The sequence below is a fragment of the Quercus suber genome, unplaced genomic scaffold (assembly GCF_002906115.3).
Source record: "Quercus suber isolate HL8 unplaced genomic scaffold, Cork oak 2.0 scaffold_599, whole genome shotgun sequence".
Classification (NCBI taxonomy): Eukaryota; Viridiplantae; Streptophyta; class Magnoliopsida; order Fagales; family Fagaceae; genus Quercus; species Quercus suber.
In genome coordinates, this window is record NW_027070043.1 from 335,647 (window position 1) to 407,735 (window position 72,089).

General features: G+C 33.3%; 1 protein-coding gene across 1 annotated transcript; it reads right to left on the reverse strand.

The window, feature by feature from the left end:
* Positions 1–13,359: 13,359 nt before the first annotated feature.
* LOC112017691 (protein TOPLESS-RELATED PROTEIN 2) lies at positions 13,360–33,863 on the reverse strand. The gene is made up of 26 exons (XM_024050142.2): positions 33,489–33,863; positions 32,836–33,161; positions 32,271–32,450; positions 32,034–32,147; positions 31,788–31,946; positions 31,322–31,499; positions 31,105–31,231; positions 30,895–31,004; positions 30,608–30,746; positions 30,421–30,530; positions 30,108–30,177; positions 29,933–30,006; positions 29,761–29,856; positions 29,591–29,686; positions 29,253–29,380; positions 28,748–28,982; positions 28,495–28,662; positions 27,758–27,865; positions 27,535–27,681; positions 22,865–22,975; positions 22,604–22,786; positions 22,181–22,309; positions 20,578–20,673; positions 16,548–16,733; positions 14,236–14,408; positions 13,360–14,068 (listed from the first exon to the last, which is right to left on the reverse strand). Exons 2-26 carry the CDS (start codon positions 32,913–32,915, stop codon positions 13,855–13,857), a joined length of 3,411 nt encoding a protein of 1,136 aa, XP_023905910.1. The 5' UTR covers positions 32,916–33,161; positions 33,489–33,863; the 3' UTR covers positions 13,360–13,854.
* Between the last annotated feature and the right edge of the window lie 38,226 nt (positions 33,864–72,089).

A 72,089-nucleotide genomic window follows, 5' to 3' on the forward strand; every position in this document is an offset into this window, starting at 1 on the left:
TCACAACCTTCTTCAAATTAATTAGCATATCTACTTTTCTATCTTCTTTGAAAATTGAATAAACACTAGCTAGTCTCTCTCTTTCCAAGGAACAATAATGTATTTCACAACTTTTGTTTGTAGGAAACTCAGCATGTTCAAGAAAAAAATACGTTTAAATCATTACAAGAACTTGTACAATCGAATTAACTGTACTAAAAGCTCCAATAAGACCCGTAAAGTTCCAAAAGGTTATATAGGTCTGTACGTGGCAGAAGAGAGGAAGAGATATGAAGTTCCAGTGAAGTAATCATTACCAGCATTTCAAGAATTGATTATGCAGTCACAAGCAGATGAGCTTGAACCAAAGATACAAGGCCCCACCATGATTGCATGTAGAACTGAAGAATTTGATCAGTTATTAATGTTAGGACATATGTGGAATATGTTATGAACATATGTCATTTAAAATTGGTTAATCCTTTGACAAAACACATTTTACTTGTAATTGGGTAGATCTATGATGTGTTTAATACTTCAAGGACCAAGAGTTCAAGTCCAAGTATTGAAGCCATGCAAATCTGTCCAAGAATCAAGTGAAGAAGTGTTATTCATTAAAGCTTGATAGATAGCTGGACAGATGTATCTATCGAGATTTAATATTCGAAACTAGATAGCTCGACAGCTATATCTATCGAGAATTACGAAATTCAGATTTCCAGATCCGTTTTTCATGCATATCCAAGTTATTTATGTAGGGTTTCTTTTCTCATAACTCTAGATATATATAAGGATTATTTTGAGGGCTGTCTCACTTGATGCTAAGGTTTTATTAATGCATATTGTGACCGGAGACAATCTGCCCTAGTTCATCTTTCTCTTGAAGAAGTTGCTGCATTTGTACGCCGTAGGGTTTTGTAACCAAGAAGCTTCTTGATCCTCATCATGTGGATGAACTAAAAAAATTTGTAGCCAACATCCATCTCAAGTTGGTATGTTAGTCACGTACTTGGATCCGTGCATTGATTGGTTAGTCACGTACTTAGAGCTGTACATTGAAATGAGAGATTATCACTACATTATAAGTCCAATTATGTATTGGGATAAGGGTTCAACTGTAAGTTAGTATAAAGTACTGGGATTCCTTTACTTGTAACCGCTTGTTTTGATAATAGTGGACTCTCAGGAGTGGTGACCTTAAATTCACCCGGTAAGGTCTTGCCTCGATAGTTTTCCCCATTCGTAAACAAATCACGTGTCAAATTTATTTTCCACGACTCCGGGAATCAGGATCAGAAATACGCCATCAGAGATCACCAATGTGATAAGGATCCCTCCCTACTTGGTAATTTGTTTATGCTACCACGTGTATTGCATGTTAAATTGACTTAATTAATTCACTTGGCTAATTCACTTACCAAAGAGGTCAATACATTCTTGGCTTATCAAGTGGTATCAAAGCGGGCACACTCTGATTAGGTTTTAATCTTTGTTGTGTGATCTATTGACCCCTGTTTATCATAGATAGAAGACAATCCTTAATTATCCCTTCTTTATTTAATGGCACTAACTATGCATATTAGAAAGTACGAATGAGAGCTTTCTTGCAGTCTTTAGGTGAAAAATGTGGCAAGCTGTGGAGATAGGATAGACCAAGCCAAATGAAGCGCTAGCTGATTAGGATGATGCTAAGATCAAAGCGACAAGCTTCAACAACAGAGCATTGAATGCTTTATTAAGTGTAGTCACCAATGAGGAGTTCAAGAAGATATCCTCCACCGAAACTGCGAAGGAAGCACGGACCATCCTCTAGATAACCTATGAAGGAACTAAGGCTGTCAAGGATCCAAAGCTTCAAAGGCTTACCACAAGCTTTGAAAAGATTAAGATTGAAGAGGATGATTCATTTGATGAGTTTTATGCCAAGCTGAAAGACATAGTGAACTCTGTATTTAATCTTGGGGAAACCATTCCAAAACCCAAGATTGTTAGAAAAGTGCCCAAATCTCTTCCAGAGAGATTCCATGCCAAAATCACCCCTATTAAGGAATCAGAGGACATTGACCAAATTCCTTTGACAAAGCTAGTTGGCAACTTGCAAACTTATGAATTGGGTTTGTCTAGGATAGAGAAATCAAGCAAGAGCAAGAGCATGGCTTTGAAGGTTAAAAACAGTGATACTGATGAATCTTCTGATGATGAAGGTTCTAAGATGAAATCCTATATCACAAGGCAGTTTAAAAATTTCATGAAGAATGACAATGTGAAAGCATTCGACAAAGATTGTAAGCAATCCAATTCTTCACAGTTTAAGAGCCAAGATAGAGGGAAGAAGGATGCTAGGGATGGCGGTCAGTACACTGTTCCCTCTGAACCAAAATGTTTCAAATGTTAAGGGTTTGAACACATGAAACAAGAATGTCTAACTTATCTCAAGACTATTGGGAAAAGCTCTTGCTGCTACCTTGAGTGACACCAAGCCTGAGAATGATTCAGATGACAATGATGACAAGGGAATCTTGAATGCTTTCACTACTACAGTTAATCCTACTGATGGGGGTTCAAAAATAGTAGATAATGAAGAGGACTTGGTGGACTCTAAGTTTAAGAAAATAAATTATCAAGATGACATCCATACAGCCTATGAAAAATTGTACAAAGTTTTTGAGAAACATGAGAAACTATATAGGCTGGCCACCAAGAAGCTAAGTGATGTGGAACTTGATTGAGAAGTGCTTTCCACAAAATTTGACAAAGCTAATTAGACCATTGAAGCACTGCGGTTTGAAAACAATTTCTTAACTGAAAAGACCAAGAAGCTTAAAGCAGAACTATTTCAAGTTAGAGCTCAATTGGAGAGGACTTCTAGTACGAAACTTGATGAGATGCTTAGTTTTTAGAAATCTGCTTCTGATAGAACCAGTTTGGGGTATGATTTCTCTACTCCTAACATTGCTTCTTCTAGTACTACTATGTTTGTCTCACCTGCTAATAATGTTAATTCTGGGAACAATGATGTTAATACTATTTTAACCAGTAAAAATATAGACAATGGAAAATCTATCTTAGGAGCACCCCCTAAGCTTAATAAGAACGAGACTAAAAACCCTAGGACTAAGAAGGGTAATAACCAAAAGTCTAAACAAAAGAAGCAACATCTCTATCATCACTGTGGAGTTTCAGGACATACTCAACCTAATTGCTACAAGTGGTTAGCCACTCAACAGAGCAACAATATAATCTCACCCGGAAACTAGAATCAGTTTCCATCCTCTTTTGCTCCTCTTGGAGAAATTCTTAAGGCCCTCATGTTCCTTTTGAACTTGAATGGTTTCAATTCTTCTCCCTCACTACCGAATCAAAAGTTCGTTCAATGAAAAAGTTCTTCCAAGATGTGGAAGGAAAAATGCTCTAAATGATTTAGTCACTTTTTCTCTCTCTCCCTCTCTTTTTGTTTATGCATTACTTGTATGTTTTGCTTTCTTATTTTTTATTCAATCTAGTTTTATACTATGTTTTGTTTAACATGTGTTTGTTTGTTTGTTTTCAATTTTGCTTTATTTTGTTTTCCATAAAAATAAAATAAAATAAAATTTGAAAAATCAGAAAAATACAAAAATAGTGTGTGTTTTGTGTACATTGGTACTTATGTACCTTTGATGGCCATTAAAATAAAATTTTCTAAACTTTGTATCTTTTGTAACTTGGATGAGCATTTTAATGCACAACTAAGCAAGTGAGCATTGTGGCTCATGTTTGTGATGAGCATGATTAAGTAATCTCTTATACTTAACACTTATATCACTCTTTTTTATGGGAATAACTAAAAAATCCTAAGAGAAAGACATAAATAATAATCTCACCACTAAAGCCCGCCAATCATGAATAACATCTATATGCTTTGTCATAGCAAAATTGATACTTAAGTTTAACATAATTGGGTATTTATTCTCTCTCTTATATGACCATGCATGATATACTCAAAAGAAAAAAAAAATATGCAAAGAAAAATCAAAAGCAAAAATAATCAAAATGCGTTTAAATATGGTTGCAAGCATCTTTCTAGGAGATGTGGGAGTTATAGGATATACCTCGAAGGCGATAGTCCCTATCAAGCAGTTATGATTATGTGTAAGCTAATTTGATTTTCTCATATCTCAAATCGTCATAACATGAGACACTTATGTAATCTTGCTATGTTTTCACACTCAACACGCAAAAATTCTTTGCTACTTTTGATATATGTGCAAGTACAATATGATTTGGCCATCACAAGGAATACATGTGTTAATGTATGCTCACTAAACTATCTTGACTTGTTTTTGAAATATAAAATTTGTTAGACTTGTTTAATGTGTATGTGTGTTTCGATCCTAAATGCTTTACATTTTTTTTGTTGGGAGATGTTTTTGAGTGCTTAATATGTTGATTAGATCTTTGGTTGAGTAGTTTGCTTGATTGCATTAATGTCTGTGTTTTTCTCTTCTTTGAAAATTTGTTTTTATCAAGCTCGATAGCTTCTCGACAAATCTCGATAGATAGCTATCTATCGAGACCCTTGGACTTCTTTTCTCGACAAGTCTTATCGGATCTTTGATCCATCGAAACTTTCTAGAATTTGTCTTGATAGCTTCTCGACAGATTCTCGATCCATTGAGATAGTTTCTACCTGTTCGTAGATTCTCGATAGCTTTTCAATCCATCGAGGTACTTTTGCCGTCGACAAATTCTCAACAGCACCTTGACAGATTTATCTGTTGAGAATTAGTGCTCGACAGATTCTCGATCCATCGAGCTGCTATTTTTTAAATAGCTTCAGCGTGAAATCAAATTTCATTTCTCTCATTCTCTCTCGACAAAAACTTGTCTCTTCACCCCCAAACACCTTCTACTCTCTCTCTAAACATCAAACCCACATGGATTTCGGCCTAAAGTGATCATTTCTCACTTGGTATGATCTCTCTTTCCTTCATTCTTCATGCATTTCACGCATTTAGACCTAGTTTTTGAGTTTTTGAACATTTTTTAGGGTTTTTTGAAAATTGATGAGTATTTGGTGAAATTTTTAGGTTGGATTTTGGTTAAAATATTATATGCTCATGCATTGCATTTCATCTGCATTTTTAACTATGTTTCATGCATTATAGATGTGTGTTTCTATGTTGGAACCTTATGTGCTGGTAGGTTTGGATTGGGCTAAGCCCATGATGATATTTTTGTTGCCCATCACATGATCATGCATTATTCATGCATACATACCTTTCATTTCCTTCCTTTTGGTATTACATGTTGATTGGTGCTTTTTTTATCTCTCTCTCTCTCTCTCTCTCTCTCTCTCTCGCGGATAGTCTACGTATGGCACCCAAGCGCAAACTATATGTTGATTGGTGCCTTTCTATTTACTCCAATATGCACGGTTTTTATTATTCTAAGTTTCATCACTTATGTTCCAGGTACTCATATAGTAGTCACTCCGAAGCTTATCTCCAATGTGCTACATGTTTTGAGGGAATCACATCTTGATTACCCCGGATGTCCTCGTCTGCGGACTATGTCCAAAAATGAACTCTTGTCTCTCTTTTATGAGACACCTTCATCATGGGGTGACCATCAAAACACCTCATGCTCAGGCTATAATTCTACATCCTTTGTCTCACTATAATTCTATTACTAAGCCTCGTGCTCGCTTTTTGTTGTCCCTTATCGAGGACTTCACTATTGACTTTCCCTTCATTTCATACTCTCCCTTATAAATGTCTATAAGGGTACGGCGGCCCGTGATAAGCTTATCTTTCCTTCTGCTATCACGAGGATCATCTCCTCTATCTTTTATCCCAAGTATGCTCACTTCACTGTTATGGGTGCCATCAGTGCAATGTCTGTTAGTCAGAGCGAGGCCCAGCTTCGATTAAAGCGGTCACAAACTGAGACAGCGACTCCTCCAGCCCATTTCGCTCCATCCACCTCCGCTCCTTCTTCTTCTTCTGCGGGTGGTGTGACACTTGAGGTGATCATGGTGTAGCTTCAGCGTATAGATGTTCACCTTGACACTCTCACTAATGAGATGAGTCAGGTGACCACTTGTGTGGGTCATATTGCATGACATTAGGCTCACCTTAGTGGCTTCGTTGCTTCTCCATCTCTAACTCCACAGGCTTCAGAGGACGAGGATGATGATGATGGCTCCGGTGATGATGATGAGGATAAGGATAAGGATGCTAGCTCCTCCGGTGATGAAGAGATGATTGCTTCTCAATGACTTGCCTTTTGTCTTTCGTGACAAAAAGGGGAAGTAGTTATGGGTATAAGAGTAGTCATGTACTTAGGGGTTAAGTTAGTATAGTTTTTTTTTTGTTAGGGGGAGTGTTTTTGTTTATGAGGGATGTAGTGAGGACTTATGTATCTTTTTTTTTTTTTCTTTCTCTTTAGATACATTATCTTTTTGTACATCGGTCTTGTGACCACTTAGTGATAGCAAACATTGTATTTATCTTCAATATATATATTTGATGATGTTGTTATCACATTTCACCTATCTTTCCATGTGTTATTTCTTTTCTCTCTTTATGCACATGTTTCTTATTTAATTGTATGTAATCTTTTATTTTTGTTTCACACTAAGATGCCTTGATGAGTTTTGTTTAAAGTGTTTCAGAAATATAAGTTGTCAAAATCTATCATGCCATGAACTCTCTTCTTGCAAAATTTTTCAAGAGTTTGTGTTAGGATTAGATTTTATTGTATTCAACAAGTGAGTATGAGTTGAGTGATTTATGACTCCTCTCATATTTTATTTGTTTGTTGTGCTTTTGTCACGAATTGCCAAAAGGAGAGATTGTTAGAACATATGTGGAACATGTTATGAACATATGTTATTTAGAATTGGCTAATCCTTTGACAAAACACATTTTACTTGTAATTTGGTAGATCTAAGATGTGTTTAATACTTTAAGGAACAAAAGTCCAAGTCCAAGTATTGAAGCCATGCAAATCTGTCCAAGAATCAAGTGAAGAAGTATTGTTCATTAAAACTTGACAAATAGCTCGACAGATGTATTTATTGAGATTTAATATTCGAAACTCGACAAATATCTCGTTAACTGTATCTATTAAGAATTATGAAATTTAGATTTTCAGATCTGTTTTTCATGCATATCCAAGCTATTTGTGTAAGGTTTCTTTTCTCACAACTCTAGACATATATAAGAATTATTTTGAGGGTCGTCTCACTTGATGCAAAGGTTTTATTGATGCATATTGTGATCGGAGACAATCTACCCTAGTTCATATTTTTCTTGAAGAAGCTGCTGCGTTTGTACGTCGTAGGGTTTTGTAACCAAGAAACTTCTTGATCTTCATCGTGTGGATGAATTGAAGAACTTTGCAGCCAACATCGTTCTCAAGTTGGTGTGTTAGTCACGTACTTTGAGCCGTGCATTGAAAGGAGAGATTGTCACTACTGATGAGAATGCAAACTGTCATATTTTTCTCCTTTAATGTTTAGTATTTTATACTTATTTGGTGCCTAAATGTACTCATTATTCTTATATTTTGATTTAGGCTGCAAATGGAGGCATAAAGGGCAAAACATAGCTAATTGAGTGATTCTGGACAGCTTTGATATTGCTTCGTAATCTGGGCATAATTCTCTCATCCAAGCCCCGATTGAGATGATTAAAGATGCTATGTAACGCCAAGACAAAGCTCTACAACTTTCATGTTTTGAGTTTTGAGAGATACGGGCCGCATCAAGGTCGAAATCGGGCTTGAAGTTGCTGCACCTGCACTGTTGACGTTCTGGAATGTTCCTTTGCCTACAATTCTAATACACGGATCTGATGCAGTTTATTTTCAGAAGTTTCCAGATCTGATGCACGAAATTTCTAGCTGAAAAATACCACTTTCCTAGTTATATTAGGACTTTGTTTTATTTTTAATATTTTTCCTTAATTAGTCAGATTTGGATATTATTATTGAGAATATTTTTAGGAGATTTTGTAGACTTGGAAAAGGGGAAATTAACGTGTAAAAGGGGGAGGAGAAATCAGATTGGACACACACGCCTCTCTCTCCCCTCTTCTCTAATTTTCTCCTTCAAGTTTTTTGTCATGGCCCTACGTGGCTAAAACTTTTATACTTGGTCAAAGGAAATTGAAGCCTCGGAATCAATAAAATTGTGAGATCTAATTTGTTTTTATTGTTCAATTTATGCTTTGAATATCGGATGTTCTTCTGTGCCTATTTTCATGATTGTCTTGTTTAATTACTAGGAGGTCTACTAGTTTATTATTCGTTTCAATCTACTGCTAGGTTAGATATCAAATCCGTAATTGTTTGATCTCTCTAATTTGTGAAGCAACCAAGATTTAATGACTTGCTGCATCAGAAATTATTAGATCTTAGGAAGAACGCTCGACTAAATTAAATACAACTCGTGTTGTTTAGTTTCATCAATCTCTCTAGTTCTTAAGGCTGCTACTAAATTAAACCTTTAGCACTTGTCTTGGGTTGTTTAGTAGCTGGGGTTAATTAGATCACTTGTTTTCGAATTAACTACGACTAAGGAGAGATAGGAAAATAGCTCCAACGGTGAATATTCAAAGTGTAAATTGATATATACTTACATCGATGATTAGTTGTAAAATTTCGATGATGGATATTGACTTGGACCAAGATTTGTTCTCTTGATTGATTTTGATACTTTAATTTGAATTGTTTCTTAGTTGTTTTTTTTCTTAAAATTTTTTTCATTATACTCAAACCACCCCCCCCCCTCCTTGTTCACATAGCATAAAACTAGGCTAGATATTCTCCGTGGGAACGATCTTTACTCACACTACTGCATATATTTTTAGGAGTATAGGTTTTATTTTTAGTTGCCTGCGACAGCACACCAACTACATTACAAGTCCAATTGTGTATTGGGATAAATGTTCAACTGTAGGTTAGTATAAGGTACTAAGATTCCTTTACTTGTAACCGCTTGTTTTGATAATAGTGGATTCTCGGGAGTGGTGATTTAAATTCACCCGGTGGGGTTTTGCCTCGGTGGCTTTCCCCATTCGTAAACAAATCACTGTGTCAAATTTATTTTCCGCTGCATTTAGTTATTTGGTAATTTGTTTATACTACCACACGTATTGCATGTTAAATTGACTTAATTAATTCACTTGGCTAATTAATTGATTAATTTACAAAATGGGACAATACATTCTTGGCCTATCAATTAATGCTAGCTAAAGTATCTTATGGTGTGCTCAAAATCCTAGAAGTTTGTTCTCATGCATGTATGCATGTAGATTATTGAGAATATATAATTTGTATTCATTTGCTGCTTTTATAATTTGTATTTTTTTTTTTTTTTTTTTGAGAAAGTTTATAATTTGTATTTTACTGTTAACAAACTACATTCTTTTCAATAATTGTTCGTTCTTTTTTTAGGTCATGCTGCTTAATCATGTTTTACAAATGCAATAGTTGTTGTTTGGATGCAAAATAAAGTTGTTTGGCTGATAATGAAAAACTTGCTATTTTGTTTCTTGACTTTTGTTTGCACTCTTTTTTTTTTTCTTCTCTCTCTCTCTCTCTCTCTCTCTCTCTCTCTCTCTCTCTCCTTTTCAATTCATTAATAAACCATCTCTCTCTCTCTCTCTCTCTCTCTCTCTCTCTCTCTCTCTCTCTCCTTTTCAATTCATTAATAAACCATCTAAGCATGGGATTTTCTACCCTATTATTTTCAGTGTGCATTTGGATGAATTTATTTTCATTAGCTTATTTAGCATATTTAGTTTATCATATAGAAGTATATTTCGTACTTTAAAAAATGTGATACTTAATTTAAAAAGTTGTACATTCTCTCTTCATCAAGTAATAAACAGTTCATCCACACAAAGTCTTAGTCTTGTTCATGTGAGAGTATGATTTTGCTAATAAACTATATTTCAATCATAGTTTCTTCCTCACAACAAAGAGGGAATGGAGGATTTCAAACCCGAATTCTTCAATGAATAAAATCAGACAATTATACTAAATTACAACATTCTTAGCATTTCAATTATATAATTGTTTTTATTTACTTTGCCTTGAGTCACATTAATTATATGACTGAATTTTTCTTTTTCATTTGTAGATTTCCTTTATGCATTTTATTGTTGGTATGCTTCTTTTATAACATGACTAGTGAACTACTATACTTGTTCACTTCAAACTTCACTGGGGAAAACAAATCTTAAGTATTTTAACAAATATTTTTAAGGTTCAAAATCAATAAAAACAACAAATATAAATAAAAAGAAAATACAAAATCAAGAGTATTAATTAAAAAGGACCATTATTGTTTCCTTTTAAAAGTGATAGAAATTAACAATATGATCCTAAATTCTCTACGTATAATTAATTCTTCTTGATAAATTTTTTTGTAAACCAATAAATTTTAGGGATAATTACATAACAAACTCCATCTTTTGATATTATTTTTTAGATAACATGTTGAAGTTTCAAGTACATAAATGTTTTTTTGAGAATGAAGTACATAAATGTTCATAACATAGTTTTAAAGGTATTACAGTATGAACATTAATTTTATGAACATATATTAACAAAAATAACATTTATTTATGTACGTTATTTTTAGGTTCTACCTAGCTACTAAAAATTCTTCCATGTGAATCATAAATGGAATTTGAATTTAAAAAACTAGGAAATGGCTAATTTAGTCAAAAAAACCCTAACATATAGGGAAATTATTGTGTACTCCTGAGTACCATAAATACGTACTCCCTCCTCTCACATGAATGGTGGATTTCACTAATTAAATTCATGATGGAACCCACCATTCATGTGAGAGTAGGAGAGTACGCATTTATGATATTTCAGGAGTACCTAATAATTTTCCTAACATATATACTTAATATAAATAAAAATATGTAGAATTTTTTTTTTCTTGCCTTAATATATCAATTAATATTCACATGATTGGCTTTTATTCTACAAATTTCCTCATACGTGTATAGGTGTATACACTTTTTTTTTTGAGAAGGGCTATAGGTGTATACACTAATTGCAAATGTAAACGAGGCACGTTTATTATAATGTATAATTTGGACTCTAAAATATTAAAGATAATATGTTAGAATAAACTAAGAAGTAGATTCAATTAGTTATGGAGGTACTCTAAGTTCTAACACTCAACAATTTTCTCTTCTGAGTCCCTTCCTCTCCTCCCAAGTTAAGCTATAATTTAAAAAAATGTGTGTGTGTGCGTGTGTGTGTGAGAGAGAGAGAGAGAGAGTTAACACCCAGCGTAACTCTATGCGAGTTACACCACTTTAAATTTTCTTTGAAATAGCATGTTCACAAATCAACCATTAAATTATGTTATCTCCCTATACTTTTTATGCTTGTAAAATATCAAAACAATCAAAACTCAATAACCATCTTATCATAAAATGTTTGAATATCAAGGTTTTTAAAACTTTAAAATTATACATAAAACATTACTTTATGAATCAAATAGTAAAAAACATCTTATTAACATGAAATTTGGTGTGTATATTAACAATGACAAAAATATGTAATCTAACAATAAAATTTTCAAAATATTAATTTAATAAGAAGTTTTAATGTAATATCTCATAGAGTTACTACATGTCTAACTCTCTCTCTCTCTCTCTCTCATTTTATTATTATTATTATTATTAAGAATAACAGCATGTAATTGATCCTAAATTTTTAACCCATATATATCAAATGCGCATGCATGTATCTTATATATAAACTTTTTCTCCTAGAGTCCAATACTGGATATTGCTTATATATTGATTTTAACATATATGGATTTTTCAATAAAACCGTCTCGCTCATGCCTTTATTGAAAGATGACTTAACTTGCGCTAATGCTAAGCTACTGACTTTTTGCAATTCGCTTTCCTACTACAGTATATTAACATTTAGGTAGTCAATCAGTTCTTCTCCTATAAGCAAGGATGGATGTTGAGATTTTGAGTCCAACACCTATTGGATAAGTGTTTTGCTTGCCAAATAATAAATAAATAAATAAAACAAAAGCTGATTTATTTATTATGTACGTATGCAAATGATAATTGTCCCAACCTCCAATATGTTAAATTGGAGGCGGAGATTTTAGTTGTTAGTGTTTTTTGGATTCCCATGGCATGTGGAATGACAAACGTCCTTACTGGTGCAGCAGAAAGAGGAAAATCAATTTTCTCAAGCAATTATGTACTACCGAGTAGTGACTATTGGGCACCTTCAATGTACCTTTGTACTGGGCACCTTTGCAAGTCAACAAATCTTTTGGATGCTTTGATCAGGAATTGAGTTGCTATATACCCCATAACACTATTTCATTACAAAGATCCTACCTTAGAAGCATAACATGCAACAACGCGGACACAAAGCTTGAACAAGTGAAGATCATCAGCAAGTAGGAAGTGCAATGCTATCATAGAAATTCTGCTACTTGTTCTGTAGTTTTTCTTACATATTCCTGCAGTTTTTTTTTTATGTTTTCTAATGCTTGCGCTTTCGTATAACAAGACACCCATATCAGTAAATAAATCTTCTTCTTTTTTCTTCTTTTTTATGAGAATCAAGACCAATCTTATTAATCTGCAAGATTGAGAAGATCAGCCATGAAAACAGGTTCAACGTCTGGTGGGATATCTTCCTTCCAGACAGACAAAGGTGAAGAAAGAGGTGCCCGTCTCGCAAGTGAGCGAGCTATCTTATTACAGAAACGACTTATATGAGAGAATTTTAAATCAGAAAAATATGAAGCTAGGAACAAAATGTCATTTGCTAGGCGGCTTTACTGGGCAAAAGGAGTACCATTCTCGGAAGTACTGCATCAACACTGCCGAATCACCCTCCAAGATAACCATCAATCCCAATTTCCACTGCCAGCTCCAGTGCCCTCCTTGCTGCCAAAGTCTCAACCTCAATTACAGAGTAAGGTAAAGAGACCAATTCTGAGAGCAAGGCCATGACCAAACCCTTTTGAGTTTCGAAATTTTATTTTATTTTACTATTGAAATTCATGACAATTTAGGAGTTGGAAGCTATGCCTTGCTGAATTTGGTAGTTTTAGAGATCAGCTTGTTCTACTTTCTTACATATATCCTCCTCTACTACATGTATAGAAATGAGGGGCTAGGCATCTATTGATTTTAGTCATTTTACACCTTCCAGTATTATTCTTCTTTTTTGGGAGGGGGACAAAATATTTCATAAACCTTAGAATCTTTACCATTTAAATGATTTTTCATTTAAATCTCATTTTTTGAAATAAATTTCATTTATACCACCTTGCACCTGATGTTTTAAAATGAGTAACAGAATTGAGAGCAATGGGGCATGATAGAATAAGAACGTAAAAAAATTGAGATTAAAATAAATGAAGGGAAATGTCACCCTCAAAAACACTCATGCTAATACCATAGTACATGAAGCTATATCATAGTTATAACATTAGGCAAGAATTAGGCATATGATCAGAAACCCTCCAAAACTAACATAATGAAAGACAAATGGCTTTTCCCTGAATGCCTTCAACTACTTTGCTAAACCAATGACCTTCACTGGATGTCCTCGAATGCTTTTTTAAATACGTGGTGTGGTAGAAGGCAACTGGTCTTCCACGATGTCTTCAACTTTGCTGACCAACAGCAAGATATAAAATTACTCCAAACTTTCTATTAGCAAAATGACCAAAAACAAAAAGAATTTACAATGAATATTATATAGAAGTAAAGATCTAAATCAATGGCTTAGGCAAAATATGAAGATGGTAATGATTAAAATTCACGATCGCTCTCTATACTCCTTGTGGTTGCGCAGACTTATCTACACCCTTGATCACCTAGCAGGAAGCTCTGATGCTTGACCACTCAGGGAAGGATTTGATGAATTAGAAGGCATTGACCCGTTATCATGAGAGGACGGGCCACCCCACTTTTGCTCTACATCAATTGGCTCTACTACGTGTACTGTACCGTCACTCATGCCAAGTGCAATCTGGTTAGGCTCAGATGGATGAGCAGCTATAACCAAAGGAGAGGCCGAGTTGCCGCTGCAGAAGATTTTTGTCAGATTCTTGTCAAGAAATAATACTTCCATAATTGAGGCTTTGGGTACATCAAGTAGACCGGTTTTTCATAGAGAAAAATAGGAACTGGTTTCTACTTGAATCACTAATCAATAAATCGCAAGCTCCACAAAAGAACAGTATTTTCTCACCTAACAGAAAATGATGGAATGTAAGCAGAAGGTGCTATTCGACATCTGATCCTTAAGCTATCCGCATCAAAAACTCCAACAGCACCATCATAAAAAGAAGCATAAACCAGTAGACCATCACATGAATAAATTGCACTTGATATGGGTGCTGGAAGTGTGTCTTTTGGATACCACTGCAACATGGATTGGCAAAACAGCATTAAAAGACATACCATGGTGACTGCAATTAAAATTTGATAATCAAGAAAACAAACTCAATGATATGATTACAAAATTCACAAAGCTAACATATTTTGATTTCATTTTAAATGGTAAGTCTTACATCCTATGGGTTTTGAACCCACAACCTCACACTCCGCTTACTCGCAGATTCTTATGGCAGGAAGAAGTACCATTAATATATACAATTGTGTTTATTCTTAAATGTATCCATTAATATGGAGTACCATTCTAGAGCTCATTGGCAAAACATATGCTACCAATGCTTGCCATCTGTTCAATATTGTGTAAGGTTATCAATTTATTGGTGCCCCCTACAGTTATAACCTAAAATCATGTGTATCATTCATATTACCATTTTTTTTTTTTTTGTAAGTGTGTATCATTCATTTTACCATATAAATGCTAAATTGAAAATACTAATCCTACATCTTTTCACGATTCAAGGTATAAGGTTTTCCATAGCTGAGCATTGGGACCACATTTGGTGCCCAATTTTCAGGCACAGATTATCTTATCCACTATCCACTAAATCCAGCACAGGTTAATCAATTTTTTATCTACTGTCCACAACAATCCATCGTATCCCCCGTCCCAAAATAATTTGAGAGAGAGAGAGAGAGAGTTGCTTTGCAAAAAGAAAAAGTTATCACTTCATATATTTGTTTAACATCACTTATGACGGTGCTCTAACCCAACAAAGAAGGGGGGTGGAGGGCAAAATCATGACTTTCCTAATGTGAACTTGATACAGGGATCACCAGCATCAGACCAATTAGTCGGAACAGTAAGATGATCCTTTTAACATAATAAGTTTCAGGTTCCAAATGGCCATCAGTAAGCAACCATGTACAATTGACATAAAATGCAAATGTTATTAAAAGAATAAAATTAAAACCCTACCTAGTCCTTAAAAATATAAAGAACTTACATAAGAAATGGTGACAGGGAGGGGAAGGGAGTTTAAAAAAAGGTGGCCACAAGCATGCACGCAGTGGTTGGGGGTATTGGCTTACCAAGTAGTTGAGGTCTTCAACAAGAGTGCAAAAAGTTAAGAGGGTACACATTATGAAAAGTGAGTTTTATGCATCTGTTACTAAATAACCCTCTGTGGTGCATGAAGTGAAAAAACTTGATATGATAGTTCTTTCTATGGATCAAGATAAAGATTCATTTGCAACACTGACAAGTTCTTTCTAGGATTGTGGTTTAGTCTTATTATAGTTTATATAAGTTCCCTAATGTGCTCCAATGGAAACAATTTCTGATGAAAAAAATTTCAATAAGAATTTTTCCAATGACTTGGTGCTGGTTCAATGCAACCATGCTAATTCCTATATTTTGTTCTCTTTCTTACTTGATTCCAAGTAAGCTTGGATGTTGATTTCGAGGTTTATTTATCTTTTTTATTATGTTGATCCTCAATTCCTTAGAGAATTTGTGCTGCATCAGTTTTGTTATCAATCTTATTGTTCTGAATCGCCTTCAAGAGGGCCATGTCGAAAGCTTTTACATTCAATTTGCAGTGTCTAGCATAAAGGAAAGCACTGATATTTCAACTACAATGCCAGCAGAACATCAGCCTATGTGAATGCAACTGTGAATATGTCAGGAAGTAAAATGAGATAGAATTGAGAGAAGGGAGCTGTTGCACAGTTTCACCAAGGACATTATTTGGTTCCTTTCATCCAAACCTTAACTAACACAGCCTTTCTGTACCTGCCTCTGGAAGAGGAAACCCTCCTTCATTAAAAGCCTATTTTGAGTTCTGCCTTCAATGAATTGAAAGCTGCAATAATTATTCCCAACAAAAACAATCCTAATTGATAACAAATATGTAAATGATGACACGAATGCCACATTGCAAAAATTCTAAATGAACAGAAAGTGAACAGAAAGTATAGTCCTTCAAGCTAGTAGGCTTAATTACTCAAATGCCTACCTTTTTTTCTATATTTCCATCTTTAGTCTAGTTAATTAGTGATCTGGTTGCCTTACCAAAAAATAGAAGGTAAATACTTCATAAGAAAATATGAGAAGGTAAATGGTTAATGGGGCAATACGAATCAAGGACAGTAAGATGAAAAACTTACTGAGCGTGAGCATTCCAGCTTGCTGTCATAGATAGCAATTTGACTTTCATGTACAACCAACACATGTGCTTGATCATTATGAAACTGAACTTTAGTTTCCCCAACCAGTGGGGCTTGGCGACCAGCTGGTGCTGGAATGAACCTTGTTTTCTTCTTCTCCCACCCATCAATGCTCCACACACATAACTGCAACTCAATTGATCAAAAGTAAGAACCAATTATCACATAATTCCTAAGGCAAAGGAGAGTAATAACAGTGCCTCATCCTAATGACTCAAATCTAATATTATTCAGTCAGAAGCCCCATTTCAGTTTAAAAAAGCAACAAAACTCCACTCATGATTTTCAAGGCAAACAGAGCCTTAATACCGTAATTACAAAATTTGGTTGTATTTTGTTGAAGGAATTTAGATTTTTCCCCTTTTGTATTTATTTCTTTTCCAACAAAGTTTATTACTTATCCAAAAAATAAAACACACAAACATAAAAATAAATATTAAACACACATATATAAAAAATAAATTTATATATGAATTTATTGTGGCAAAAATGATGCAAGGTCTACCTCGAGCATAGTTAGTAAAATGTGTGTATTATACCACATATTACAGGCGCGCACGGGCGTGCACACAGCATACAATCAAAATTCAAGGAGCAAATTCAATATGAAATGAAAGTAGGTTGGCACATAAGGACAATTCCACAGCACAAATCCAATAAACATTCAAAAGAAATCACTCAACTTTCAACCAACATTTCAACATAAATAATTTATTAAAAAATAAAATAAAATAAAAAATATCATTTTTTGCTGAATTGAATAAAAATTATCATAGTTACACATTTATTTGACAAAGTTGACTTTTCTCTAAAAAAAATTTCAAAATGTAACACCACAATTATTTTTTCATACTATTTGTATCTTTTCTTCTCTTTTACACATAAAAAATGATATAGTAAGATTTCCAGAAAGATGTGTTCTCTCTACAACTGGAATACTTGGACCAAAACTTAAGTGAGTTACTAGAGCCTTATCTCAAAAGCAATATCATTGGTATTTTCGTAAACAAAACAAAAGACACCTTGTCAGGGAAAAGACACTGCTGAGATGGGTTTTATATTGCAATATATTATATGTTAGCTCTCCCAGTAGGAAGACTTGGAGACTAAATTTTTTTTTTTAATAAGACTTGAGGACCAAATGAAGATCTTCAATGGTTCTAGAGAAACATAAAACAGAGCGAATGTAGTAACACCTATTGAACAAATCAATCTTTGTTAGTGGCCTTTAAATTATCACAAAAAGCCAATTCTGTTCTTTTTATTTTTCCTTTTCAAGGTGAGGTACTTCAGGAGTAATCTTTGCATGTATGTGATGCCTGTAACACTAGCAAGTTGACATACATTGAGGGCCAATCCAAGCTCAACACAAAGAACATGATACCCTGCCCAAAAGCCCAACCCAACCCAGCAGCACAAATTGCACTCAACCCTGCTTTGATTTCTTTAATCAAGTCATGGATGGGTTGAGATTAGGTTGAAGAGGTCAGACCAAATCAAATTGAACAATATGAGACTTCTACAGAAGTCCAAAGAAAAAAAGAACTTTGATTTTAAAGAAGGTTTTGCATGTCTATTATATTCAATTTAAGTATATATCTAAAACAAAGAGAATAAATTCAATCTAGAAGATTGGGAAAACAAGAATATACCACAAGCAGAGAGAGAAGCATGTAGGATTACGGGGATTTTTTATTTTTTATTTTTTTTGATAACTCAATAGTTGGAAACACCGGGAAGCACGTAGGATTAAGGAGATATGAAATCTATCAAGAAGATTGACAGCACTGGGTGGCTGGATTTTCTTTTTTTTTTTTTTTCTTTTCTTTTTTTTTTCATAGGTGAAGACAACACACACGCTCATACAGGAACCTGGGACCTTACCCTTCACCCCATAAATATAGGGAGGGGAGATACTACCCAACCCTAACTTCTGACACACAACTAAACCAAAACCATTTAAAAGTTAGGCTGGGTTTGCTTTAGGTTCAAACCACCAAAATTATAGCATTAGTGGCTATTGTATCTACCTCAAAATGCAAGAATTCCAACGAGAATACCGTTTGAAAGTGAAATGTGTATGACAGGCCATAGGTGATTATCCTAACAATGTTTTGGAGTTCATAGTGGATAACTGGTGGATGTCAATGCTCAACTAACTCTGATGGTCTTATACGTAAGTAAGAATGCTATGGGGTGCTTACAGACTATTGGGAAAAACATATAAGGAAATGCAATTTTTCATTTCCTCCCTTTTCTGTCTCCCACATAGTTGCTGCATGAAACTTAATGATGCATGGGTGTATCAGCGCTCATTGTTCTGCATTTGTGTGTGTACGCGCGCGATTAAAATAAGAGAAGGTTTGAACCTTACTCATACCAACGACCCAAACATTTAGAAACTACAAAGACCCAAATTTGGAAGACAGCCAGGAGCAGAGCAGCCTCACTGAAGTTAAGCTTGAGTTAAAAATTGTAATCCCCAGTGGAAAAAGATAAGATTGAACTTAAGCTTCTATTGAAATGTTACAGGAGGTGCTCTGAGTTGGTAACATTTTTTTTTTTTTTTTTTTTTTTTTGAGTAACAGTTGGTAACAATTTGAGTGTAAACAAAGAAAAGTGAATTTCAACTCAATCATTGGTATCAACATTAAGGATGAGAAACTGCATATGCTTCTTTATTGTTTATTTTTTGGAAAGAGAAATTTCAGATAATTTCTGACTCCTCCGAGGTAGTGGCAGAAGCATGAAGCCTACAACATTCTTTCTTCTAATGGGAAATCCTCAGGCTTCATAATTTTAAATATCCGGTGGTGTAATAGCCATGCAATAAATATTCATTGAGGGTTAAAATTACTCTCATTCATATTCTTTGGCTAATATAACCGCATAATTTTTAATCCTAATGCAATTAACTGAGTATGTTTGGAACCACTGTCTAGTGCCATATTAATAGAGCTTCCATTGTCAATAACAAATTCTTGAGAGCTGCCACTTCAAATGAAAATACAGAAATTAAAACCGTGCTCAGATCTCCTCTCCCAAGATTTTACTTCCAAGAGATTAACAAATGGCCTTTAATAGAATAAAGAAGTCGTATGTGATTTTTTTGCAGTTGGATTCAGGACTCAGGCACAAGAGAATCATGTTACTAAGTTAATGATCTGTTATCCAAAACAGAATGCTAAGTTTGGCCCAGGACACACTCGCCTTTCTTTTTTTGTTTTGTTTATTATGGGGAGGGAGTGGTGTTTCTTTTGGTTTCTTCTTCTGTCAGGCCACATTTGCTAGAACAAACTATATACACATTGGATTTAAAGTTTTCCTACAGGACATAAGACTCGCTGTAACAAGTCTATTCTTGGGAGATAAGCTCTTATCAGAATGGTCAGAATCTGCAACCTAGGAACCACATACTCATCACCTTTTTTTTTAATGAAGTAGCCCTAGTACACACTGAGAATACCATGGGTACATCAAAATCAAACTCTCAAAAGCAAAATGACCAATCAAATCTAGTAGGGTGAAAAAGGACACAACCACATACACACCACTACTTTTGGTATTCACTTTAAACAATAGTATGTGATTTGTACCAGCAGAACTTGATGGTTGAAAAACAACTTCATTTTGATAGGATTTTGGCTTCAGGGAAACCCCTTCACAGTCTCTAACAAAGAATTGTTAATACATGCATGATATATAATGTCTTGGAAATTCAGCAACTGCCTCTATGACTGACCATCTGAACAGTATTTATCTAACCAAATAAAGAAAACAATTTTGCAAATGAAGACCACTGACAGCATATTTCACAGAATATATTTGAAGTCAAGGAGACCGTGACCCATTGTTGGCTCCACAAAGTATTCTATTACTATTAGAATTAAAAACGCTAGATTTAATCAACCAAGAAATCATGTTACAGAATATATCACAGTACCAAATATAGATACCAACAGCCACTAACCTGTGCATCAGCTCCAGAAGAAACCAGCACATTTAAGGTTTGGGAAAATGCAAGCCCTGTAATCCGATTCTGGTGACCCTTGAGTTTGGTTTTGACCTGTGAACGATTTTAAGGATTTTGATTATATTTCCAAAACTGGACATCACGCGAAAAATGCTGAAGGTCATCAAGTGTAGAAGCTTATATGATTATTGCGTTTCATGCAATACATTAATTTATTTATTAAAAAAAAATCTAAAATCCATAAGACTTTACAATTTCCAAATAACCAATATTTTCCAATGATCACACTTCCTCCATGAACATGAGTTTAAAACCAAAAGAAAATGACCACTGACAACCACAAATTATGCTCATATGCTAGGAAGCACGGGTGCGTTTCGAGATTCGGGTGCGGGTGCGGGTGCGGGTGCGGGACTCGGCAATTTTTGAAAAAAGTGGGTGCAGGTGCGGCGGGACTCGGCGATTAAAAAATTATTAAAAATATTTTTATTTATATTTTTAATATATTGCTAAGCATAATTTTTCACATTATATAAACATATACCAAATTTAATAACTAAAACATGATGTTCATAAATAAAATACAACCCACAAGATTAAAACTAAAAGTCTAAAACATTCCATGATGTTCGAAAATTAGAATACAACTCTCTGAACAGCCCAGCAAGGCAGCAACCAGAGAGCACAGAGAGAAGAGAGAGCCGAGCAATGGAGAGCAATGGAGGGACGGAGGGTTTTGGAGTTTCTGGACAAAGTGAGAGTGTGTGAGAGTGTTTTAGGTCTTAGGTTAAGTCAAACGGTGCGTTTTGCACCTTTTTTTTTTTTTTTTTTTTTTTTCAATTTCGGCCTGAACTGGCCGTATCGGCGGTTTCGGCCGAAACGGCCGAAATGGCCGAAACGGCCCGAATCGAGCCGAGTCGGCCCGATTTGAGCCGCGTCGGCGCGAGTCGGCTTCGCCACGTGGCCGACGCGGCCCGACGCGGCACGGACACGCAGTCAACGGTGTCCGCGGCGCGTCGCCGCGTCCGTGCGTATCGGACGCGGGTGCGGCGCCTCCGGCGCCGCACCCGTGCTTTCCAGCTCATATGATTACGTTCTTATTACATTATAAAAAAATTAAATAATAATGATAATAATTATTTTATTAAAAAAAAAAAAAAAAAACCCCACAACCCAGCAGTAATTACTTTTTTCTAATGTTAATGTTTTCCTTTTACGGATCCCACTTCCTCCACGAACATAATTATAAAGGCCAAAAAGAAAGTGACAAGTAACCACAAATTATATGCGCTTAGGCAGATAAAGATTCTGAAGTCTTACATGAACTTAACTTGCATAAACAATCTAATAAACTCAATGATGTGATATGCTTTCAAGATAAACCGCACAGCATTAACATAAAGTAACATACAGTTGATTGGTCACAACTTCTAAACCTTGAAGTAAAATAGCTAGGCTTTGAAAGGATAATGATGCATTAACACTAGCAACAAACAAATCATACAATTACTCACCTAATGAAACAATAAATTTTTCATTGATCAAACATGAATTTTTTTTAAGATTACAAGAAAGAATAATATCAAAAGAGATGCCTCACCTCATCAACTCTGACATTATATATTTGAATAGTAGAATCCTCCATTCCTACAGCAATTATATTATTATCTTGAGGGTGGAATGCCAAAAAAGTGGCTGCGGGAGGTGGGGACATAAATGTTGTCATGACCTGAACAGTTGTCACCAGGTTAATGTGGTCAGTGTGGACTTTTTATAAGAATTTAATTGCATAGTAGCCAGCTGAACTTAAAATTGGTGAACAAAAAATTAGTCTTTTTTTTTATCGGTAAGTTGCGCACTTAGTGGGTCTTGAACCCATGACCTCACCCCCCATCCCATTATTATGGGAAAAGAACGTGCCAACTGAGCTATAGCTCATCGGCGAGGTTGCCACAACAGTGGCACAACATATGCAGTAGCCAATGTTTTAATTAGAAAACAAGCAAAAGCAGCAATAACAAACCTTAAATGTCATCATGTTGAACAAAGAGACCTTCCCACCAGAAGCAGACATGACATAGGAATCATTTTTAGATAGAGCAATACATGCAGAAGATTCATCAGATGGTTTATTTTCATTTACATCGTTACTCATAAGAGTTCCACTGGGAGGTTGCCACAACTGTGGCACAACATATGCAGTAGCCTGAAAAATTTCAAGGAGATAAGCCATTAGAAATACCATAAACGTATAAGAAGTAAATTGCTTAGATAGAAAGTGAACCTTTCCCAGTTGATTCCTTTCACTACGTTGCCATTTCCAAAGTTTGTGAACAGCATTGGAAGCAAGGGCCAGTAGAGCCATGCCATTGTTAGTGTAGATCAGTCGCACAACCTGAAATTGTGATTCATTTCCTTAATTCTGACTGTATAGGAACTATAAACTGAACAAGTATATCCCTTTGCACAGCTAATACTTATGCAACCTATCAAAAAAAATATACTTATGCACTGTAACTATAAATATTATAAACTGAATCTGGAATCAATTTTGAAATCTTAATACCTCTCAGATTATTGTTATCCATCATGATTGAGTTTGCTCCTTTTTTAACACGCAATCTTTAAGAATTGAACATGTACATTTACCACAACAACAGTAACAACAAGCCTTATCCCTAATTTTGGAGTCGGCTATGGATCCTCAACATGTTTACATTTATTACATGAAGAAAATACGCTGTCATTAGGCGCACAATGACATGAACCCTGCTCTATTTTTCCACCTTCTAAGGTTAATGATTTTCCTAAATAGATTTTTTTTTGATAGGTAATAAGACTTTTATTGAAAAATTGAACATCATGTTCACGAATTTCCTAAATAGATTAGTCTATCAATCTATTTCATTAATACCTCTCAACAATTAATGACAATATTTAGAAAAGGTTGGAAACCAGATCGATGAGATCTGATCAAATGTAAAGAATCGCCATTTTTTTTTATTGGTAGTTACACACTCCTGTCATGGGTTTTGATCCGATGACTTCATCCTATACCTCGTTCTTACAGGGAAAGAAGGTGCCATTTGATTTGGTAAAGAACCATCATTGTTACAGAAGTTTGCTCTACAATTATTAGTTGAAGCACATAGAAACTATATTGGAACTGGGGAAGAAAACCTACAATAGTGTTAACCCAGTTGCTCAAGCTCATTTATGGGTCTACACAGAAATATTATATTGTATATTGTCCTTTTTTGAAATCTAAATAAGTACCCTTAGAGCATCTTTATCAGCTGTGCCATATGTGCCAAATGCTAAATATTTGGCACATTTGGCACACCAAACATCATTTAACCACATTTATCAGATGTGCCATATCCCCTTTTTTTTGCAACATGCTACAGTAACATCATATATTTGCCACAGTACGGAACCGGTGTGGCAAATGAATTTATTCTTTTTTATTCTTCTTTCTCTCTCATTCTTTCATCTTCTCCTTCAGCTCTCACCGCCTCTATCTCCACTCTCTCTTCACCGATTCCCTCACCGGTTCCCTTCACCGATTTCCACCGACCCAACAAATCTCAAAAACCCAGTGACCATCGACCACAATCAAAACCCACAAATCCAGCAAAACAATAGAATCAGCAAAAACCACAAATCCAGCAAAACAATGGCGTCAACAAAACCCACAAAAACCATCAACCCACAAACCCAGAACCAACAACCACAGACCACATGCATCAAAAAATTCACCAACATTTCAAACCCACAAAACCTTCATCACATCTCCTCTGTGGCTTTCTGACAATCTGACACCGACCACCCCACAACAGACCCAAACCAACAATCCAAACCAAAAGCTACAAAACTCCAACACACCCACAAAAAACCCATATCCTCTATCACCGATCCAAATCAAAACCGACCCACTACAAAACCCACAACCATGGGGCCACCACAAAGGTGAAATCCTGCGAACCTACCACCACAATGCCACCGAACAGACGAAGAGAGAATTAGAGGTTGACTGAAAGGTCAGAGGAAAAGAGAGAAATTATAAATCAGAGAGAGGCGAGAGGTTCAGAGAAAGAGAGAGAGAGAGAGAGAGAGAGAGAGAGAGAGAAGTGAAGAAAAAGAAAACATTTGATGGGTTTCTGTCTTTCTGAGATTTGTTGTGTTTTTTTTTTTTTTTTAAAGTGAGTAATTAATATATTATTTTAATGGATAGTAAATATTATTTTAATGTATAGAATTGAAGTATAGAATATCTGATAAATGGTATGTTGTAAAATAATGTGGCAAAATAATAAAGTAGGGTTTTGATGTGGCAAAATGGCATAATTTTTGCCACATCTGATACGGATGCTCTTATAGGCCATAAGAAATGAACAAAAACTTAAAAGTCACAAGGTTGTTTCTTTTTAATAAGTAAAGACACAAGGTTGTGTCATCAATGCATTTGTCTTTCCAAAAAGGGCAGAATTTATATCTGGATTGGGTACTAAGAGAACTTCATTTATCATAATTGGAATTGTTGACATATTTGCATACCTAGAATCTACAATATGCATCACCAACATTAATAATTGTTTGACTAATAGCCTATGATTACATTCCATGACAAATTTATAAGCAGTAACATCTTAATTACTTCTATCCAAAGATGACCATATCCACCCTGGGTGGAGGCTTAAATAAAATGATAGTGGGAGTCTAGACATCATGGTAAATTCTTCTTTCTATTCTCAACTTCAAATTAGTTGAATAAATAATTGAAGGATACTCTTGATATATATATATTTTAATAGTTCTCTAAATTAGCAATAAAGCCTAAGCATAGAATCAAATATTTAGTATTTTTTTTATAAGTATGCTAAATATCAAGCATTTATGCAGTAGTATATCCAATCAACACAGTAGCAGATTCTGCAAACATTTTAATATTCATTATATACTTATTTTAATACCAAATCCATCGAAACTCCGCAGTTAAGCATACTCGGATGAGAGTAATAATAAGATGTATGACCTCCTAGGAAGTCCTCATGTTGCAGCTCTATTTATCAAAAATAATATTAATAATATTAATTCTTCATTAAAGCATCAGTTATTTAATGTCTTCAGCATTTAAGGTCCCTCTACACATCATTTTCAATGTATCAACCAGTACAAGGTTGCACTAAGGCAAACAGCTATCATGCCTAAAATCAAAACCAGTTCTATACGACCTGTTGTCTTCTCTATGCAGTGCCTAAGAAAAGCCTACTTTTCATATTTGTAGCCTGTTTGCCATCAAGTCCATTAATGGATTTGGGCGATATATAGAACAATTTAAAGATGTCTCACAATCCATGTAAGGTGTTTCCATATATTCCTACAACCATGTGTACCATGAGTTGAATAAGGACTTCTTGTCTTCTCTATGCGGTGCCTAAGAAAAGCCTACTTTTTGTATTTGTAGCCTGTTTGCCATCAAGACCATTAATGGATTTGGGCAATATATAGAACAATTTAAAGATGTCTCTCAATTCATGTAAGGTGTTTCCATATATTCCTACACCATGTGTACCATGAGTTGATTCAAAATACTAAATTATAATAAATGGATTACAGGCTACACATGGGAGCCTCATTCTAAAATCCTAAGCACACAATAACTTAAACTAGGCAACTGCTATGAAGCATTTACCTTTTTTCATTATGAAAGCATGATAGCAGGATTGCTTTTAGAGAAAAGACACATCCCTAAGGCTCTGTTTGGTTGGGAGGATAGAAAATGTGTGTTTTCTACCGTGCGTGTTTTTGGTAGGGAGGATTAAAATATGGAGGGAATAAGAGTAAATTTCTATAAAGTCCTTATTATTAAAAGTAGAAAGATGGAAAACAGGGACAATTTTGTACTTTCTTTCTCATGAACATTTTCTCTGCTCTTTTCTCCCAAATTTGGGAGGAAAAAAAAATAGTGAGCCCGGGTGCAAAACTCTATCCACCCCACTTTCCTTCCTCTCCCTCTTCACTCCAACCAAACAATGGAAAATACAGTTTCCTCTCCCTTCTCCTTTCCCCATTTTCCATCCTCTCCCTTTTAAACCAAAGCAAACAGTGTAAAGTAGAAGAATGCATTCCTCCAATATAATAAAGATGTTTTTGTGCCAACTATAGTGCCACGAGTTTTTTTAACAAAGATCAATTTATTCTACATTCATTGTAGTCCCTTAGTTATCTACGTACACTCTCTCCCATCTTTAAATATTTCAACTCTGAAAAGGCACACATTTCAAAGGCATTAGTTTTTTTTTTTTTTTTTTTTTTTTTTTTTTTTTTTTTTTTTTTTTTTTTTTTTAAAAAAAAAAAAAAAAAAAACTATCAAAAAAATTCATATTAAGATCCAAACTCTGAAGTAATCTATTTCTTTGAAAGTTTCCCTTCCATGTATTCATACATTATGGCTTCATTAATTCTTTTATGATGAGCCAGTGCATTTTACCAATCACAACAGTTATATGCTATTAGGTATCCCCACATCATATAACCTGAGATTCTTGGCTGTAGGTAGCCAATGGACAATCTTTGGGCACCGTGCAGTTTGATAGTTTTCAAACCATCGACCCTACAAGTATTTATTAGGTCCACAGTATCACGGATGCATATAGAAGGCTTTTAACAACCAATGCAACACTTGTGGCTTGACAAGCATCAACATTCTGAGTTTCCCGCTATGAAATGTCCAATGTACTAATGAATGTTGTTGGTTTATCATATGAAGTACATAACTGTCATCAGATAAAAATCTACATGGTAAAATATGCTCTGTGCCAAATCCCTACATGACTGATAAAATAACAAGAATACTAAGAAAACTATCATAAAAGCACAAGCATTCCTTCCTAATATAAAGCAAGGTTGCACCAAGCAGCTTGTGACCAGTCACATTCTTAAAGCACCTACCTTGACTGCTGGTACAGGGTCAGGCAATCGCAGAGCCTTGAGTTGAGATGTATCCACAATATCAGATGATTTCCAGCTCAGAATCTTTTCTACATCATCTGAGATTCGTGGTTTGACATCAAGAAGCCTGCTGCTGTCCATGTTACCCTGCAATAATGCCCAATGAAATCTTCGAGACTACATAACACAAACAATTGTAAGCAACCAAAAAAGATAAACTTACAAGACTACTGATGGATACAGCAGCAGGATTTCTATCAGGACGCTCCATTATTGGAGCAGCAGCAGGAGAAACATTTGCCAATGGGCCCAACGAGTTACCAAGCAGAGGCTGCAATTAAACAGCCATGCTTAAGAGATTGAATTTAAAAACGTTGATAGCAAAATAAGAAATTAAGAGATTGATTTTAAAAACTTCAATAGCACAATAAGAAATTAATTTCTACAGAAATCTTGCAAGAGTATAATATCTTAAGATACAGGAGAGGACACAAGCATCTATCAAAATAACAGCTGCATAAATGAATTCATTTAAAATAGTATAAATCAAGCCTTCCTAAAGGCCTAAAATTACAAAGAAACATACAAAATCAAAATCAATACATTTCAAATTGTGGGAAAAATATGTGATTATGATATTTTCATTAGAGGTCATCCTACAAATCAGAAATTGAGATACCTCATATGCATTTCAACCAAAAAAAAAAAAAAGAGACCAAATGAGTTTTTCAAGATACAATTAGCTAACAAATATATCAGGGTTCACCTATGTGGCAACTCAAAAATGATCTTCTATTCCACCCATGACCTAAAATCATGTTCTAGTACAGGCTTCTCATTTAAATACTTGTATCTTTAAGCAAGGTCTGACTAACATATAGAAAGGTCTAGGGTTTTCTTGATAACATGAAATTATCCCAATAATAAATATAAATCAACAAATCCAAAGCACAGGACCACCTTAGAGTTAATGGGTTCAGAAGGGCCTCGATTTTTATCAATAGCCCTGCTCTCCAGCATCCTTATCAAGCGCACACCATCAGTGTTGGCTAAAATCTTGATACCATTGTCACTAGTTGTGACCGCCAACAATGACCCTTCCTTGTTGAATCTTAGTCTAGGACTAGCCTGCAAGAAGAATAGAATGAACTGTGACTTATCCACCGTTCAACATGAATATCAGAAGTGAAGTGAAAGGCAGCAGCAAACTAACAGGCAGTCCACCATCGGCATCAACAGCTATCAACATATTGGTAGCGTCCATATCCCAAAACTTAATCTGAAAGTCATCACCAGCAGCTAAGAACCGGTTCCGGGTTGTGTCAAACTGAACAACCCCTAAGGAGCGCTTCCTGAAACCTGAATATGTCCGTTTTATAGCTCCTTCACTCTCATTCCACTCAACTAGATGTGATTCACCTTCTTTACTCGTTCCACATGAGAAGAGCCTGTAAGAAAATTACAAGTGTGGTTAAAACTAATATTTCATGGATGGCACTAGGTATAGTGAGAATGATAACCAACTCAAATGATTAATATATAAATAAAATAAAGTAAAAGAGGAGGACAGTAAATGAGCTTAAAGGGGTTCCAGCACAGTAAATGCTTCCAGATATCTCAATCCATAAATATAGAGAACACAAGATACACAAAAAATAAAGAAAGATGTTAAACAAATATGAGCCCTATTTATCATCTCTCTAACAGGCAAGCTTTACCTGGTTCCATCCGCACTATATGCCATCATGGTGCACCAAAGACCAGGAGCATCATAATCCACTCTAGATCTCGGGCAATCATAGAGCCAAGCTTTGATTTTCCCATCAATGGCAGTAGAGAAAATAAACTGCATATAAGCACAAAAGGAGTTTGAAAATAAACCGTGCCAAAGATAAGACCAATTGGAAACCGTAAGATATGTTGATAATGGAAGCTATCTCTGTTCATTCCAAGTTGCCCATGTTTTACAGGGAAAGATGGTGCCCTATCATCAGAAGTCAACACACTAAAATACTAAATCAGTAGAAAGCTAATAATAAAATTCTAATAAAATTACTTGGATATTTTCTTTGTAATGAGGACAGACTGAATATACAGGAGCTTCGTGGCCTTCAAAAGTGTACTGCCTACGTCCCGTTACAGCATCCCAAACCTGTCATAAGGAATATTACAAAGAGGAAACTCAACTTTCCTATTTACAGAAAACCTCAAGATCCCAGTCAATACCTTAATCGTCTTATCATCACCGCATGTGACAATACACAGTTGCTTATTGGGATGAGCAAACGCAATGTCATTAACACCACCAGCATGTGCATCAATCTAAAAGATGAGACCACCAATTACCTGTTACTTGCCATTACCAAGGGAGAACAAAAATCCAGGGCAGAGAGCTTACCTCCAAATGCTGTCTTAGTTCTCCATTTGGATTGTATGTGTATATTTGAACAATATGCTTTGAGAAGGCAACACCTAAAAGATGCAGAACATTTAAATTTAGCACAAAAAAAAGATCCAAAAAATGAGGATTTAAACTAGTCTTGAGCAAGAGTTATATATATATATATATATACCTAGCATAAGTCCATCTGGCCCCCAAACACATCGATTCACTGATATCCCAGCATCATTCACCAATGCTGTCTGGCAGCATAAACAAGATTAAATTGCAAAGAAAATCACTTGCTATTTCCAACACCCAATACTTATATAATCAATTATAGATATGGAGGTGCTAAAATAAATTCATTATTGCACCAGAGGAGTTAAAATTAAGTCCCAATTTCACTAGCATTATGGAGTTTACGAGCATAGGGAACGCTATTCTCATTTTCAACCTTGACCAGAAGAATTATAGACCTCCAACAAAGTTGCAGGAAAGAATACCTGTAATGGCATAGAGGCAGCTGAGATATCCCAAACCTTGAATGACTTATGCACCAACCTTTCCCGGGACCCAATTTCCCAAAGGCCAATGTCACCAACATTTGTCCCAACTACAAACAAATAATTGAGAACTTTGATATACAAATATAAAAATATTTGTTAAGGGAAAAAAATTTCTAGTATGAACCTAGAAGAATGGTTTGTTGCTGTGGATGAAAGTCCATGCTCATGACATTAGATCCTTGATTGAGGGTTCGCACGATAACTTTAGGAAGGTCGTCTTGTGAACAGACATTAGGAGTGTGCATTACACTAGAAAAGGAAACCTACAGAGACCATAGGTAAGCACATACTTTTCATAAGCAAAAATAATAGGACAATGAATATAATGCCCCCAAAAGAAGGCCAAGCATAACTTTTTTTCACCTAAAAGCATGAAATTTGGACTTGAAAAAGAAACTTATTCTTCCACACCTCTTCAGACGGGCCAGTGCGTATCCGCTTCATCAAGTTCTCGGAATCAGCAGATTGATAATCCATGCTTGTTACACCAGTGGAATTCCTTGGGTGTTTTAAGAATGCAGCTGTATGCATCCGAAAATAATCAGTAAGAGTAAGTAATTCTAGCATCAATTATCTCAGTGGAGAGCTAAAAGTGCTAAGAATCATTAAGAACATTCTGACCCGCACTAGAAGGCTGCACAAGACCAGGGGACCCTGCTGCTACGGCAGCATGAGGTAAAGAAGGATTGGTGCCTGACATCCACCCAGCAATAGCACCCGGAGCTGGGGAGACAACAGGCTGAAATGGCTGCACAACAAGTGGCATTGCAAGAATTATTAGAATGCTGCTATTTCTTTCCAATTTCCTTTGGCAAGTAAATAGAGGGAAAATACTTACACCATGTGCACCAATAGGAGGAAATGCCCCAGCCTTAGGAATTGGTCCCATAAGGGGACTGTTTGTGGGGGGAGGACGACCTCCATTACTATTTGGAGAACAAGAATGATCTGTGAAGAGTGTTTTAATATCAGGGTTTGGACGAGGATTCTTGCAAAGCTGATGCTGCCAATTTAGACTGAAAATTTCAAATAAATAAATGAGTCTTTGAGAAACCAACTATCGTCAGGGAAAGTCAATTTGAATTAATTACTACCAAGTTGGAAACATAACAAAAGAGCTTCATATACATATAGACATACAATATGTAGTTCGCATATGTATATACATACAAATATAAGAGGAAACCCAATATAGAGACAACTAAGTCTACTCCTCAAAACTCCAGTCAATATTGAGAATTTAAAATGAATCCATGACAACAAACTTGCACGTGTACAAAACTTAGGGAAAATTTAGGGATGACCTCTGATTAATTAAGGTCCTTAGCCGTGAACTTTTGAAGGATGGGAACACAAGCTTATCACGAAACAGTGGGTTTGCTTCAATTAGTTTTTTGAGTTCTATAAGCATGATGTTTCTAGCCGATTTTGTGTCTCCATACTTTGAAAGCTGCTCATTTTGCCTGAAGATGCAAAAGAAACAGGAGATATAAATTATGACAAACCATATTGAAGTCCATTCAAATTAAAAAAGAAGAAAGGATAGATACCTAAAGTTATCAAGAGTAAGCAACTGAGTAATCTCCTTGAAAAGTTCTTCATTAAAGGATGCAAAAACCTTAAGGTCTTTGACAAGAATCTCAACAGCCTTTGCTCGATCCTGCCTGAGTAAAAAACAGATATTAAACTGAGCAATGCTTTGTAAACTGAAAAACAGTCAAGCTTTGAAAGAGTTCCAAGAAATTCATAAGGGGGAAATGTTGACAGCAACCATTTTGAATACTCACCTATCAAGAGCTTCCAAGTACTTCTGCTTCCTAATTTCAAAGAAAATTTTCATTGAATATCGGTTGTCTTCTACCTTTGTGAAGCCACATAAATAGCGCTCCACTTCATCCCACTCACCTGCCTGGACCTGATCCTCAAAATGTTTCATATTGAAGAAGAAGCCAGACTCTTGCTCTAACCTAAAAGTTCAGAAACCCGTTACAAGCATATCTTTAAAAATGAAAATCCCAATTTTCTCATGCTCCATTTTGCTGCCTAGAAGAGGCAGGAATAACAATAAAAGCTATGTAATTTGTACCGAGCGCAATGCAGTTTCGGCATTAACATACAGGTCAAAGAAAAAATAAAATCTGAACAAACAAGTCCTGAAATCACATAAATTTGGCTCATTTTTTAAACATACAACATAAAAACATAGGCTTTTTTTTCACATTTTGGCTAAATAGAGGCTGAGATATTAAACCATGCTTAAAATGTGTATATTCTTCTCATTTCCAGAATTTCACTGCAACCACATAGAGCCTAGGAAACAACAAAAACTTACATAATGAATAAAGGACTTACTTATGAACCGTTTCCTTGAATTTTTCCTCATCCAGGAACTGCAGTATCAGAAACACCAACTCCCTACTTAAGGAAGACATTGTGCCCGGTACTCCTAAACGCTCCAGTGCAAAGATCTAATGTTAAATCCAAAGCGTTTAATTCCACCCACAATCAACACAGGCTGTCCCGGAATCCTCTTTCAAGCAGTAAAGATCATTAATTTGATGAAAAATATAATACCCAGATGCAATTTCTTCTTCAGCTTTCTTTTGGAACCAAATTTCACCTCAGTCTAAAGTCCCAACATAAACAGACACTCCTCCAAAGTCAGTACCAAGTAATGCCTTCATCCAAACAACACAAAACCCTAATTTCAGAATAGCAGAACAAGCACAATTTTTTAAAATAAATTTTTTAAGAAAAAAAAAAACCCAATAAAAATAACACCCAAAAGAGCCTCTTGCTCAAACAAAAACTCAAATAAACCCTAAAAATTTTCAGCTTCTAGCACAAAGATCCAGCACTGTAAGAACTTGATTTATATGTAAGCTAAATGGAAACAAGTTCTAGAGCTTGATTATCCAAAACATATTTCATAGTACATGGAAGAATATTTATTTGTTCATTTTCTACAACAAGAGAGGGGAAAAAAAATACATATGTAGCCTTACTGGTCCTTCAGAGAATGCAAAAAAGAACCACTTTTTTGTTTAGGGTTTTGCAACCTCTTTCTTCTTCTTTCAAATGGGTTTCTTTCTTCTCTCTCTCTGTCTATGTGCTTTGCAGCTATAACTCTGCAACAACCCTCTTTTTCTCTCTCGGACTGTGCTCTGGAAATGGTTTTACACAACTTTTGTTTCTCTCTCTCTCTCTATCTATCTTTCCATCTTTGAATATGTTTATACCTTTTTCTCTCTCCAAGACAAGGACAAAGGTTGTGCTGTTTGTGTTGTGCTCTCTCTTTTTCTATCTCTCTCTCTCTCTCTTTCTGTGTAACTTTTTCTCTCTCTTATAACTTTGAGCTTTCCTTGTCGCTGTCTTCTCTCTCTACAATTAGATATTACTACCATATTAATAGTCTACTATTTTCTCTCTCTCTCTCTCTCTCTACCTGATTTTTCCTATCTCTATGTGTCTCTCTCTTTCTCTCTATTCTCTACTCGCGAGTCTATCACAAAGACACAGTACAAAAAATAAAGACTACACTAGTTGATGTCGTTTCAAATAAATACTGTACCTAGGAGTGGGGAAAAAGCTATGCTGTGTGAGCCTGTGAATGTGATCCCTATCTGCCCTTTCCCCACTTGTACTATTGTTTAAGCCCTTTCTATTATTGGTCAACAATGCACTACGCTCCAAATCCAAATTGTTCTAAAGCTAGACATCCTTTGTTGTGTCTATTCTTTGTGGTTTCTGTCCCACCTTCCCCCTTTTCCACTATTTATATTTACGTATTTGAAAAGAAAAAATATTTTACTATACTAAAGAGAACTAATAAATCACATTAATTACCGTAAAATATATTACAATTGTCAAAATAAATACAAAGTTTTTTAAGGTACGTAATAAGTTAATGTCAATAGATACAAATAATAACTAGTAAAAATATGTTAATTTGGTTATTATGAATATAGTGGTATTTGTGATATCAGCACAACAAAAGTTGAGCCAATAAACAAAATTGGCTTTTTTGGAAATAATATGCTCCAACTTTTATCATCTTTTTATCTCACTTTTAGAAAATAAGGCAATAACCAACCGAAATCTAAGGGATGCTAAAATATTGGCATCTCGTAGTTTATTGCTAAAAAAGTGAGATAAAATAAAATAAACTAACTTACTTTCAAAATTGTTATTTTTTTATATATATATAAGAGGGTGACAAAAAATAGATTTCAAATAAATAAAATAACCAAAAATTGAGGTACCAAAACGAATAACATTTTCATATATTTGTTGATTTCTAAGGGATTGATTTAGAGATTCCTAGCACCTCATAAGATCTATGAGGTGTTCTAGGTTCAAGGCTCCTAATTAGCATTTTAGGGTCATTCCCACGTATTAAAAGAAAGAGGGGTAGATAGTAGGGAGTAAGAAGCTAGATTCAAATCACAAACATGGAACATTGCAATAGATGTCATTATCATTTGCTATTACTTAAACTCTATCGATAATTTATAATCTATAAACTAAAATATATGATTTATAATACACACACACATAAATATAAACAGAAGCTAATGTTGACAAATATGCTTTTCAAAATCTATATTTTTTCATGTCATTATTTTAATATAAACTTATTATATTTTTAATCTTTATTAAAATATTATTATACCATATTTTCTTTAAGAGATTAAATTCTGTAAGGATGTGATATAAAACTCATGTTTTACCCCTCTAATCTTAATATGCTACATTATCTTATCATGTATTTAAGAATAAGCACGACTGCACCCAATCAATTATAATACTCATATATAAATCCAATCAAATTAGGAGTTTATTAAGATGTTATTATGTGTGATAGTGTGTATTGAATTTTAAGTAAAATACTGATGTGGTGATGTAAAATATAAATTTTACATTCTATCTTTACTAAATTTGGACTCTTTCTTTATTTTTATTTTTTTGAGAAAATGACTCTTTCTTTAAGTAGTAAAATAAATAGTGTCAATTAATAAATACTATAAATGTCAAAATCTTAACAAAAATAAAGAGAACAGTACGTATTTGGTTATGCTTGCTTCATTTGTTAAGTTTTCCTTTTTCTAGAAACTAAAACCACAATAATGTAAAAGTATTAATTACACTTTCCAAAATGTTTGACCTAAAGATAGTTTTTTTTTTTTTTTTTGGGGGGGGGGGGGGGGTTGGGAGAAGAGATCTAGACGTAGGAAGTACTGTCAGGTATAGGATTCCCATGTACATGCACACCATTTATAAATTATTGGTGTAAGGAATGAAGTTTTGTACGGGGCCTATAGCACACTACAGTAGGGGTCACCTCTACTGTAGCACTGCTGAGAGGGGGGGAAGATGCTTTAACTCCCCTCGTGTCTATACTGCAGGAAAGACAGAAACCTTATAGAAAAATGAGCCAATGTGAGGTCGGCAGGCTGTTTTGGTTCTCGTCCGGTCCATTCCTTCTACCTCTTTTACCCTTTCATTTATTTCAACACTTTTCGTTAATTTTTGATCGGCTCCGCGCTCTAAAATCTATTTATTATTAAATAAGAAACTTTTGGTATTTTTCATTAAAATTTAGGGATAATATTTTAAATGTTTCTTAGATTTTTTTTTTTTTTTTTAAGATTTAGTCTTGTAGCTACTTAATTAAAAAATATATTTTTATTCCATAAAAAAAATCTACATGACATAATTTCAAGTGAGGAACCTCATAAACAACACTTAAATACTATACTTAAATCTGCCTTTTAAATCTTTCCTTTAACTTGATATCGATAAGAATAATTGACTGGTATTTTATATTGGTAATAATAATAACAATTATTATTATTATTATTATATAAGGTATGTACCATAAATTAAATTCAATTGTATTTAAAATAGAACAAAAACTTTTTTTTTTTGAGAAACAAAGAGAGTTGGTGTTTAAATCATAAATATAAACACAACAAGAATCTATATATATATATATTATTATATAGGTAAGTTGAGAGAAAATCCAATTAGATTTCAAATTAGAGTATAATTGTAGTCTAATTTTGTGTTATGTGTCCTATCTATAATATATATATATATATATATATATATATATTATAGGTGAGTTAATGTTGTGCAAAATATGAAGAGTCTAATTTATTTATATATATATATATATATATTAATAGGTAAAGTTAAGAGAAAATCCAATTAGATTTCAAATTTGATTCTAATTGTAGTATAATTTTCTGTCATGTGTCTTATCTATATATATTTTTAATTTCTAGGTGAGTTAATGTTGTGCAAAAGACAAAAAGTCTAATATAAATAAACAATAAAAAAACACAATAAAAAAGAGTAAACTTATATGTATATCAAAAAAATAAAACAATAAAGAAGAAAGAAAGAGTAAAAAACTCATGTATATATCTATGACTTAAACAATATATAATTTGAATTCATATATGTGTAATTGTGTTGTTTTTAATTGTACTGCACATATGCACAGATTATACACTAGTGTCATTAATGTTGGATTGTCAATTAAACTCCTAATTTTTCAATTATGACACAATTATCTAAGATAAATACTAGATGAATTCCTTTTACTTTTTAATTGTGATTTTAAATATGAATGATATAATGATTATAAAAATTAATAATATCGACTTAAATTATTAATTAAAAATATTCCGTTTGACTTGTTCAAGATTTTGTGAATATTGATAAATACAAAGGAAATTTTTTTGTAAATAAAATATAAAGGGTTTGATTGACATGCGGGAATTCTCACTAGACATATGTAATTAAGATATAAAATTTTAATCATGTAAATTATATATATTGCGACCCAAAAGCATTTGTAGAGTCATTGTATTATCTATATCTATTTGGATAATTGTACTTTTTATATCTAGTTAGAATTGCCTTAAAATACATTTTGATATAGTCAATATTAACAAGATTCATTCACACAAATAGATTCTGAAAAACATGTTTAGACTTTAGACCTTTTATGCACGAATTATTACCAATTTTATTATTTTTTAAATTAATAATTAAAGTAGTTTTTTATATATATAATCAATAGCTCAACTAGCTAATTAATCAATTACACATGCAATGTAGATAAAGCATAAAATATATATATATATATATATTAAAAAAAACAAACAAACACACAAAAAAAAGAAGGAAATAAGTTTTAACACAAAAGCATATCACACAAAATAAACAAATAATTGTAGGCGAAGTGAAAACCTCAATTGGGAAAAACACCCTATAGGACCTAACCCAGCTAGACCGTACAAGCTAACTTACAATACCTCCAACACATGTAAAAAACATTGTATCTGAGTTCCTCACTCTTGCTTCCAATACACTCGAGGAGATATTGTGTTTAGAACTTTTAACCTCTTAATTGGTTTTTCAACAAGAAAGTTATGGAAGATAAAGAATGCTCTTAATTGGTTTTTCAATGGTCGCCTTCCTTCTTTCAAGATGGAAGCAAATGACTCTAGAAGCAAATATCGTGATTTTTATAATAGAGTTTTGTTGAGTAAGAGTCCAACAAGAGTTTCTGCCTAATCTCACATAACCGAGTCTGATCCTAGTACGATTGAGACTTCAATTTCGTACAACCATAGCTTGTATTCTTTGCATAGTAAACAAAATCTTCAACCTTTATCCTTCGTTGCCACTATTACCATTATAGTATTAAAATCAAACAATACGAATAAATTTGTCATGAAATAAAAATCACAACAGATTCACAAAATGAAGTTTGTGTAAGTTGCATTGATGCATACACACTTCTTTTTATTAAACATGTTTGTCTTAATTGATTGTAAAAAGGTTGAAAAATAAGGAGAACTCTCAACTCTCAAGAGCCTGTGATAAGAATTTCCTATCATAGCATTTTTCTTATTAAATAAAATGGAGTATATATAATTCATCCCACCTCACCAGTTAATTCTGGTTTCAAGGAACTGATATCTTATACACATGAATTCATCATTAAAAAAATTTTAAAAATAAAACAATTGTATGATAGTGTTGTTAGTAGAGTAACGGATATAAATATTTTAGCTTTTATAGCTATTTGAATCGTGTAAAATTATAATTAGGATTCAAGCAAAAAATAATAATATAAATAGGTAATTGATATACATGCAAGCTAACTTTTTAGTTATTTATTTAAAAGTAGCTACCTTTTTAGTTGGTACCTGTTGATATTGATGCTATTAGTATATAGATAATAATGGAGGTAAATAACTTCTTCTTTTTTGGGGGGGGGGGTGAGGTGGTACTATTTTTATAGATAATAATGGAGGGGTACTAGTACTTTATTTGTTGCCCAAATCATTCATAATATTCCAATTTCTATCTGAATTAGTTACATTATAGTCATTTTTTTAAGATAAATCAAAATGTGATTCTTATTATAAGTTTCAATTAGTTCAAGTAGTAAAATATTTGACATCGTTTAAGAGATTTGGATTCGAATCCTACTTATACAAAAATCAATTGATATCTTAGCATAATGATAAACAATAATGATCATGGACCGGATACCATCAATTTATATCCTATTGTATCCAATAACAAAAATACAATCTTCGTTATCTATATTGTCTTTGATTTTTTATTTTGATGACAAAAGGGGTTCTACTCCATTGCCACTTGGAACATGCTTACTCATGTGGCTTACTCCAAACACAGTGTTTTCTCTTGTGGGATTCAAAGAAATCATGGCATAACAGTTTGTTGCATTTTGAAGAAAGCTAGTGTCTAGTATGGAGTTCTTTCAATATCGTACTAAAGCACACGGTCCCCATTACCTGTGACTGATGATGAAACTTGGCTTGAAGCTCCAGAAGTCCAGCCCACTCGCTTCACCAATCGGTCCAATCTGATACCATTGCTCTTTTGTACATTTGTAATCACTCACTGTAATTATTGATCAGCTTATTTATTTATTTAGTTTCTCAAAAAAAAAAAAAAAAAAAAAGCTTATTTATTTATTTATTTAGTTAAAACCTTTTAGCATAATTTTTTAAATTCTAACTTTTCTTTTATGTATAATTATATTTTTACGGACTTTTAACAAACAAACCATTAAACTTTCAGCAAAGAGAGTAATTACGAACCAATATGATGGTCCCACACATTTATTTATGTGAAAAGTACTTTCCTAAATTGATTTTTTTTTAATAAGTATAATAGTTGTCAAAATCGCAATTTGAATCGTAGGTTCGCACGATTTTACGATCCCACTTCACCAAATCATTTAGAATTGCACAAGAATCGTAAAAATTGTGGGATCGAATGTAGGATTGTAGGATCGTATGGGATCCTACCGATCCTACCAAAACGTAAAAATAAAAAAAAAATTAATTTTTTTAAGATCACCTTTATAAGTTATAATTTGTAATCTCAAGACTGAATGTTCAAAATGTGTATAAAACACCTATGAACGTTTAGACCTCAAAATTGCAAATAACCAATTCAAGCTTATTATCAAATAATGTATATGCAGAATATGAAAATAAGTTAAAACAAAATTGATAAACCAATCTAAATCAAATAAAATCACAATCACAACAGAAATTAAATGGCAAAGATTAAGGGAAAAGAGATGCAAACACAAAGACAACACAGCGATGTGTTATCGAAGAGGAAACTGAAGTTCTCGGCGTAAAACTTCTCTGCCGCCCTCCAAACGGTCAGTAATCCACTAAAGAATGAAGTTGGGATACATGAACAACAGAAGACTCTTTAAACTTAATCTACCTAGTGTACCTAAACCCTCCAAGCTTCTTACTCGAACGAGGTTACATCGAACTTTTGTCTTCTTTAACTTACTGGATTTTGCTATAGCCCATAACATCAACCAATATCAATTAGTTCCTTCCTAATTGCTTTCCAAGTACCAAATAACTTTCTCACAGATATGGGTATGGTGAAGCCTAATCTACTTAGTGTACCTATGCACTCTAAGCTTTTTGCTCGAACGAGGTTACGCTAAACCTTTATCTTCTTTAGTTTACTAGCCTATAGCATCAACCAATATTAATCGGTCCCTTCCTAACTCTTCCCAAGCACCAAATAACTTTCTCACAGATATGGAAATGGTGAGAAAATGATTTGGCTAATGTACCTTTCAAGGATGTAACAATGAAAATGATGAAAGTAGAGGAATTTGAAGAATCAAATGATAAAGATTGTGGATGAGTTAATCTTGTTTTTCTCTAGGGTTTCTCTCTCAAAATTCTCTCTGGAGGCTCTTTACATTTCGTGGGTATAAGGGATATTTTTACTGGTGTGTGTTTGGAATGCGAAAAGTCAATTTTTCCCAAACAGAGTAGTTTGGCGACTTGGCCTCGTGACTTAACTGAGTCACGAGTCTAAGTCGCGAGCTAACGGACTGGCCAACTGGAAGTTTTGTCCTGTAATGCAACAGATGGCATGACTCTTCAGCTCCTCTGCATGTTTCACACGTGTGCCTCTTTTGGCGAATTGCAAGCCGCGAGCCAGCCGCGAGATCTAGTCGCGAAACCCTGCTGAGTTGCACACTTTTAAGCTTTTCTTTACACTTTCTCACACACTATCCTTACATGATTCCCACCTAAATACAGGATTTTTTAAATGTTGAATTACAAGCAAATTGACACGGAATACAACCAACAAAATGGTTGATAAAATTCAACCTTACAAAGACTAAGACATTGTACTTCATAAATGTATCAACTAAATGGTGGAACTCATATGGAGATGATTTTCTTGAATTGAAATTTTTTGCTATAAGAATATTGAGCTTAACATGTAGCTCTTTAGGTTGTGAAAGTAATTGGAGTACATTTAGAATAATAAGACCAAATGACTTTGGCATATTATCCCTTAGTTGAGAATTCTCTATTAAATTGGTACAACTTTAAATAAACTCAAAAATGAGAAAATTGTTTAAACAAAAAAAAAAAATGAATGAGTTGGTATTTGTCTTGTAAAACTTAAAGATAAAAGAGAAAATACCTAAACCATCAAGTGCAAAAGAAGAAATTGGTTTGAAGAACTTGTCCTCAAATGATGAGTGGTTAGCAAAGGGTGTCGACCAAATGATGATGGTACAGATTTTGATGAAGATAATGAAGTAATAATTCTAAATTCTTCCTTTATAGATTTAAAAATAAAAATAAAAATAAAAGTTACATGTGTATAGTGTGAATATGTGATCACTATTGTATCATTTGGTTAATGTTAGGTGATGATAACAGTTCAAGAGCTGCTGCTGAAGGAATAAGTGTGCTAGTATTTTGGTATTTGGTTGGTTTCTAATTAAACATTCATTGAATTTTTTAAATACATTATATCAAAACTTAAATATATTTGTTTTGTTAATATAGACGTAGCGATGTAGGACATGCAAATTACATCATATGATCAAATTCTTTATTTTTTTTTTATGGAATAATTCATAATTTATGTGATTATTCAATATACAAAGTCACTATCAATGTGTTTTTTGCTTTAAATCTGAAATAGATAGGATCTTACGATTCAAGATCTAATTCTACGATCCGATTCTACGATCTATGATCCTATCTACCTCTTGCGATTCTATGTAAGATTCCGATTTTGACAATCTTATTAAGTATGCTAAAGGAAACAAGTCAAAAGAAAAATTTTGTTGCACCAAAAGAGAACAAGATTTATGTGTCTCAATTTGATATTTTCTGATTAAATTCCAAATTTGTTATAACCAAAATATTATTTATATTGTAATTTCACCAACAAGTACTCTCCTAAAGTATTACATTCTAATATCTTTCCTTTTCTTTTTCTCTTTTTTCAATGGAATTGAGAGTAACACTTTATTTGGATCATAAAAAATAGTAGAGATTAGGGAAAGACAATTAAAGAAGGTGGTGAAATATTCAATGTTTTCCAGTATTTGGTTTTTTTTTTTTTGCTGAATACCAGTATTTGGTTGACATGACACCTGAGATGTCATGAAATAGATTAACAATGCAAAATGAAACTTTTTTCCCCGGGCCTCCTTTTTATCCAATCATATTGGGTGAGAAACACCTTAATGATTTAATTCTTAAAATGAGAATTTCATTAATATGCCCCAAATTCCTTGTCACGAATATTTATCACACCTCACATCTTGACATTTCTCTATGAATTTCTTTTCCCTCCACTTTAGAAGCCAAACAAATGAAGTATATGTATTATATGTATCACTATATATATATTATCTTGGATAGAAAGACACTTTTTCCCCCTAATTTGAGAGTACTTGTTGGTAAAATTAAAAGAAATAAAAGGGAAAAAAATAAAAGAAATAAATAGGAAATGACTTAAGAGGCACAAACAAATTATGGGCTCATATACTTATAGAAAAAGCAAATTAAACTTGGTTAGCCTAAGGTTAGTCTAATATTCTCTGATATATAAATTTACATTGGGTTCATTGTAACAAAGGAGCTTAGTATCAAGAATGTAGTCGTTAGGAGCGTTTACTTGTAGATATAGCTCAGTAGGTCTAACCACGTTAACATTTTACTTTCATTTTTACCTTCCCCTTTTAGTCTATCAATCACTCAACAACTTTAACAAAATGAAAATATTTTAATTCTATTTAAATTCATTGTTCCCTTTCCTCCTAAATTACGAGGAGACTAAGAGAGAGTGATAGAAAGTTTAACACTCTATTTGGTTTGAGGGAAGAAAGAAAGAACGGAAATAAAATGAGGGAAATAAAGAAAAAGAGTAAGAGACTTCTATTGTTTGATTGGAATGAATTAGGGTGGATGAAAGGAAAGGGGAGGAAACTATTTTCTCCCTGATCCCACATCCCCCTCACTCACTCTCTACCATGATTTACCGATTTTTAACCAGTTATAGGAGTTTTTATTTGGTCGGATTAGCACCTAGTGCCTGATTGAACCAATTCAACAGGTTGATCTGTTTTTAAAAAAAATGCTATCTATCTACCTATCTCAAAAGGGGTATACAAATAAAGGGAAAAATGTCCCTATTTCCCTTCCTTGCAAGTTACAAACTAAAAAGATTGATAAAAAAAATGTACTTGTTTTCCTTCCCTCTCCTCCTCCCCTCCTCTCTTTCCTTTTTCTTCTCCCCACTTTCATTCAACCAAAAATAATGTAAAGATTTAATTTTTTTTTTATTAATAATAAACGAATCATATGAATAATTTATTCATCATTCTTCTTATAACCAAACTTGATAAGAAGGTAATAAATTTTCTACTTTCTCTTTCATTCCATTTCTCCTCCCCTGTCTGTTTCCTTTCCTCCACATGTGCAACAAACATAACTTTATAATCAATGCCATAGGATTTGACAATTTGAACTTTTATTAAGTGCAATTGTGAGTTGTGTCCAATCTAGCTCACAGTTAGGTATACATGTCTTTCTATCTTAGTTTCAAACAAAAAAACAAAAGAAAGAAAAAAAGAAAGAATATAAATGTCAAAATCTGTGGCCTGTATACCTTACCTTACATCCCTCCTGTTTTCAAATACCAAAAAACAATCATACAAAAGGAGTTGGGACCTTAATAATGGCCATAAAACTGTTGTATATATTTTTTTGTCACCTAGCCTAGTGTGTAACATCAACTTTGACTTTAATAGATCCTCTGGGCATGATACCCACCCTACTTGGATGTAGCGTTACACTTAAATACTAATAATAACTGTTAGGGGGTGGGGGGTGTCAATTTGGGTCCAAAATTGGAAGTAGCAAATCAATTTTTGGAAACATTGAATAAGGGGTATTTATGTCAATCTAATTCTAATCATCAATCAGACATTAATATAGTTATTATCAGTTCGCCACGTCACCCTTCCTCGTACTCATTTACTATTCCACTACTTCTTTAAATAGAGAATATAATATTATTTTTTTTATTGAAAAGAAAAAGGAAAAAAAAAGTGGGTTTTTTTTTTATATTGATGAAGTAAAAGCCCACCGATCAAAGCTCTGTCATTGTCGACTCTCTAAGTGCGCGGTAGCTGGCTTAAAGTGTAGCGTAGTGTGGTGTGTGATAAGTACGTTGTCTTATCAGAGTTGTGTTTCGACTTTTCTGACACGATCGATATCTTTTTTTCTTTTTTCTCTTTTTTATATGCTGTTGGTTTTGCTTGTATGTGACATCCATACCGTAGAATATCTACTATTCCTCTGCCCTTATAATAGGATAGTATATTTAGAGCACTGACTTAGCTTTTTAAAAAATCTATTATTTTAAGACGTGTCTTTATCTATTTTAATATAGAGTTTGGTTAACTTTAGTTACTTTTTATTTTATTTTTATAATTTTAATGAGAGACTAATACATAATCTATTATTCCTTTGACCTTATAATATGATAGTATATTTAGAGCACTGAGTTAGCTTTTTAAAAAAACTATTATTTTAAGACGTGGCTTTATCTATTTTAACATAGAGTTTGGTTAACTTTCGTTACTTTTTAATATATATATTTTTAATAATTTTAATGGAGATTGATGCATAATTTATTAATTAAATAAAATGTGAAAATTAAAAGATACTGTCACTTATCATTATATATTTAAAATAAAAAGAAATTTATTTTAAAAAGAATATTAGAGGTAAGTCAAACCCTTTAACATATTCACTTTACAATATATTCTACATCACATATTTTATTATTTTACTATTTTATTTAAATATTTTTTTTATTAATAATGATATTTTGTATGGAAGATAGAGAAAGTTTGAATAGAAAATAATAAAAACAAATAGCACACCTATTGATACGGTTCTATTCTTAGAACATCGCAATAGTTATTTGACACTTTTTTTTTTTTTTTTTTATGATAAAGAGTTATTTGACATATACCTCTCAAGTTTGGTTTACTAAATACTAAAAATTTAGTATTTAGCACACCTAATAATACTTTTAAGATGACTTTTATAAATGGGTGTCTTTTACCATTGACAAATAATAATAGAAATTAATAAAAAATTTAATTTTAAGTTAAAGGTGAGTCGACTCCTTATTATTAAAGAATAGATAAAACTATTATTAAATTCTACTTAGGTGCACTTTGGCGCCATTAAAATTAGCCTATATGTTGTCAAGTGTGATTTTTCTTTTTAAAGTTATACTAAACCGAGCTTTAATAATTTTGTTGAGCAATTAAATTGAAGTGAATGCTATAATGAATTCCTAAACTTAGGCAAAATATTTGGATTAAGCAAATATGTGTTATATTATGAGATTTGTAGTTCTTTGTTTTGAGATATTAAATTGAAATATGATTCTAAAATTGCTAAGAATCTTGTAATTTAATGAAATTATTTTATATTATTTACGGAAAAAACTAAGGTTCAAACTCCTTGCTGATCACTTATTGTAACAATTGATATATATATATATATATGGGATCAGGGGACTTTAGGTGCCTTTGTTGACATAATATGAACATGACCCACCAACATGGTTTACCACCCCTATTTGAGATGCTTCTCCACCCAATCAAGGTGTTCCTCTCTTTTATCTTTGAAGCACCCAATTTTCATCAACATCAATTTGCCTGTTTTTAATAATGCTTATGTTTTGTTTTTCTTTTTTTTTGTTGTTGGTGTGAGTGTCTAGGATTCTTAGATCACTTGACTAATCACCAAGTATGTGTAATAATACATGTTGGATAAGAAAAATATTGAAAAAAAAAATCCGAAAACTATGTTAGTATGTACAACCAAAAAAGTAACACACCTATATATCAAAAATTCATATACTTCCAAGGCTTCAAAATTCCACCTATCTATCAAATTATCAAAAGTGGACAAGTAAAAGTGTAAGAAACACCATAGCAAAGTCTCATTTATGATTTTAACTCAAAATTTTTTGTTCTTTTTATAGTGAAGCTCATTTGCATTTACATTCAATTGGTGGTGGGGTGGGTCAAAGATAGAGTCAGGAGACCGCAACAGGCACAGGCTATAGTCTTGAAGTCCAGGTAGAGCAGGCAAAAAATTGACACTGGATTCAGGTCCTTCAAAAGTTCAAATGGAGGACACGTTTCGATTGCTCGAGCATTTAGATGATCCGTCTGCACCATTTCTAAGACTGACCCACTACAGTACTCTGAGCTTTCGAGCTGTCTATTCGCGACGTGGCATCGGATCATCGATGCAGTAAAAATAAATAGATAGTAAAAGATTCGCTATTATCTACTCGATATGTGTCACTTTAACGAAACCTACCTTTCTTAATTGTACGGAGGAGCCACACGGGTACTTTTCATTGGTTTTACTTACAGCAGTGTGGGCCCCTTCGTATTGTGAGAGAGAGGAGATAGAGGAGAGGGTATGTTTCTGATAATTTCACGTTTCCTGTACACGCATGAAAAAAATTGTACGGGGTCTCCAAAATTAGTTGATGCGAGATTTGTGTAGGTGGATTTGAGCAATTATTACACGATGTAAAAATTAAAAAGAAATGAATTAAAGGGTTAAAATAAAAATAATTTAAGCAGGAGCAGCATAATGCGGCATCACTTGTGTCATAACTCATCTAATTATGTCACTTTATGTCACACTAACCTAATTTATTAAAAATTTATGTAGTTTTAATTTTTAAAACATCATTAAAAAGCGAATAATATTAAGAATACATAAAATGATATAATTTTGTATCATAACTTATTATGTGACAAATTATAATTGATAAATTTATGATAATGGAGTATATAAAAACTCACTTTTACCAATTATAACTTATCATGTAACAAATTGTGTCACAAAATTGTACAATTTCATATGCATCTAATATTACTCTTAAAAAGCTACTTTATTAAACACATCTCTTCATCACTTATTTTATTTTATTTTTCACTTCTATTTATTTATTTTATTTCATTTTACTCTCTCTCTCTCTCTCTCTCTCACACCCATAGCCACAACCCTCCACAACCATAATCTCACACCCCACCACACTCACACCATTGAGAACCCAGCAACACTGGAAATACACCCACCACAACCACTAAAATGGCAACCCACCATCACCCAACCACCTCCAACCAAAAACTCACTAAAACAACCAACAAAAAACCCAAAATAAAAAATACCAAACAAAGAAGAAGAATCAGAAGAGAAATAGAATGGTGGCGTCGGAATCATGGTTGCTGTCGGTGTCACAGTGGCTTTGTCTTCGACAGCTGCTATCGTAGTGTGGAACGGAGAGAGGAGGGAGAGTGAGAGGGAGACATGAGAAGAGTGAAAAAAAAAATGAAGTGAGAGGAAGGAGAGAGATGAGGAGAGGAACAAAAATGAGATGAGAGAGTCTGAAGGGAGAGAGAAAATTTATTTAAAAAAAATATTTTTTTACTACATGCTATAGTGCCGTTCAAATAGTAAAATGGTACTATATCTTGTTATTATTATTTATTTATTTATTTTTAGATTTGGCACATCTCTTGTAGAATAGTTTTTGATGTTGGGTGTGTCAAATGCTAATAGACATAAGACTCAAATTCTATTTATATAAAAAATAATTAATCTCTTGTTAGAATGACAAAGAGCAATATTATGAAGCATATGTTATAGAAATATGTTGTTGTTACTGTTGCTAGCCATCAGTTAAAGTCCTTAGGCCTCCCACTTGTCCCAATTTTTTTTAAAGGTTTTACAGCTCCCATTAAATAAACAAAAAGGTAAAAAAATTGTATTAAAAAAATCTCAAAATTATAGAGTGGTAATTGATTTTTTTTAAAAAAAAATAATATATGCATGTATTACTTTCTTTCCCGATCTCTAGGAAGACCCCAAAAATATTGAATACAATTGAAATCTAAAAGATTTCACCCAAAAAAAAAAAAAGATTTTGTTAACAAATAATCATTGACAATCAATTTTCTTAACAACTTATAAAAATATATTAATAAAACCTAAACACAAAAATTACACTAATAATTTTGCTCTAAAAAAAGAAAGAAAAAAGAAGAATAGTTTTAATACCAACAAAAAATTTGAATATATAATATTTAATTAATATTTAAATATTAGAAAAATCACTAAAATTTATTGAGTCAATCTTGCTTGTACTTCTTTCTTCTTTATTTATGGTTTTTTTTTTTTTTTGGGGGTAAAATATAAAAACACCTTATAAACTTTGAGCTCAAATCAAATTGAACCTTAATCTTTAAGCTTGAATCTATAGACACTTAAACTCTAAGAGATTTTCATAGCAAAACTTGTGACCAATTTAATTCCTTGGCTAAGATTTGGGATGACAATTGGTTGACTGGACTAAACTATGTGGATTGGAAAAGAAATTTAGTCATTGTTCTAATTGCTGATAAGATAGTTTATGTCCTTAATGCTGAGGCACCAGAACTTGCTTTAAATGTTGCCATTGAGGGGCATACAAATGCATTTGATAAGTGACCAATTTTACGTATCAACCTTTATAACCAATGTGTTGCAAAAACAATGCCAAGGCCTAGTTACAGCACGAGATATGATTCTGCACCTTAAAGAGATGTTTGGAGAAGAAAGTAGAAGTGCAAGACAAACTTCTATGAAATATCTAATGTCTACCCAAACTACAGAAGAAACTCTAGTTCAGGAACATGTCTTAAAGATGATTTATTTCATCAATAAATTAGATTTGATTGGTGTAGAAATGGACGGTGAGACCAAAGTTGATGCAATTCTAGCATCTTTACCTAATTCTTTTAATTAGCTTGTTATGAACTATAACATGAATAAGATGGATCTTACATTGTTTGAGTTGCTCGAGATGTTGCAAGCAATTGAGGATCTCATAAAGAAAGAAGTCTAATGTCATGTTGGTAAAGTAATCTAATTATTCTCTTAAGTACAAGCCTAAGGGTAAGAGCTTTACGAGAAAAGAGGCCCAGTCATTCAATATGGCCTAAGGTGACCAAGCAAATAAGGGCAGTGAGTAAGATAAAGCAAAAAGAAATTGTTTCCATTGAGGTAAACCTGGTCATTAGAAGAGAAATTGTTGCCACTCTTTGTCTTTTCTAAAGAATGGCAAGCCTTCATAAGGTATGCCTATTGCGATCATTATTCAAAAATATTTAATGGATGGTCCTTTTAATGCTTGGTTTGTGGATTCTAGTGAAACTTCACACATCTACCATATACAGTGAGGGTTCAAGGAGTCCCAAAGGATGAATGAATGGGCAGTGATCCTGAAGATGGGGACAAGTGATATTACCATTTGAACCTTCCATTTGGAATTATTTTCTAGGGTCTGTTTGGATAGAACTTATTTTGCTGAAACCGAAAACACTGTAGTAAAATAATTTTTAAATGTGTGAATAGTGTCGTGGGAGCCATTTTTGATGAAAAAGTTGCTAAAAAGTAAAGTTTGTGGGTCCATGAACAGTACACGGATGCACTGTTCAGGAAAGACTCGATCAAAGTTGTGGCTACTGTTCATGAACAGTAGCCATAACCCACTGAAATGCAGCTTAAAAAAAAAAAAAAAAAAATGAAGGAAACACAAACTTGGGTTTGGAAACGCGGATCCAAACCCACATCTATTATAACTTTAGTTTTGAAAGAATGCTTATTTGTGCCAGAAATACGAAGGAATTTAGTTTATGTTTCAAAACTTGGTTGTTTTGGATACTCCTTACTTTTTATGGGTTTAACCTAGAAACTTGACCCTTCCTTAGTAGTGAGGATATGTACTATGCCACCTCCTTGGTGCATTATGCCACTAAGTCAAAAAATAACAAGCTTGACTAGACTAATCTCTATGCACTTCATAGATGCCATGGTGACGACCCCATCTTTCATTGTCAACTCCATAACTTAATAACAAGTTTAGAGGAAGACAGTAATGAGAATTTAGAACAACTAAGTTTTGAAACGTGTAAGTGCAAGTTAGATTTAAACTTATATGGGAGAGTGAATAAGTTATCTAATAGTACATCTCAATGAGAAAGCCTGAGTGACAAAAATGCAAGCTTTGACATCATAATGTCTGGAGAAGAAGAAAGTGATTGCAAGAATGTAAAGTGGATACAAGATGTACGTGGAAAACCTTACGAAAAGGGATGAAAAACCACAGTTTGAGCAAGAAAGAATCATTCTTGTTCTGTTCAGCTTTGTATTGTATGGAAAAGAGGTAACCCTTGTACAATAAGGATGTTCTTCCTTAAAAGAGAGACCTTATTTTCTACCTCACTTTCTTATCAACTTTCTACTCTTCTCAAAATATCTACTTGGGTTCTTACCCTAAAAGTCTAGCTGCATGTTCCTCTTATGATAGGTCGAGAATGTATTGACCCCTTATGATAAATAAATTAATTAATTAGCTAAGTGAATTAATTAGATTCAATTACATGCAATAAGCGTGATTGCACAAACAAATCACCAATTAAATTAAATGCAGTGAAAAATAAATTTGACATAGGTGATTTGTTTATGAATGGGGAAAACCACCGAGCTAAAACCCTACTGGGTGAACTTAAGGTTACCACTCTCGAGAATCCACTATTATCACAACAAGCGGTTACAAGTAAAGGAATCTCAGTACCTTATACCAACGTATAGTTGAACTCTTACCTCAATACCTAATTGAACTTGTTTTGTAGTGATAATCTCTCATTTTAATTCACGGCTCCTAGTACGTGACTAACCAATAGATGTGTGGATCCCAGTATACAACTTAATCACCAACTTGAGAAGGATGTTGACTGCAAATTTATTCAGTTCATCAACACGATGAAGATCACAAAACTCCTTGGTTACAAAACTCTATAGTGTACAAACACTACAACTTCTTGAATAGAAAGATGAACTAGAGCATATATCTTCGATTCACAATATGCTTGTGAAAAACTTTTGCATTCAGTTGCATCAGCTGTGACGGCCCTTAAATATGTTTAAGGTTGTAAGAAAAGAAAGCCCAAACATTTATTCACAGATTGGAGTGAAATCAGTTCTGAAAAACTGATTTTCATAAATCTCGATAGATACCCTATCTATCGAGAAGCTATCGAATATTAGACTAAAACAGTTTTTTAAATCTCGATAGATACTAGCTATCGAGCTTTGAAATCCAGCACTTTTTCATTTGATTCTTGGACAGACTTGCATGGCTTTAATACTTGAACTTGAAACCTTATTCCTTGAAGCGTTAAACACATCCTAGATCTACCCAATTACAAGTAAAATGCATTTTATCAAAGGATTAACCAATTCTATATTGACATATGTTCCTAACATGATTCACATATGTCCTAACAATCTCTCCATTTGGTAATTTGTGACAAAACCACAACAAACAAATGAAGTATAAGAGAAGTTATAAATAACTCAACTTATAATCAATTGTTGAATACAATAAAATCTATCATAATACAAACTCTTGAAAATTTTTGCAAGAAGAGAGTTCATGGCAATGAGACTTTGACAATCTGTATTTCTGAAACACTTTAAACAAAACAAATCACGGCATTTTAGTGTGAAACAGAAATAAAAGATTGCATACAAAAAAATAAAAAGCATGTGCATAAAGAAAGAAAAAAAACAACACATGTAAAGATAGGTGAAAGAACTATAATAACAACCTCATCATACATACATACATACATATATATATATATATATATAACATCATAAGTACAAGGTTTGCTATCACAATATAAAAACAATGAATCTCTAAAAGAAGAAACAAAAAAAAGTACATAAGTCCTCACTACATCCCTTAAAACGAAAAACACTCCCTTTAACAAAAATCTCCTATGCTAACCCTCCCCTTATGTACATGACTACTCTCGTCCCAAAACTACTTCCCTTTTTTGTCACGAATGACAAAGGGTAAGTAAGTCAAGTAGTCATCTCCTCATCCTTGGAAGAGCTCCTCATCCCCATCATCATCGTCATCGCTGGAGTCACCACCATTGTCCTCATCCTTGGATGCCTCTGGAGAAGGAGAGGGAGACTCTACAAAGCTACCAAGGAGAGCCTGTTGTCGAGCAATACGGCCGACATGGGTGTTCACTTGACATAACTCATCATTGAGAGTGTCAATGCGAGCATCCATGCGCTGAAACTGTGCCATGATCGCATCAAGAGTCACTCCATTAGCAGAAGAAAAAGGAGCGGATGTGGATGGAGATGAAGAAGTAGAAGGAGCTGCCATCTCGGTTTATGTTTGCCTCAGGCGAAGCTGAGTATCACTTTGTCTGTTGGTAGCGGCGTCAATGGCACTCATGACGAAGAAGTGACTAGACTTAGGATAGGAGACGAAAAAATGGCGAATGATCCGCATGATAGTCAAAGGAAAAATGAGCTTATTACGGGTCGACGTATCCCTAAAGACATCTATAAAGGTTAGGATGAAGTGAGAATGGAAGTTGATAGAAATTTCCTCTAAGAGGGATAACAAAAATTGAGCACAAGACTTTGTGATGGAGTTATAGTGAGACAATGGATGGAGAACGAATGTCATCACCATGTTAAGGAATCTCGAACCTTTAGCAAAGGTCGAGCATCGGGTGTTTTGACGATCACTCTAAGAAGATGGCGTCTCATAGAATAGAGATATGAGTTTGTCTTTGGACACAGTCCTCAGATGATTACAACCAGGGTAATTAGGATGCGCTACCCTAGGAATATGTAGCACATCGGATATAAGATCCGGAGTGACTATTATGCATGTACCTCTAATGCGAGTGAAGAAATGAGGTACAGAATAGTTAAATCCATGCATATTGGAGTAAAACTCCTGTATAATCATGGAAGGGCATATGACCGAGATGCCACATAGTGACTCCCAACCCTTACTGTAGATGACAGTAGAAAGGTCAATATCGGAAAAATTCAATAGGATGACTTGGCATTCTGAATGAATGCCTCGTCAAGGGAAGTTCTTCAAAAAGTCCTTTCGGGCTTTACCATCAAGGAATTGGACGTGAAAAGGAGTAGAATCAGAAGAAGATGCCCTGGAAAGAAGAGGGTTTGGGACAGAGTAGATTTACACTTAGGTGCCATAGAGCAAGCTAACGCGTAGAAAGAGAGAGAGAGAGAGAAATAAACAGAAAAGCACCAACATAGATCAATATAAGAATAAAGATAAATGAAGGTATGTATGCATGAAAATGCATGAGCATGTGATATGTAATAGTAAAAATATCATGGGTTCAGTTCAATCCAATCTTACCAGCACACATGAATTCAACATATATAGCATACATCTATAATGCATGAAACATTGTTATAATGCAAACGTGATGCAATGCATGAACAATTAGGATCATTGAAACAAAACCCATCCCAAAACTTTAGCAAAAACCTCAATAATTTTGAAAAATCCTAAAAATTTTCAAAAACCCCAAAAGTTAGGTCAAAAGAAATGAAATGCATGATTAATGAGTGAGAAAGCATCATACCAGATGAAGAAAATGATCTTGAGATCGAAGATTAAGTGGGAAAGAGGTTTGGAGTGATTGAGAGGTGTTTGAGAAGGTGAAAAGACAAAAGGTGTCGAGAGAGATCGAGAGAAATGAGAAAGAATTCGCATTGATCCTTTATATAGAAATCCATAATTTTCGACAGATCGAGAGATGTCGAGAGGTATTGAGATTAAAAACTTCGACAGATAAAGCTATCGAGGAGCTAACGAGAGGTGTCCACAGCAAAATGGGCTCAATGGATTGAGAAGTTATTGAGCATACAGAAACTTCCTCGATGGTTCGAGAATCTATTGAGAAGCTATCGAGAATGCGATAAAAAGAAGATAAAGAGTTAGATAGATAGCCTAGTTGTCGAGAGGTGTCCAGTAGTTGTCGAGATTGCTTAAAAATAGTTTTTCAAGAAGAGAAAAACATAGATATGAATGCAATCAAGCATGTTACACAAACAAGGATCCAAGCAATATTTTAAGCTCTCAAAACCATCTCTCAACAAAAATAATGTTAAGCACATAGATCCAAAACACACACACACACACACACACAGCAAGTATAACCAATTTTATATTTCAAAAAATAAATCAAGACAGTTTAGTGAGTATACCTTAACACATGTAAACCTTGTGATGACCAAATCACATTGTACCTGCACATGTATCATAAGTAGCAAAGAATATTACGTGTTGTGTGTAAAAAACATTACAAGATTGCATAAGTGTCAACAAGTTATGACGATTTGAAATATGAGAAAATCACTTTAACTTACACATAATTATAACTGCTTGATGAGGATTATCATATTCGAGGTACATTTTATAACTCCCACATTTTCTAGAAGATACGCTTGCAATCATATATAAAACATTTTTATTCTTTTTTCTTTTTATTTTTCTTTTAAGCATATCATGCATGGGCATATAAAAGATAGAAAAGAAATACCCAATTATGTTAAGTTTTTTGACATTGTACTTTTGCTATGCTGAAGCATATAGATGTCATTTCATGACTGGCGGGCAATAGTAGTGAGATGGTTATTTATGCCTTACTCTTAGGATTTTCTAGTCATTCTTGTCAAAAAGAGTGATACGAGTGTTAAGTATAAGAGATTAGTTAATTTTACTCATCACAAACATGAGCCACATAGCTCACTTGTTTAGTTGTGCATAGAGATGCTCATCTAAGGTACAAAAGATACAAAGTTTAGAAAATTTTGTTTCAATGGCCATCCAAGGTACACAAATACCAATGTACACAAACACATACTGTTTTTGTATTCTTCTGATTTTTCAATTTTTTTAATTTATTTTTATGAAAAACAAAATAAAGCAAAATTGAAAATAAGCAAAACAAAAACATGTTAAGTAAAGCAAAGCATAAACTAGATTGACTCAAAACAAGAAAGCAAATCACGTAAGTAATGTAAACTCAAAAACAAAAAGGGGAGAGAGAGAGAAAAAAAAATGATTAAATTACGTGGAGCATTTTTCCTTCTACATCTTGGAAGAACCTTTTCGTTTAGCAAACCCTTGATTCAGTGGTGAGGGGGAAGAATTGAAATCGTTTAAGTTCGAAAGGAACATGAGGGCTTTGAGTAGATTTCCAAGAGGAGCAAAGGAGGACGAAAACTGATTCTGGTTTCCCGATAAAATCATACTGTTGCTTTGTTAAGTGGCTAACCACTTATAGCAATTAGGTCGAGTATGTCCAGCTACTTCACTATGACAGAGATGCTTTTTCTTATGTTTAGGCTTTTGAGTGTTACCCTTCTTAGCCCTAAGGTGTTTAGTCTCTTTCTTATCCAGCTCAGGGGGTGCTCCTAAGATAGATTTATACTTGTCTATGTTCTCACTAGCTAAAATAGTTTTGACATTAGTGTTCTTAGATTCAACATTATTGGCAGGGGAAACATAAACAGTAGTTCTAGAAGAAGTAATATTAGGAGAAGAGAAATCATACTCTAAACTGGTTCAATTAGAAGCAGATTTCTGAATACTGAGCATTTCATCAAGCTTTGCACTTGAAGTTCTCTCCAGCTGAGCTCTGACTTGAAACAGCTTTGCTTTAAGCTTCTTGGTCCTCTTAGCCAAGAAATTATTCTAAACTCTCAGTGCTCCAATGGTTTGATTGGCTTTATCAAACTTTGTGGAGATTTCTTCTCGTTCAAGCTCCATATCACTGAGTTTCTTGGTGGCCAACCTATACAAATTCTCATGCTTTTTCGAGACCTTGTATAACTTTGCATAAGCTGTGCGGATATCATCTTGCTTATCCATCTTTTCAAATTTAAACTCCACCAAGTCCTCTTCTTCATCCACATCTTCAACAATCCCCTTAGTAAGATTTATATTGGTAGTGAAGGCATTTAGGATTCCATCATTCTCATTATCCGAGTCATCTTCAGGCTTAGTGTTGCTCAAGATAGCAGTAAGTGCCTTGCTCTTCCTGATGGTCTTGAGATACGTAGGGCATTCTTGGTTCATGTAATCGAAGTCTTGACACCCAAAGCACTTTGGTTCTGAGGGAACAGTATACTGACCGCCATCCCTAGCATCCTTCTTCCCCTTATCTTGGCTCTTGAACTGTGAAGAACTGAATTGCTTTCAGTCCTTGTCAAATCCTTTCGCATTGGCATTCTTCATAAACTTCTTGAACTGCCTTGTGATATAGGATTTCATTTTAGAATCTTCATTATCAAAAGACTCATCAGTGTTACTACTTTTGGTCTTCAGCGCCATGCTCTTACTCTTGCTCAATTTTCCGATCCTTGTTAAACCCAACTCATAGGTCTATAGGTTGCCAACCAACTCCTTCAAAGGAATTTTGATAATATCCTTTGATTTTTCAATGCTAGTGATCTTGGCATGAAATCTTTCGGGTAGAGATTTGAGCACATTTTTAATAATCTTGGGTTCGGGAATGGTTTCCTCAAGATTAAATGCTGAGTTTACTATGTTGGAAAATCTGGTTTTGTAGCTCATACAAAACACACAGAGAAAGCAACAATCATGGATCTACTTCATTCACGAGAGATAACATGTAACCTTGAATTTTAGAATAAAGAATAGGAAGTGTATCTTGATGTAGTGAAATTCAAAGCCAAGACTTGAGAATATCTTTAATCTTCATTTCAATTCCACATGGTACCCAAGAAGTGTGGTCTTTCAATTAGTCTTTTTGTACGTTGATTCTCAAAGAAAGTTCTTCTTTTTCTCCTTGTGGAGAAAAACTAATTTCTTTTCTTTTCATCATACGTACATTCTAACTACCTTGGTAGTTTCTTTATTTAATAACTCTTATTAAATAAAACCTGATTATCTAATTGGGTTAGCCTTTTGGGCGTACCCAATTGGGTTTTAGTTTGTGGCTTAAGATAGGACTAAAAGGGAATAAATAAGACTCTAGCTCCAATAGGTCTTAGACTTTTCTGTCAACTATTGACAAGTCCAAAGTTACCATTAATTATATTCAATACCACTATAAGAATATAATTGCACTCTAGACCTTATTAATAAATTATATCTCAAGACTTTATTATACATGCAACCCCTTCATTAAAATATTCGTATTAATATAAAGTCATGAATGTAGACTGTCACTTTGAAGATTACTACATCTTAATCCTTGAGTACCTGGTTTAATCTTTTATGTTATTCATCATATATTTATAAAATCCAATTCCATAAATATATACTTTAGTAACTCCTTACTAAAGTGGTTGGGCCCAACACTTTAAATAATCAAACCCATTAAACTTATCTCAAGAGAATATTTTATATATCTGTTAAGAGTTTATGAATTCCATCTTGAGAATATATATTCTATCAACACTAAATGCGGCTGCCCAATATACTAAGATTTTGATTGTAACTCATAAATCTCACTCCTAATATATTAAAGCAACCTACATTTCATGATCATATCCATTATTCTCTCAGGATTTAGAGTTGATGTAAATAGAAGTCGTGAGATTTATTATTCATTTGACAGTCGTTAGGAGAATAATAAATCTCACAGTAGTCTAGTTCAATATGTCTTAACTCCTAAAACATATTAACATATCAACTAGAAGTTTCCACTTCTATGATAAAAATAAACCATCTTAGTTGATATGTTATAGTTTTCGCAGATGAAATGTCCAATTTCATCATCGACTACGAACTAAAATTCTGAGTTTATAAAGAACTTGTGATTTATATCTTCTTTGACTTTTCACATAAATCACATACTGTGCATCTCATGAATTAAGATAATGTCTCATTAGTTCATTTATAGATAGTTTCATATGTAAGGTTGAATTTTATTAACCATTTTTGTTGGTTTTATTCCATACCAATTTACTTGTAATTCATTATTTAGAAATCTTATATTTAGGTGGGAATCATGCAAGGGTAGTGTGTGAGAGAGTGTTAAGAAAAGTTCAAAAGTGTGCAACTCAATAAGGCTTCGCGACTAGATCTTGCGGCTGGCAAGTCGCCAAAGGAGGCACATGTGTGAAGCATGCAGAGAAGCTGAAAAGTCACGCCACCTGGAGCACTACATGACAAAACTTTCAATCTGGCCACTCTGTTAGTTCGCGACTTAGACTCGTGACTCAGTCAAGTTACGAGGTCAAGTCGCCAGATCACTCTGTTTGGGAAAAACTGACTTTTCGTATTTCAAACACACACTAGTATAAATACTCCTTATACCCACAAAATATGGAGAGCTTCCAGAGAAAATTTTGAGAGAGAAACCCTAGAGAAAAACAAGATTTACTCATCCACAATCTTCATCCTTTGATTCTCCAAATTCCTCTACTTATCCTCTCCATTGTTACATCCTTGAAAGGTACATTAGCCAAGTCCTTTTCTTACCATACTCATATCTATGAGAAGACTATTTAGTGCTTGGGACGCTGTTAGGAAGGGACCAATTGATATTAGTTAATGCTATGAGCTATAGTGGAATCCAGTAAGCTAAAGAAGACAAATGTTCGGCGTAACCTCGTTGGAGTAAGAAACTTGGAGGGCTTAGGTATATTGGGTAGATTAGGCTTGGAGGATCTTCTGCTGTTCATGTATCCTAACTTTATTCTTTAGTGGATTATTGACCGTTTGGAGGGCGACAGAGATGTTTTACGCCAAGAATTTCGGTTTCCTCTTTGATAGCACATCGCTGTATTGTCTTGTGTTTGCATCTCTCTTCCTTTAATCTTTACCATATAATTTCTGCTGTGGTTGTGGTTTTATTTAGTTTAGATTGTCTTATCAATTCTGTTTTAGCTTATTCTCATTTTCTGTACGTACATTGTTTGATAATAAGTTTGAATTAGTAATTTGTAAATTGGAGGTCTAAACGTTCAAGGGTATTTTACACACATTTTGAACATTTATCATATGATTAATCTATTTAATTATTTATGACATGCCAATAAATTGGATTTTAGGGCATAAACCCCAACACACTATGTTCTTGAGCTTGACATAGAACTCATCAAACGACTCATCCTCTTCCATCTTGATCTCTTCAAAACTTGTAGTGAGCCTCTGAAGTTTTGAATCCTTAACAGCTTTAGTTCCTTCATAGTTTGTCTGGAGGATGGTCCATGTTTCCTTCGCAGTTTTAGTGGAGGATATCTTCTTAAACTCCTCATTTGTGAACGCACTGAATAAATCATTCAATGCCTTACTGTTGAAGTTTACCGCCTTGATCTTAGTATCATCCAAATCGGCCGGCGCTTCCTTTGGCTTAGTCTAGCCAATCTCTACAACTTGCCACACATTCTCATCTAAAAATTATAAGAAAGCTCTTATGCGTACTTTCTAGTATACATAGTTAGTGCCATCAAATAAATGAGGTATAATAAGAGATTGTCCTCTATTCATGACAAACAGGAGTTAATGGATCACACAGCTAAGATTAAAACTTAATTAGAGTGAGCTTGCTCTGATACCACTTGATAGGCCGAGAATGTATTGACCCCTTGTGATAAATTAATCAATTAATTAGTCAAGTGAATTAATTAGATTTAATTACATGTAATAAGTGTGGTAGCACAAACAAATCACCAACTAAGTTAAATGCAGTGGAAAATAAATTTGACACAAGTGATTTGTTTATGAACAGAGAAAACCATCAAGGCAAAACTCCACTGAGTGAATCTAAGGTCACTACTCCCGAGAATCCACTACTATTACAATAAACGATTACAAGTAAAGGAATCCCAGTACCTTATATCAACCTACAGTTGAACCCTTATTCCAATTCCTAATTGAACTTGTTCTATAGTAACAATCTCTCCTTTTAATGCATGGCTCACAGTACGTGACTAACTAATAGATGCGTGGATTCCGATATGCGACTTAATCACCAACTTGAGAAGGATGTTGGCTGCAAAATTTTTCAATTCATCAATACGATGAAGATCATGAAACCCCTTGGTTACAAAACCTTATGGTGTACAAACACAGCAGCTTATTGAATAGAAAAATGAACTAGGGTATATGTCTCCGATTCACAATATGCTTTTGAAAAACTTTTGCATTTAGTTGCATTAGCTGTGATGGCCTTTAAAACAATTCTTTTATTTGTTTAGGATTGTAAGAAAAGAAAGCTCAAACATCTATTCACGGATTGGAGTGAAATCAGATCTAAAAAATTGATTTTCATAAATCTCAACAGATACACTATCTATCGAGAAGCTGTCAAGCATCGGGCTGAAATAACTTTTTAAATCTCGATAGATACTAACTGTCGAGTTTTAAAATCTAGCACTTCTTCACTTGATTCTTGGACAGACTTGCATGGTTTTAACACTTGAACTTGAAACCTTGTTCCTTGTAGCATTAAACATGTCTTAGATTTACCCAATTATAAGTAAAGTGCATTTTGTCAAAGGATTAACCAATTCTATATTGACATATGTTCCTAACATGATTCACATATGTCCTAACATCTTATAATTTGAGGAATATGACTGAGTACAAAGACATGTATCAAGTCATCATTTTCTTATTTTGGACCTTACTACAACTGCGGTACTATTTGGTAATTAGAGGAGAGAGAGAGTACGCCAATATTAGCACTGTGGCATGAGGGTAGGCGACTTTGCCACTGCCAAGAGAACAACTCTTGAGCAATGAGAGGAACATTAGAAGTACTATAGGTGATACATGTGTCTCTGAAGTGGTCCAACATGCACTCAACCAATAAGAGGTGTTTCTATAGCTATTGACCCTAGAAGGTCACTATCTCCCTTTTGCGAGTACTTGAGTACTATGTCAAATGCATATCTTACTTCCTTCCTAAGGTTGTCACGCCCTTGGCACGGGCTAAGGATAAAATCTTGTTACCAACGTTTCCTCTCCCTTACTCACAGCCACTCCACATGTAAGGTCCAGATCCAGCCACATCAACACTCTCTCATGCCTTGGCTGGTGTACTGTACAAAACAAAAGCTAAATTCTTTGTACTTATGGTATATATATATGTATTCTTTCAAAACTAAAGTTTTATTAGAACATAATTTCAAATAGAGGGTACCAACAGCAGTGGCTACAATAGTTGCACATATCCCCATCTTCAAGATCGCTTCCCTTTCATTTAGCTTTTGGGTCTCATTAAATCCTTGCTATATGCTATTCATGTGTGAGGTCGCACTAGAATCCACACACAAGGATTAGAAGGACCGTCCATCAATTTTGTTTTAATAACGAGCACAATAAGCATAACTTTTGAAGGTTTGTCATTCTTTAGAGAAGCCAAATAGTGAAGATAGTTTCACTTCCAATGGTAGGGTTTACCGTAATGGAAACAATTTCCTTTTGCTTTATTTTTCTCAATGCTCTTTCACTTTGTCACACTTGAGCCTTATTGGATGACAGTGACCCATTTCTCTCTAACCTCTTACCCTTAACTTGTGCATAAGCGAATAATCAAATTTCTCTAACAAAATGAAAGTAGGATTTTCTTTCTTGATGGGATCCTTAGCTGCTTGCGACATATTGAGCAACTCAGACAATATATCATCCATCTTATCCGATTCATAATTCATAAAAAACTGATTAAAAAAATTAGATAATAACGTTAAGATCACATCAACTTTGGTCTCACCAACCAATTGTGCACCAAGCATATCTAGTTTGTTGATGAGAGAAATCATCTTTAAGACATGTTCCCTAACTAGAGTTCATTCCACCATTTTGGTGGACATGAGCTTGTCGTGCACTTCTACTTTGTTCTCCAAACATCTCTTTAAGGTGCAACATCATATCCTATGTTGTAACTAGGTTTTGGCATTGTTTTTGAAACATATTGGTTATAATGGTCAATATGTAGCACTTAGACATTTCATATGCCTCATGCCACTTATTGAATGCGATTTTTTGCTCCTCAATGACAACAACCTCTGGTGGCTCAACATTAAGGACATGAACTATCTTATCAGCAATGAGAACAGTGATTAAATTTATTTTTCAAATCACATAGTTCGGTCTAGTCAACCAATTGTCTTCTAAAATCTTAACGAAGGGATTAAAATTGATTAGAATGAATTTGAAAAATTCATTCTCACACACTATCCCTTAGATTTCGGATTTTGAATAACTAATGGTACCTCCCACTAGAACAAAATGTCATAGATCCCAAAATAGAATATAACAATTATATTCATAACTAGTTCAACGTGGCTATTGGGAACCCTCACTTGCATGCTCCAACAATTTCTTTTGAAATTTATCTTGCACAACTTGTAAAGGCGAATAGATACTATTCATCATGATTTCATCTCATGTTTCTAATTATATATTTAGCTTGATTTTAAAGTTTAAAGAGGAATTGTAAATTTTCCCAAACATAAAGGATGAAAAGTGTTTTTTTACTAAGTTTTTGTTTTCGTTTTTGTGTGTAAAACTATATGTTTTTGCGCAAAGAAAAAAAATACCAAAAGTCAACCTAAGAAAATTGCATATGAAATAATGAATTTTGGCTTAAAAAAGCTGACTAAATCAACAAAAAATTTATAAAAACACAATAGAATGACACAATATTTTCATAATATCTTTATAATTTTGTTATATTTTATTTTGAATTATAAAGAATTGACAATTCAGCAGTTTTGAAAATATTGTGACGACAACAAGATGTCTTAACATTTTCGCACAAAAAATGAAAATTTATAAAAATACTATTGCATGACACAACATTTTCATAATATCTTTATCATTTTGTTATATTTTATTTTGAATTATAAAGAATTATAAAGGTATTATGAAATAAAATAAAATAAAATAAAATATAACAAAATTCTTTATTTCACATATTATGAATATAATAAAATTTAAAAGTCAAAATAAAATATAACAAAATTATAAAGGTATTATGAAAATTTTGTGCCATAATGTTGAGTTTTTATAAATTTTTTGTTGGTTTAGTAAGCTCTTTTGAGTCAAAATTCATTATTTCACGTACAATTTTCTTGGATTGATTTTTTGTATTTTGTATTTTTTTTGCAAACCATTTTAAGTAAAAACACATAGTTTTACACATAAATACAAAAACAAAAACTTAGGAAAAAAACACTTTTCATCCTTTATGTTTGGGGTAGTTTACAATTCCTCCTTAAACTTTAAAATGAAGCAATTTTTTCCTTAATATTTTAAAAAATAGCAAATATGTCATATTATTATTCTCTCTGTTAAACCCTAATGAAAGCTTATGATTGTTAAAATATTTTATTGTGTAATGTTTAAATTACTCCCACTAAATTTTAACATCTCAAAATTTTTTTTTTATGTATTTAGAGTTTTAGATGGTAGTAATTCTTGGAAAGTTGGAATGATGATATAATGTGTTTTATTTGTTATCCAAAAAATATTGATTTTCTAGGTTTAAATTTTCGAGACTTATAATTTATCTAATGAAAAATTAGATGACACGTGTCTTTTGTTTTGTTTTGTTTTTTTTTTTTTTTAATTTTTTTTTCCTTATCAATACTCAGTTGTTTATTGTTGAAAGATAATGATATTCGTTATCATTCTTAGAAGTTTTTAGTGAGTGGATATATTGCCTTTAGCAAATAAGTATTAAAAACTATTATAGTAAAATAGATATTATATTTTAAATAGCTACCCTAACTTTGTGGTTGATCAAAATTCTTATACGAATGAGATTAACCTTTTATGATATAATTATTAAAATTCTTAAAATTAATATATTTTTAAATTAATGTAAATCTCTACGTATTTTAAAAATAAAATGATTTTTATTTTTATTTTGTGATACAAATAAAATCTAAAATTGATCTTAATCAATATTATTTTTCCACGGCAAGCACGTGCCTTGCATGTGCTGCCCTAACTAGTAATTCAATAAAACTTTTATTTACTGACAATGGAGGGCCATAGGAATTACTTTTATAAAATAACTCTATTTAGCACTTAAATTTTAATGGGGCTTTTAAACATTTTGTTATAGGTAAAGTTTGTATCTAATACAATTCTCACTAACTAAAATTTTGTTAAGTTCATATGAGTTGTAAAAATCTAAACATCCAAGAACATGTCACACATGTATGTAAATATTAAGTGAGATTGAATTCATAAGTAAATTTAGATGTCAAAAATGTTATAATTCTACAGTTTTATTCCTTAGCATCACAATATAATAATGATAATGATGATGCATCAAATAAAATTTTAATGCCGAAAGAGAAATTATCATCAGTGTTAGCATACTTCAATTATATTAAGTAAGATTGAATTCATAAGTAAATTTAGATTTCACAGATGTTATAACCCTAAAGCTTTATTCCTTAGGGTCACAATATAATAATGATAATGATGATACATCAAATAAAACTTTAATGCCGAAAGAGAAATATCATCAGTGTTAGTATACTTCAGTTACAAGCTTAGAACTAGGTAAAACACTTTATCAATCATAAATTCATAGTTCTAAATATCTACTTACTGGTTGTAGTTTAAGGTTTAAACTTTTTTTAGACCAAAAAGTTTAAACACAAGCCAATTGATTTTTGTTTTGACAATTTTACTCACAGCATCAATTGTCCATTAGATTTAACAAAGCAAACAAAACTTAAAAAAAAAATTTTTAAAAAAAAAAAAAAATTTAAGTTTTGTATCAAGTATCAACACAGAATTATCACTCCAACAATTACGTCATGTGGAAATCAAACGAAAGACCCATCCGCACCCCACTATGAAATCAAGCAGAAAAGAAACACCGAAACAAATCTAGCCCACAATACTCAAAGGATTGATGGCACTCATATCCAATCACATTATCACATATGATATGAATATTTAGAACAAACACATATAATCGCAGAGCCTCTGAATCAGGATTGTACTAAAACACAAATTAACACTGAAGTAAAAATAGAGGACTGAAGCCGAACAGAACAACAGATCATATTTCTGTCTCATATATTACGACACACATATTCATGTCAGCATGATATCATCGATGGTTTGCAGAAGCAATAGCAAATATATATATATATATATATATATATATATATTTTATATTTTCATTCAATGATTGTTATACCACACAATCATGATTATGGATAGATTAAAAATTGCATACCTCTCTTAGCAATCCAAGTGTCTCTTTTTCTTTTAGAGGTTTGTAGAGTACCACGCACTCACACAATAGTTTCTGATAGCTAGCCACTAATGTGATGTCTTATTTGCAAAGAACTTGATAAGCCCCAGAGAGAGATTCTATGTGGGATCCTTGTAGTATTAGTCAATAACTTTGAAAGGCTATTGAGTTGACTTGAAACTCTTCAAATATTATTCCCTAATTTTCTCAATCATATCAAGAAAATATTTTGGGTTTATACAAATTGCAATAATATTCATCAACACAATGCAATTAACTCCTAAAGATTAGAGAATTACATATGAGATCCATTTACTTATAATTTTATATATTTGTCATCCTAACAAATACTAATGTCAAGTCCCTAGCTTATGTAAGCCTTAACTTTATTGTAGTCCAAAAATAATTTTAGAGTGAGAACTCTTTATAAGTGTCATACATACGAAAAGTAAAAACAACTTTGAAAAATGTCACTGACTAGTTTTGTCTCGAGTCCCAATTTAGGGTTTGTTTGGGATCCATTTATTTTGTTGAAACTGAAAACTTTTTGTTGAAAATACTGTAAATAAATGTAAAAGTTAGCAGAAATAGTACAATAGGACCAATGAATTGTATCAAAAAGTGCAGTGGGACTTATGAATAATATCAAAAATAAGTTGAATAGTAAAATAAGTTGGTAAAAATAATCTTTGTCAAACGGACACTTAATATGAAATTAACTGAATAAACTATCTCTCTTAGAGCTTGGTAAATTCATTGTTAAAAATTTACACATTTTACTCACTATACATATAACCTAACGTGTCCATAAATAACCTTAATTTAAATGAGCATAACAGGTTGACATCTTCAAAGTTACATGCACAATAAATAAACATGCTTAAACCCCTTATGTTTAAGGATAATAGGAAAATTGTGATTGAACACCCTTTTAATTGATAGTGATCACTTTATAAGGTGATTTTGATTAGATCCAGTTTAGTATATGCACCTATTACATTACACCCATATGTTTGCTTAAGGTCATTACCTCAATGGGGTAAATCATCCTCTCGTAAGCATGACAAGTGTAGGCAATCTAGTGGTGAGATTCCGTTTATTTTTTTAATTTTTTTATTTGAGAAGAATGTGGGATTCAATTAATCTCTATAGTTTTGAACAATTTAATAGTTTATGAAAAATCATTACTTTCTTCCTTTAGTCCTTTAACTACCGGCATAATTTTTGTATAGAGGTGACATCACATCACATGCCACATTTAAATATTGAAAATAGTATACCCACGATAATCATGCATGTGAAAATGTAATTTATTATTAAATAAAATCCATAAATTTGGTTTTTGAGGGGAGGGGTAATGCATATATTGTATAGAGACAATTTTTATAACTAGGGTGTTGATTGCAAAATTTAAAAATTAAGGGTGCAAAATACAAGCTTCCCCAAAATTTTGAATCGTCAGTGGCGTGTGCCCCTTAATCGCCACCGTCCACCTCTCATCATATCATGATTTTATGATGGAGGAGACACCATCAAATGAAAATTTGGAGGAGCACTCAATCACACCTCCTAATGATGCTACTCCTACAGCTGTTGCTAATGCTAATGTTGATTACCATCACCATGAAAACAAGGTTAAGTTACTGTAGGCTACTTCTTTGGCTCTTTTATATGATGCCCCATATCTAGTGTAAAACCAAAATAAGTTGATCGAAAGTGCCCTTCATGATTGATAATGGTTTGGTTTTCATAGATATGAGAGAATCTGAACCTATGGCTTCCACTTTATGATGGTTGCCTTTTATCATCACATCAAGACATTAAAGAATTTGTTTTGGATGTAGCCATATGGGCGGGATTTGAACCTAGGTCCTTTATTTGACAACAAGAGACTTTACTAATTAAGCTAATTAGAATTCAAAATAATGGTTTAATTTAAATTTAGTGCTAAACATATTCAATTGACGTTAAAACAAGATTTTGTAGGAAACATACAATAATCATCCATTCATAATGAAAGTGGAATAAAGCAGTGACTTGCTGGAAACTTGGAGTCTTTGCTTTATTTAGGACATTTGATGGATTCTGATTAAATAATTTCAAGCTTGGCTCAGTTGAAAATGGGCTAAGCAGCAAAACCAAATACCATGCTGCTTGTGCTTGGATTGGTTGGTGGAAGATGTATTTCACTTCGGTCCAATCCTAATTAAGCTTGGCTTGATGCAGTACACTAGCTTTCTGAGAGAGAGAGGTTTGAACTTGTTTTGCATTGTGAAACCAAAAATTTTCATTAGATTTTGGTAGAATCTGTAAGAGACCTGGTTGCCAGAATCTTAGTTTACCTGGAATTGAACTTGCTGGGTGAAGCCAAACTGCATCACAGTTGATGTTGGTAAATATGTTAAGATTTCTTTTATGGCTCTTGACAAAAAAGAGGGTCTATTTGGTATGTGTGTTTAAACAACAGTTTTTAGTTTTTTGGAAATACGTGTGGGTGAAAAAGTGTATGAAAATATGTGTAATATTATTTAAAAACTGAAAACATGTTTTCAAACTTGCGTACCAAACAGGGCCCTTGGACTAGCTCCTCAAAACTTATCCATTATTTGCAAGAAAGAAATAGATTTCTTGGTTTTATTGTATGTACAATGCTTGATATGGATATTTTAATTGAGGATTTTAATCGGCATTTATTCAATGAAATATGGACTAACTAAAAGAAAAAAAAGAAAAAGAAATTGAAGATTTAAATTGATATTTTATTAGGAAGGTTATCGGGCCTCTTTTTCTGTAGGCCCAGGAATCATGATAACACTCTTAACAGTGCTTGCTAAACAAAACATGAGATGGCCATAACTACTGCTGTAGTAGTTGACATTTTTCTTGTGAGGGAAAAAAAAAAAAAAAAAAAATTTCATTCCATATTTTGTTATGTTTTGCATGGGCACTCGTCAAATTTAGAAATGTTTGACATGGTCATGGTGTACACCGCTTTCCAGATAGATATAGAATGGTGGTAAAAGTTGGAAAATTGAAATGGCTTAATATGTAAATATATTAAAATTTTAAAAATTGTATTTATTCTTTCCTACTATTTTTGATGCTTACTGTTCTGACAAAGATGAAGTAATGACAGATGTAGAGGCTGATATAGATGATGATATGACCACTAACATGGAAGCTTTTGAAGAAATAGTTGGATCATCAGAAAAAAAAAAAAAAAAAAATACCGAACCAACTGCTAATTCTTAGTCTTCGCTGATTATTTTCGGTCAATTGAATGCCTCAATTTTTTCCGAGCTAATGGCTCTATTTCATTGGAATTCTGGATTTCTAAATGGGCACGGTTGGCCCAGTGTATTCTGCTTCTGGGTTTGGTAAACTTCATGATAATAGCTCATTTGTTTTTGAGAAACAAACACGCGCGCACAAGAATAGGCTCTAACACAGTCACTCAACAAACCCTACTCTAAAGCCATAATAATAGATAAGTAGTTCAATTTTAGTGACATCTTAGAACTTGTTTTTTTTTTTTAAATAAATTTTTCCTCATTGCTGAAGTCAATAATACTGTTGAAGTTCTTTTTATGTCATCTAAATTCAAATGCAATCGAAAATAATATTTGAAGTATATATAATGTTGAGTCAATTGGTTGTAATGAAATGCTTTTGGTTTATTCCCATATATATATATATAGATTTGTAAATTAAGTTAAGCACTTTTTTGCAGAGTAGCAGAGAGTTTACTAAAGGGCACTATCGTTGACTACTACTGATAATTGATGGCTTAATTCCCAATTTCCATTTTAACTAAATTTTAAAACTAAGTCTTCTATTGATATTCAAATATTATTCATAAGAGGTCTCAAGAATACAGAGAGGAAGAAAATTCTATTTACAAGAGGATGGCTTTATTTCCTGCAATTTAATTCATTGGCAAATTTGATGTTTTATTTGACGTCTAAAGAGAGTAGAGTTGTTGTGATTGTAAAGAGGTGGGTACAGCTACCAAAGAGAATTCATGGTTACAATATATATCTTTTGATAGTATGCTGTTTTAGGAAAGATGAAATTATGGATTATTTTTATAGAACAGATTAAACGAGTTACAAATTTGAATGATTAGGGGTTTTATTTTCTTGTTTTTGAATGAGCTTTTTTTGTTAAATATTTTTTTATTTTTTATTTATTTTGTTGATGTACAGTCTAATCTTGTTGTTTGGGTTATTTTTACTGTTATTTGGGCTAATATTTATTGTTGTTATTTGGGTTTTTATTTGTTTTTATTTTTTTAAGAGGTTAAGGATTGTATTTAATTAGGAGGCCAAGATAATTTTTGTTGAATCTAAATTCTTGAGATTTACAAGTCAAGTATTCAATATATATATATATATATATATATATTTATATATATAAAAGATAGACAAAATAGGTTAAGTTATAGAATATTGAGTGTACGAACACCTGAGTGATATATGAAGCCGACACTGATAGACCTGCTATTTATTGACAGAAATCTTAGCCGTACTTGATTTGATCAATAGTATCACTGTTATTGGCTATTCCCATGAATCAAAATCAGCCAGGGAAAAAAAAAAAGATTTAGCTAATGCTGATTATCAAAAAGCAATGACAGCAAATTTTGATGATTTTTACGAGGCACATATTGAAGCCTTGAAAAACAAAACGTAGAACTAGCATGCAATAAAAATGTAAAGGCTAAGAGCTTTGTGGAAGGGGGGCTTGGTCTAGAAATCATTCATACCTTTTGGATGGAATACATGTTTTATGCATGCATATTCATCTTTCTTTGAAACCAATTATTGTTGCCTTTTTATTTAAATCCGAGTCATGGTTATTTTAGGTTCACCTTGTGTGATTTTTCCATTTTGAAAATGGGATAATATTTTATCAACAGGGTCAGAGGATTAGCGGGTACAAATTGGAGTTTCTATAGGTAAATCCATTTAACTCATCATGAAAAATGCTACGTCCATAATATTTTCACAACAAATTATATGTGGTAAGTTGTTATTCGTTCTAATTTGAATCCACAATTGAAATTACTTTTTTGTCCACCCATAACAATTAATAACAATCTGTTACTTAAAATTTGTTATGAAAGTATTGTAGACGTAGCACTTCTTATTAGTTAACATTTTTTTTAGAATGTTATTAATTAACCTTGTCAAAGATATTTCAATGCAATAATAGAATTTTCAACCTCTATCTTAAAACTTTAAAAGCCAACACTTCATATTTTTGCCTCCATATTTTAAGATCAACGTTTTCCAAAAGAGAACATAATGATTTAACTACTTAATTTCACAATATCCACGAAGATTATTAATTTTTTTTTTTTGGAGAAAATATCCACGAAGATTATAAACCAACTAAACACTCAAATAAACTAAAATACAGGATTTATTAACCACAACATGTTAGGAAACCAAACTCCTACTTTATTTTGGGTGTCCATAGAAAAAACCTCAATGGCCATCCATTGTACAGCACCCTAACCCACTTATGAAATAAGGTAACTCCCCCAAAAGCAAAATCCATACTCATAAATCATGGTTTAAAGTCTTCACTTAATTGATGTTCAAGTTTGGTGTAGTATTTGAATTGCCAGAAGACATCTTGGAGTGAGGAATGGGCTGAATAAGTCACGATAATATACTATCTTTAGTTTTTCGGTCTACATCACCAAACCCATTTCCATATTGGTACAAGAAATGACCCATCCTTGCAAGGTTCATTGCAATTTCAATAAATGTTTGACAGAATGGAGAACTCGCAACTCTTTCTTCATTCACCTTCTTCCATGTTGTACATTAAAATTTTGCATCTAATGGTTTGTTTGGATTGAGGGGGAGGGAGGGGGAGTAGAGTAGATTTAGTACAAAATTAGCTTATTTTTAGCCAATTTTACTTTACTCCCCTCTACTCCCCTTCCTTCCCCCCTCCATCCAAATAGGCCATAAAAGTGTTTTCTCCTATTTTATTCATAGAAACTTTAATATAATAGTTTAGATTCAAATGCAAATTATAAAATACAGATTTTTTGGAGTTATGTAGATGATAATATGCTAGAAAAACAAGAGGTCAATTTTTTTATTTTTTTTTTATTTTTAAGAAACAAACACATACACACAAGGGAGAGAGAAAGGGGTTTGATTACACAGGAGATGTGCTTGCCTTATTTGTAACATTTTTAGACTAGTACATAGGCATCCCTTTGTCATTCAAAGACTTTTTTTTTTGGATTTGATAATTCTCAGATTTTATTATTAAATATTTGTGATAGAACATAATATTATAATATTCTTAAAGTTTGTATAGATCTAGTAATTAGTTTTGATGAGTTATAATATGATCCACATATTGTGACTATCATGATTATCATTAAAATTATTATCTCAACTTTGTGTGAAAAGTTAAATAACATTAAAGCTTAGGAATAGTAGATCATAGGGTAGTTTGATAGATGGGAAGGTATTAAACTGTAAAGAGCACACCTTTGTTTGAGTGAAAATTATTTTATTTA

Coding starts and splice junctions, on each gene's coding strand:
- LOC112017691 (XM_024050142.2), bottom strand. CDS start 32,915: ATGTCTTCCTTAAGTAGGGAGTTGGTGTTTCTGATACTGCAGTTCCTG. Junction 31,947..32,033: donor CTTACTCTTGATAACTTTAG/GTATCTATCCTT, acceptor TTGCATCTTCAG/GCAAAATGAGCAGCTTTCAA. Junction 22,310..22,603: donor TCAACATGATGACATTTAAG/GTTTGTTATTGC, acceptor ACAACTGTTCAG/GTCATGACAACATTTATGTC.